The 71830-nt window shown below is 48.9% G+C and overlaps 2 protein-coding genes across 3 annotated transcripts; one reads left to right on the forward strand and one right to left on the reverse strand.

Moving 5' to 3' along the window:
- Positions 1-26047: 26047 nt before the first annotated feature.
- LOC103632706 (protein ALP1-like) lies at positions 26048-27555 on the forward strand. The gene is made up of 2 exons (XM_008654449.3): positions 26048-26307; positions 26382-27555. Exons 1-2 carry the CDS (start codon positions 26069-26071, stop codon positions 27412-27414), a joined length of 1272 nt encoding a protein of 423 aa, XP_008652671.1. The 5' UTR covers positions 26048-26068; the 3' UTR covers positions 27415-27555.
- A 38-nt stretch (positions 27556-27593) lies between these two features.
- On the reverse strand, positions 27594-41217 carry LOC103632707 (endoglucanase 22). Of its 2 annotated transcripts, none has more exons than XM_008654451.4 (4): positions 40372-41049; positions 39855-40055; positions 39495-39749; positions 27594-28395 (listed from the first exon to the last, which is right to left on the reverse strand). In XM_008654451.4, the coding sequence occupies exons 1-4, from the start codon at positions 40858-40860 to the stop codon at positions 27982-27984; spliced, it is 1359 nt and encodes a 452-aa protein (XP_008652673.1). In that variant the 5' UTR covers positions 40861-41049; the 3' UTR covers positions 27594-27981. The 2 variants fall into 2 exon arrangements, with proteins under 2 accessions (XP_008652673.1, XP_008652672.1); XM_008654450.3 differs by lacking the exon at positions 27594-28395 and adding an exon at positions 33265-34344 and having other exon boundaries at positions 40372-41217.
- Positions 41218-71830: the final 30613 nt, after the last annotated feature.

The following is a 71830-nucleotide window of genomic DNA, read 5'->3' on the forward strand; positions in this document are numbered from 1 at the left end:
GGGCTCGGACTCGGGCTCAGCCCCGGAAGACGACGAACTCCACTTCGCCCGACCCCAGGGCTCGGACTCGGTCTCAGCCCCGGAAGACGACGAACTCCGCTTCGCCCGACCCCAGGGCTCGGACTCGGGCTCAGCCCCGGAAGACGACGAACTCCGCTTCGCCCGACCCCAGGGCTCGGACTCGGGCTCAGCCCCGGAAGACGATGAACTCTGCTTCGCCCGACCCCAGGGCTCGGACTCAGCCCTGGCCTCAGCCGACGTTCTCCGCCTCGCCCGACCCAGGGGCTCGGACTCGACCTCGACCTTGGAAGACAGACTCGACCTCGACCTCGGAGGAGCCTCCACCTCTCCCAACCCAGGGCACGGACCGACCACGTCAACAGGAGGCGCCATCATTACCCTACCCCAAGCTGACTCAGGCTACGGGGAACAAGACCGGCGTCCCATCTGGCTCGCTCCGCCAGACAAGTAATGATGGCGCCCCGCACGCTCTATGACGACGGCGGCTCTCAGCCCCCTTACAGAAGCAAGAAGACGTCAGCAAGGACTCGACAGCCCCGACAGCTGTCCTTCTGCCAGGCTCCAGCGCTCCTCCGACGACCACGACACCACACGGACCGGGGGCCAAAAACCTCTCCGGCTGCCATGATGGCATGTACTTAGGGCGCTAGCTCTCCTCCGCTAGACACGTTAGCACACTGTTACACCCCCCATTGTACACCTGGATCCTCTCCTTATGCCTATAAAAGGAAGGACTAGGGCCCTCTTACAGAGGGTTGGCCGCGCGGAGAAGGACAGGACGGCGCTCGCGTGAGGCTGCTCGCTCCCTCCCGCGTGGACGCTTGTAACCCCCTACTACAAGCGCACCCGACCAGGGCGCGGGACAAACACGAAGACCGCGGGATTCCACCTCTCACGCCAGTCTCCCTCCAGCTCCTTCCCCCCTTCGCGCTCCGTCTCGCGCCGACCCATCTGGGCTGGGGCACGCGGCGATAATTTACTCGTCGGTCCAGGGACCCCCCGGGTTCGAAATGCCGATAGTTGGCACGCCAGGTAGGGGCCTGCTGCGTGTTGACGAACAGCTTCCCGTCAAGCTCCAGATGGCAGTCTCCAGCAACCTTTCCGGCCCGGGACGATGCTCCGTTTCGGGAGTCTTGAGTTCATGTCCCTCGACGGCAGCTACGACATGATACTCCTTCCCCCGCCGTGCGACAGCGACAATGGCGGCCGACAGCCCGCCCGCCGGCGGCGGAATCGATGACGCCTTCCCCGCGTAGTGGAAGAACAACATTCAAGCTTGCCCCGTCCCCTCCCCCGCCGACGGAGGAGGAGGCGGGGCAACCAAGGCCAAGCAGGAGGCGGCACCTCGTCGGCTGTCGAGCGAGTCGATGGCGCCGGCGCCCCAACGGGGGGCACGTCGGGCGTCGACCTCGCGTCTGAGACGAAGACGAGCGTCGTCTCCCTGCAACACGCCAATCCCAAGCAAACGGACGATGCCAGCACGCTCGCGAAGGACTTGCTGGGCGTCACCCTCGTACCTGAGATGACGGTGCAGTCAGTCCCTGACGTGACTTCGTCACCGCCCGTCGACCAAGAGGTACCAACCGATTTGCATCTCACGCCTTCTGGGTTCAGCCTCGACCTGCCAAGCGACTTCGCTTTGGTGGACGCTTTAGTAGAGGCGAGTCCAAACCCTCTGGGGTATCATATGCGGTCACCCTGGGACCGGCTGACAGCCATCTCGACCTACGGGCCCTCGGGGTCCGAGGAAGGTGACGAGCCCGACTTCTGTTGGGATTTCTCCGGACTTGGTAACCCCAGCGCTATGCGGGACTTTATGACCGCGTGTGACTACTGCCTTTCCGACTGTTCCGACGGTAGCCGCAGCCTCAGCGACGAGGACTGCGGCCCAAGTCGTGAATGTTTCCACGTCGATCTAGGGGGTCCCGACGAAGGCAACCATCTTGGTATGCCAGAAAACGGAGATCTCCCTAGGTCTGTGCCTCGCGTTGACATCCTTCGGGAGCTAGCTGTGATCCCCGTCCCGGCGGGGGATCATGACCCACAGCTCGAGCAAATCCGCGAGATGCAGGCCAGGCTCGACGAGGGAGCAGGAACACTTGAGTCGATCCGCCGGGGCATCGGGCAGGAGTGGGTGGGCCAACCTCCGGCCAGAGAAGTGCGTCATCTACCCCAGGGTATCCAGCACCGCATCGCCAACGATGTCAGGGTAAGGTCGCCACCCACTTCCAGCGGAGTCGGCCAGAACCTGGCTGCAGCGGCAATGCTTCTCCGCGCGATGCCGGAGCCATCAACCACCGAGGGGCGGCGTATCCAGGGAGAGCTCAAGAATCTCCTAGAGGACGCCGCGGTCCGACGGGCCGAAAGCTCCACCTCCCGAAGGCAGGGGTACCCCTCGGAACATCGCTCCGCGACTTCCCGATTCATGCGGGAAGCCTCGGTCCACACCGGGCGCACGCGCAACACAGCGCCTGCGGCCCCGGGTCGCCTCGGCCACGAGCACCATCACCGCAACCGTCGGGCCCACCTCGACGAGAGGGTGCGTCGAGGCTACCACCCCAGGCGTGGGGGACGCTACGACAGCGGGGAGGATCGGAGTCCCTCGCCCGAACCACCCGGTCCACAGGCTTTCGGCCGCGCCATACGACGGGCGCCGTTCCCGACCTGGTTCCGAACCCCGACTACTATCGCAAAGTACTCGGGGGAGACGAGACCGGAACTGTAACTCGCGGACTACCGGCTGGCCTGTCAACTGGGTGGAACGGACGACGACAACCTCATCATCCGCAACCTCCCCCTGTTCCTCTCCGATACCACTCGGGCCTGGCTGGAGCACCTGCCTCCGGGGCAGATCTCCAACTGGGACAACCCGGTCCAGGCCTTCGCCGGCAATTTCCAGGGCACGTACGTGTGCCCTGGAAACTCCTGGGATCTTCGAAGCTGCCGCCAGCAGCCGGGAGAGTCTCTCCGAGACCACATCCGACGATTCTCGAAGCAGCGCACCGAGCTACCCAACATCACCGATTCGGATGTCATCGACGCGTTCCTCGCCGGCACCACCTGCCGCGACCTGGTGAGCAAGCTAGGTCGCAAGACCCCCACCAGGGCGAGCGAGCTGATGGACATCGCCACCAAGTTCGCCTCTGGCCAGGAGGCGGTTGAGGCTATCTTTCGGAAGGACAAGCAGCCCCAGGGCCGCCCACCGGAAGATGTCCCCGAGGCGTCAACTCAGCGCGGCGTCAAGAAGAAAGGCAAGAAGAAGTCGCAAGCGAAACGCGACGCCGCCGACGCGGACCTTATCGCCGCCGCCGAGTACAAGAACCCTCGGAAACCTCCCGGAGGTGCCAACCTCTTCGACAAGATGCTCAAGGAGCCGTGCCCCTATCATCAGGGGCCCGTTAAGCACACCCTTGAGGAGTGCGCCATGCTTCGGCGCCACTTTCACAAGGTCGGGCCACCCACGGAGGGTGGCAGGGCTCGTGACGACGATAAGAAGGAAGATCACCAGGCAGGAGAGTTCCCCGAGGTCCGCGACTGCTTCATGATCTACGGTGGGAAAGTGGCGAACACCTCGGCTCGGCACCGCAAGCAAGAGCATCGGGAGGTCTGTTCGGTAAAGGTGGTGGCGCCAGTCTACCTAGACTGGTCCAATAAGCCCATCACCTTCGACCAAGCCGACCACCCCGACCGCGTGCCGAGCCCGGGGAAATACCCGCTCGTTGTCGACCCTGTCATCGGCGACGTCAGACTCACCAAGGTCCTCATGGACGGAGGCAGCAGCCTCAACATCATCTACGCCGAGACCCTCGGGCTCCTGCGTGTTGATCTGTCCTCGATCCGGGCAGGCGCTGCGCCTTTCCACGGGATCATCCCCGGGAAGCGTGTCCAGCCCCTCAGACAACTCGATCTTCTCGTCTGCTTTGGGACGCCCTCCAACTTCCGAAGGGAGACCCTCACGTTCGAGGTGGTCGGGTTCCGAGGAACCTACCACGCAGTACTGGGGAGGCCATGCTACGCTAAGTTCATGGCCGTCCCAACTACACCTACCTCAAGCTCAAGATGTCGGGCCCCAACGGGGTCATCACCGTCGGCCCCACGTACCGACACGCGTACGAATGCGACGTGGAGTGCGTGGAGTACGCCGAGGCCCTCGCTGAATCCGAGGCCCTCATCGCCGACCCGGAGAGCCTCTCTAAGGAGGCGCTAGACGTGAAGCGCCACACCGGCAACTTCGAGCCAGCGGAGACGGTTAAATTCGTCCCCCTCGACCCCAGCAGCGACGCCTCCAAGCAGATCCGGATCGGCTCCGAGCTCGATCCCAAATAGGAAGCAGTGCTCGTCGACTTTCTCCGCGCGAACGCCGACGTTTTCGCGTGGAGTCCCTCGGACATGCCCGGCATACCGAGGGATGTCGCCGAGCACTCGCTGGATATCCGAGCTGGAGCCCGACCCGTGAAGCAGCCTCTGCGCCGATTCGACGAAGAAAAGCGCAGAACCATAGGCGAGGAGATCCACAAGCTAATGGCGGCAGGGTTCATCAAAGAGGTATTCCATCCCGAATGGCTTGCCAACCCCGTGCTTGTGAGAAAGAAAGGAGGGAAATGGCGGATGTGTGTAGACTACACTGGTCTAAACAAAGCATGTCCGAAAGTTCCGTACCCTCTGCCTCGCATCGATCAAATCATGGATTCCACTACTGGGTGCGAAACCCTGTCTTTCCTCGATGCCTACTCGGGGTATCACCAAATCAGGATGAAAGAGTCCGACCAGCTCATGACTTCTTTCATCACACCCTTCGCCATGTACTGCTATGTTACCATGTCGTTCGGCTTGAGGAATGCGGGTGCAACATACCAACGGTGCATGAACCACGTGTTCGGCGAACACATTGGCCGGACGGTCGAGGCCTACATCGATGACATCATAGTCAAGACGAGGAAAGCCTCCGACCTCCTTTCCGACCATGAAGTGACATTCCGATGTCTCAAGGCGAAAGGCGTGAAGCTCAATCCCGAAAAGTGTGTCTTCGGGGTTCCCCGAGGCATGCTCTTGGGGTTCATCGTCTTTGAGCGGGGCATCGAGGCCAACCCGGAGAAGATTGCAGCCATCACCAGCATGGGACCCATCAAGGACTTGAAAGGCGTACAGAGAGTCACGGGATGCCTTGCGGCTCTGAGCCGTTTCATCTCACGCCTCGGCGAAAGAGGCCTGCCTCTGTACCGCCTCTTAAGGAAGGCCGAGTGCTTCACTTGGACCCCTGAGGCCGAGGAAGCCCTCGGGAACCTGAAGGCGCTCCTCACGAACGCGCCCATCTTGGTGCCTCCCGCTGCCGGAGAAGCCCTCTTGATCTACGTCGCCGCGACCACTCAGGTGGTTAGCGCCGCGACCGTGGTCGAGAGACGAGAAGAGGGGCATGAATTGTCCGTCCAAAGGCCAGTCTACTTCATCAGTGAGGTACTGTCCGAGACCAAGATCCGCTACCCACAAATTCAGAAGCTGCTGTACGCGGTGATCCTAACGCGGCGGAAGTTGCGACACTACTTCGAGTCTCATCCGGTAACTGTGGTGTCATCCTTCCCCCTGGGGGAGATCATCCAGTGCCGAGAGGCCTCGGGTAGAATTGCAAAGTGGGCGGTGGAAATCATGGGCGAAACGATCTCATTCGCCCCTCGGAAGGCCATCAAGTCCCAGGTCTTGGCGGACTTCGTGGCTGAATGGGTCGACACCTAGCTCCCAACAGCTCCGATCCAACCGAAACTCTGGACCATGTTCTTCGATGGGTCGCTGATGAAGACAGGAGTAGGCGCAGGCCTGCTCTTCATCTCGCCCCTCGGAAAGCACCTACGCTACGTGCTACGCCTCCATTTCCCGGCGTCCAACAATGTGGCTGAGTACGAGGCTCTGGTCAACGGGTTGCGCATCGCCATCGAGCTAGGGGTCCGACGCCTCGACGCTCGCGGTGACTCGCAGCTCGTCATCGACCAAGTCATGAAGAACTCCCACTGTCGCGACCCGAAGATGGAAGCCTACTGCGATGAGGTTCGGCGCCTGGAAGACAAGTTCTACGGGCTCGAGCTCAACCACATCGCCCGACGCTACAACGAGACTGCGGACGAGCTAGCTAAAATAGCCTCGGGGCGAACAACGGTTCCCCCAGACGTCTTCTCCTGAGACCTGCATCAACCCTCCGTCAAGACCGACGACACGCCCGAGCCCAAGGAGGCCTCGGCCCAGCCTGAGGCACCCTCGGCTCAGTCCGAGGTACCCTCGGCTCAGTCCGAGGTACCCTCGGCTCAGTCCGAGGTACCCTCGGCTCGGCCCGAGGCACCCTCAGCCCAACCCAAGGCACCCTCGGCTCAGTCCGAGGCACCCTCGGCTCAGTCCGAGGCACCCTCGGCCCAGCCCGAGGCACCCTCGGTTCGGCCCGAGGTACCCTCGGCCCCCGAGGGTGAGGCGCTGCGCATCGAGGAGGAGCGGAGCGAGGTCACGCCTAATCGAAACTGGCAGACCCCGTACCTGCAATATCTCCACCAAGGAGAGCTACCCCTCGACCGAGCCGAAGCTCGGTGGTTGGCGCGGCGCGCCAAGTCGTTCGTCTTGCTGGGAGATGGGAAGGAGCTCTACCACTGCAGCCCCTCAAGCATCCTCCAGCGATGCATTTCCATCGTCGAAGGCCAGGAGCTCCTACAAGAGATGCACTCGGGGGCTTGTGGCCATCACGCAGCACCTCGAGCCCTTGTTGGAAACGCCTTCTGACAAGGTTTCTACTGGCCGACAGTGGTGGCCGACGCCACTAGAATTGTCCGCACCTGTGAAGGGTGTCAGTTCTACGCAAGGCAGACCCACCTGCCCGCTCAGGCCCTGTAGACGATACCCATCACCTGGCCTTTTGCTGTGTGGGGTCTGGACCTCGTCGGTCCCTTGCAGAAGGCACCCGGGGGCTACACGCACCTGTTGGTCGCCATCGACAAATTCTCCAAGTGGATCGAGGTCCAACCCCTAAACAGCATCAAGTCCGAACAGGCGGTGGCGTTCTTCACCAACATCATCCATCGCTTTGGGGTCCCGAACTCCATCATCACCGACAACGGCACCCAGTTCACCGGCAGAAAGTTCCTGGACTTCTGCGAGGATCACCACATCCGGGTGGACTAGGCCGCCGTGGCTCACCCCATGACGAATGGGCAAGTAGAGCGTGCCAACGGCATGATTCTGCAAGGACTCAAGCCTCGGATCTACAATGACCTCAACAAGTTCGGCAAGAATTGGATGAAGGAACTCCCCTCAGTGGTCTGGAGTCTGAGGACAATGCCGAGCCAAGCCACGGGCTTCACGCCGTTCTTTCTAGTCTATGGGGCCGAGGCCATCTTGCCCACAGACTTAGAATATGGTTCCCCGAGGACGAGGGCCTACGCCGACCAAAGCAATCAAGCTAATCGAGAAGACTCACTGGACCAGCTGGAAGAGGCTCGGGACATGGCCTTACTACACTCGGCGCGGTACCAGCAGTCCCTGTGACGCTACCACGCTCGAGGGGTTCGGTCCCGAGACCTCCAGGTGGGCGACCTGGTGCTTCGGCCGCGACAAGACGCCCGAGGGCGGCATAAGCTCACGCCTCCCTGGGAAGGGCCGTTCGTCATCGCCAAAGTTCTGAAGCCCGGAACGTACAAGCTGGCCAACAGTCAAGGCGAGGTCTACAGCAACGCTTGGAACATCCAACAGCTACGTCGCTTCTACCCTTAAGATGCTTTCAAGTTGTTCGTATGCCTCGTTCCCACGCAAAGTTTAGTCATCAAGGAAGGGTCAGCCTTGCCTCGGCAAAGCCCGACCCTCCCTCGGGGGCTAAAAGGGGGGAACCCCCTCTGCGTCGAAATTTTCCTCGAAAAAATATCTTTTCTACCATAATGTCTTTCACCACTACCGCGCCTCCTCGACTGCGGAACCAATACCGCGACTCGAGGCAACCCTGCGTACGACCCAGCAGTGCCAGCTAGGCGCGACAGTCAATACGGCCAAAAATGGGTTGGCAGTAATGGCGATGGCAGGCGGGCAGGAGCAGTGGTCACGTCGTCAGCCAAGCTCACGTCACCTCGTGGGATAGCGAGAGAACCCTCTCTCACGGTGTGAAGACGGCGCGCCCGTGTTCCGTTCCTCGAATGGCTCGCGCACGCGCAATGGCCACCTCGCGAACCACTCGCCCCGTCGCATTAACTCCCGCGGCGGGACAGGCGGCGCCTCAGGCAGGAGAAGCAAGCGACGCTTCGCCTTCGCCATAATGACCGTGTCAAAAAAGGTACGCCATGTCATTCGATTTCGTATCCTTTTCCTTTTCCTCTTTCTCTCTCTTACAACAGGGACCGGGAAAGGGGGATACCTCGAAAAGGATCCTTCTCCGTGAAGGAAACAGGCCCCGAGCCTCCCTACTAATCAGAGGTTCAAAGGCTGGCCCCTCGGAGGGGTTTAACAGCCGCCTCAGAGCACTTGGGTTCCGCGCCCACTACTGGTCAGAGGTTCGAAGGCCGGCCCCTCGGAAGGGTTCAACGGCCGCCTCAGGCCACTCGGGCTCCACACCCACTACTGATCAGGGGTTCGTAGGCTGGCCCTCGAAGGGTTCACAGCCGCCTCAGACACAGAGCGAGGGATGACCCTGGGTACGTTCGATACATAACCAAGGCTCGGGCTACGCTCCCGAGGTACCGTAGGACATTTCCGAGACCAGCGGGAACGATCTTGTAACGGAATCCTATTAGAGGGAGGCATCGAGCCCTCGGACCCCGTTGAAAGGGGACCGGGTCTGGCAGATCACCCGCAGGTACTTTTGGAGCGCGCCTCCGGGCCTCTAGCCGACCCCTAACAAATGGGGCACGGGCGTCCACTCGGATTACCCGTCAGCAACTCACCGGAGACACCATGTTCGGCGCCCTCCAAGGGCAACATGGCGCTTTCCCCCCCTCCTTGCGGAAAGGCGACGTAGGGGCGTATGTAAAAAAGTCGAGTCTGTCCTTGACCGTCCTCTCGCCCTGTGCAGAGGCTCGGGGGCTGCTCTCGCAAACCTGGCTCCGGCCAAACCGTTGACAGCGTCAACATACCAGCCCGAGAACTTGGGACCCGACCGTGCACCCGGGCTACAGCCAGCTCGCATGAGAGAACAACCAGACCAGCCGAAGTGTTGCGAAATGCATTAAGACCTCGAAGGAGTCAAACCACTCCTCCGAGGCCTCGGGGGCTACACCCGGTGGGTGCGCTCGCGCGCACCCACCGGAACAAAACGCAACCGAGAAAGGCTGGTCCCCTTGCAAAAAAGTGCGACAAAAGCCTCCAAGCGAGTATTAACACTCCCTTCAAGGCCCGGGGGCTACTGTCGGGGACCATAATTAGGGGTACCCTCAAGACTCCTAAATCTCAGCTGGTAACCCCCATCAGCACAAAGCTGCAAAGGCCTGATGGGTGCGATTAAGTCAAGGATCGGTCCATTCAAGGGACGCAATCACGCCTCACCCGAGCCCAGCCTCGGGCAAGGGCAGCCGACCCCGGAGGATCTACGTCTTGCCCGAGGACCCACTCCAGCAACGGACACACCTTCGGCTCGCCCGAGGCCCAGTCTTCACCAAGAAGCAACCTTGGCCAAATCGCCACGCCAACCGACCAAATTGCAAGGGCATTTAATGCAAAGGTGGCCTGACACCTTTATCCTGACGCACGCCCCCCAGTCGACAGAGCCGAAGTGACCGTAGTCACTTCGTCGTCCCACTGACCGGTCTGACAAGAGGACAGCGCCGCCTGCGCCGCTCCGACTGTTGTGCCACTCGACAGAGTGAGGCTGACAGCAGCCAAGCCCGGCCTCAGGCGCCATAGAAAACTCCGCTTCGCCCGACCCGAGGGCTCGGACTCGGGCTCAGCCCCGGAAGACGACGAACTCTGCTTCGCCCGACCCCAGGGCTCGGACTCGGGCTCAGCCCCGTAAGACGACGAACTCCGCTTCGCCCGACCCCAGGGCTCGAACTTGGGCTCAGCCCCGGAAGACGACGAACTCCGCTTCGCCCGACCCCAGGACTCGGACTCGGGCTCAGCCCTAGAAGACGACGAACTCCGCTTCGCCCGACCCCAGGGCTCGGACTCTGGCTCAGCCCTAGAAGACGACGAACTCCGCTTCACCCGACCCCAGGGCTCGGACTCGGGCTCAGCCCCGGAAGACGACGAACTCCACTTCGCCTGACCCCAGGGCTCGGACTCAGCCCTGGCCTCAGCCGACGGTCACCGCCTCGCCCGACCTAGGGGCTCGGACTCGACCTCGACCTTGGAAGACAGACTCGACCTCGACCTCGGAGGAGCCTCCACCTCGCCCAACCCAGGGCACGGACCGACCACGTCAACAGGAGGCGCCATCATTACCCTACCCTAAGCTGACTCAGGCTACGGGGAACAAGACCGGCGTCCCATCTAGCTCGCTCCGCCAGACAAGTAATGATGGTGCCCTGCACGCTCTATGACGACGGCGGTTCTCAGCCCCCTTACGGAAGCAAGAGGACGTCAGCAAGGACTCGACAGCCCCGACAGCTGTCCTTCCGCCAGGCTCCAGCGCTCCTCCGACGGCCACGACACCACACGGACCGGGGGCCAAAAACCTCTCCGGCTGCCATGATGGCATGTACTTAGGGCGCTAGCTCTCCTCCGCTAGACACGTTAGCACACTGCTACACCCCCCATTGTACACCTGGATCCTCTCCTTACGCCTATAAAAGGAAGGACCAGGGCCCTCTTACAGAGGGTTGGCCGCGCGGAGAAGGACGGGACGGCGCTCGCGTGAGGCCGCTCGCTCCCTCCCACGTGGACGCTTGTAACCCCCTACTGCAAGCGCACCCGACCAGGGCGCGGGACAAACACGAAGGCCGCGGGATTCCACCTCTCATGCTCGTCTCCCTCCGGCTCCTTCCCCTTTCGCGCTCCGTCTCACGCCGACCCATCTGGGCTGGGGCACGCGGCGATAATTTACTTGTCGGTCCAGGGACCCCCCGGGTTCGAAACGCCGACACATGTTTAATCGCACGTTCGTCTCATTTCATTTCGGATTTCATTTCACGCTTGGATTCCGATCTGTGGTCGCGTGTGTTATGGGCTTCTGTCCTGGCCCGCATCCTAGCCCAGCCCGACCCGGCCTGGCCCAATCTGGCCTGGCCCTGGACGCGCGCCCCTTGCGCCCCACACCCCCCATGCGCGCCCCCTCCTCTCTCTCTATCTCAATTGTTTTCCCGTGCAACAACCTCCTCCAATCTCTCTATCACCCTTCTTCCACCTCTCCTCCACCTCCTTTGCCCTAGGTGTGATCCGGTGAGCGGTTGCTGCGATCGTGCAAGCCCCAAGGTGAGCCCCACCTCTCTCTCTCTCTCTCTCTCTCTCTCTTCCCCTCCTCTCCCTTCTCCTCTCTTTCCAGTCGCCCCTGGTCGCACGCCCTCTTGGCCGCCGCGCCCCCTGGCCGCGTACCCCAGGTCGCGCGCGCGCCCTCCCGCGCCATCAGTCGCGCGCATAGCCCTAATAAACAACGTTTAAATTTCAGTTTGATTGTTTGTAGTTTTAATTTAATTTAGCGTGTTGCGTCACGCGCTTCGTCGCGCAACGATTTATTTTAAATTCGCATTTATTAGTGTGCTGTGTCGCACGCTTAGTCGTGCGACGATTCATCTTAATTTCAGATTCTATTAATGTGCTGCGTCGCGCGCTTCGTCGCGCGACGATCCATTTTAAGTTCGGATTATTTAATGTGTTGTTGCGTCGCGCATCTAATCGCGCGACATTTCATTTTAAATTCAGTTTAGGTGACGTATACCGTTGTGCGCTTCGTCGCACGACGCTTGATGTTATTTTCATAATTAATTCAAGTGTCTCGTTGTGCGCTTAGTCGCGCGATGATTTATTCTATTCTCCATTTGAGTTCGTATGTGTTGTCGTGCGTTTCGCCATGCGATAATCCTTTTAAATTGACTTTGATTGTTTATAATGATTAAACATGGAACATGACTTTATCCTATGCATAGTGCAATGACCAAATTAATACTATTTTGTTTAGACGAGTACTTTGATTTACAATCACGAAACGTGATCGCTCTTCGACCGTAGCCTCGACCGTTACTCTCTCTCTTTCTCGCTTAGTCGTAGGCGTGAGCCCTGCACCGAGCGTCCGTTTATTTATTATATTTTATTGTATGGTGTACTGTTCTTTCGTATTAAATTTGTGGAATGTATGTTTGAACTCGTATAAATAACAGTCAGTTGGTGGAGTCCGAAGGAGTTGCAGGTGAAGACCCTGAGCAGCAGCTGGTTGGTGAAGGCAAGTGTCCCTTGACCCATCTATGTCCTATACATTTTATAATTCACTCCCCGCATTTACACAATTTATACCTAAGGATTGACTAGCTTTTGTTTATCTTATCCTTGTTTACCTATTCTGGTTGGGTTATTTTGGTTTAGCTTTATGCTAGTGCTTCACATTAATCAATGAACATGATGAGATTATTTATGATACCATGTTTTCCCTTTTGATTATGATGATGATACTGTGACATTTAAGGGGACTCGAGCTGTTTCTCGAGTGCCTCTCCGTAAGGACTGGTTTGTTGGATGACCGCCCGGGAAAACAGTGCAACCATGAGGGTGGAATGGGACGTCCTTAGCTAAATAATTAGAGGAACTAGGACATAGTTCGCTTCGCCGTCACGCCGTCAATGGGGCTCGGTGTATGCGGCTCGCTCTACCAAGGGTGGTTTGCCCCTTGGGGAGGAGTGCGGTACATTTAGGAAACCTAACGGGCAGCTACAACCTCAGGGAATCTTTGTAAAGGCTACGTAATGAAATCCTGCCTATTCACCTTGGTAGTGTTTAAGGGTTTGATCGGCCCGAGGCAAGAGGGAATCACAACTTGTGGGTAAAGTGCGCAACCTCTGCAGAGTGTTATGAAACTGATATATCAGTCATGCTCGCGGTTATGAGCGGCCAAGGGAGCTCCATTGATTAGAGATACATTGATTAGAGATACTTTGATTAGAGATACTTTGATCAGAGATGTTTGGTTTACAGGTGGTGATGAGGATGATGGTTTTGGTTATGACTATGGTAATGGTAAGTGGTATTCTTTCCGTTTGGAAAGGGTACTTTTGGGTTAATAACTTGGGTTATTGCTAAAACCTGGCTCTCTATTAGTAAAAATAACCTGACCAACTAAAAGCAACTGCTTGACTTAACTCAACATAAAGCTAGTCCACTACAGCCAAACGGAATAATTGCTGAGTAAGTTGATGTGTACTCACCCTTGCTTTACAAACCAAACCCCCCCAGGTTGTACACGTTGCAACCACTGCTTAGGAGAAGATGAAGTCGTGGAGGAGGACTTCCAAGAGTACGATGAGTTCTAGACGTGGGTTAGCGGCAAACCCCCAGTCGGTTGCCTGTGAAGGTCGTGTGTATCTACGTTTCTTTTCCGCACTTTGATAATTGTTAAAGACTATGTGGATGTCTCGAACATCATGATGTAATCGACTATTATACCTTCTTTTATGTTATTATTTGAGCACTGTGTGATGATGTCCAGTTATGTAACTGTTGTGTACATGAATTGCTGATCCTGGCACGTACATGGTTCGCATTCGGTTTGCCTTCTAAAACAGGGTGTGACAACGCTCCACTTGGCCTGTGACACACTTATGGCCTATCGGACTAGGTTTGGGTGTGCATACCTCCCGCAGGGCACTACACGACGATCCATGTCGAGCCCTAGGCTACGGAAGCTAGGGGTCAGTGTAGCCCGAAAGATGGCGCCTCGGACCATCGCCGCCCCCACGTCATCCACCACAATAAATAAGCAACAACCAGGCAGCCCCAGCTTTGCGAGTACGCGTGGACTCACCATGGGTAAAACGCTGGTTTACCCTTGCGTTATGGCTCCTTCCCAAGGAAGCCACCGTTGGTCGACCACTGTTCCGTCCTATAAAAGGGAGAGGCTTGCCTTAAGGCAAGGGGGATCGAGGAACAGGAGGATGGACCGAGGAGAGCTCTCGGAGTGAACCGGGCGCTTTCAGACGGAGAAGAACCCACAAGAACGAACAGGAGGAGGAGCGCTAACAAGGACTAGGAGGTCGGAGCCCAACCAAGCCAAGACTTAGCTAGGACTCCACCTTGCAGCTTCTAAGCTCCACTTCCACCTCGATAAGTGTAACACCCTGAATTTGGGGGTATAAAATTTCTTCTCTAATATCTACCAAATTTAGGTGTTACCTCTTTTCCTCTCTCTATAGATTTCCTTTCCCTTCCTTTTAATCGAGTTTTGTTTATATATTTGGGAAATGTATTATTTCTTTAGTATATCCAAACCTAGGGGAGACATGAAATGTTGCATCATGCTGAGCCTAAACTTTGTTTTTGGTTGATGCACATGTTTGAAATATTCAAATTTGAAGTTGTGGTTTGGTTGGATTTGAATTCAAAAGAGAAAATAAAAAGAAAAGGAATTAGAAGTTCAGAATAAAAGAAAAACAAAAAACAGCCTAGCCACCCTTCTCTCTCGGTCTTTCGGCCCATGAGGCCTAGCTCGCCCGTCCCCTCTCTCCCTCTGAATCCCTTCGCACGCGCCCTGCCCTCCCTCTCACTATGCTACAGGCCTGGCCCATCAGCGATGCTGCCCGTTTCCCTCCGCGCGTTCGTGCCTATATCCCGCAGGACCCGCTCGCTAGCCACCCCGCGTGCGCAGTCACTAGCGCTCCGACCCCGCCAGATAGCCCCGTCTTCCCCACAACCGCCGCTGACCCGCGCGCACACACACGCCGAGAAAGCCGGCCACGTCGCGCCCCCACGTCCCCCAGCTCCATTTTGAGCTCCGCCCGCACTCGCTCTCTCACCCCTGTCTCACTTTACCCGCTCTTAGCCTCTCTCGCGCTAAGTAGCCACCGCCCGAGCTCGCCGAAGAAGCGCGCCCACCGTGCCATCTGCCCGGAGCTCCAGTCATCGCGTCGAGCCTTCTCGAGCACCGTCCCAAGGTGAGGAACCTTTCCTCATGCTCTGTTTGCCCATATTCTACCTCGTCATAGTGAATTCGCGCTCGTCGTTCCACCGCACCTACATGCGTCTGGCCGATTTAGCCCCGCCTCGTGCTTGTGCTTTGGCTCTAGGTGTTCCCCATCCCTCACATGAGGTCGTACCAGCCTCGGTGCACCCGATTCCCCCTCCCTACGACCGGGATTGCTCGCCGGAGTAACCCCGACACGCCCGGAACGCCCCCTCCACCATTTACTCGCCTCCAATCCCGTTCTCACAGCCGGAACCCCGCCATCAAGTTTGTCAGGTCCCCCTCACCGGTTCTGGCCAACTCCGGCGACCCCAGACCCCTCGAGTTCGCGCCGGTCGCCGTGCTATTAACCCCATGGCGCCTGATCCCAGCCGTTCACCCCTGATCTAGTGGTCCAGATCTATGGATACCGCTTGACGTGAGCACCCCTTTCACTGGGTCCCATTCGTTAGTCGCCTATGCCCCTGGCGCTGGGCCTGACTGGTCAGCCCGCCCTCGCCCCGAGCCCGTGCCTGCCCCTGGCCCAATTGTCAGCATGCGCTCGCCCGCAGATCTGATCTCGGTCGTTGATTTGTGATCGGATGGCCGAGATCGCCTGATACCCCTTCGCTTGGAAATTTTGTTACCCGTTGTCCATTTGTCTTGCACCTGAATCCCTGATTTCTTGCAAAGAGACCCCTGGACTTTATTTTAATCACAGAAATAGGTTTGATTTAGTGTTTTGATTTCCAAAACTTGTAAATTTCATATCTTTTGCATATGAACTCCAAATTGGGTGGTTCAAATTGCAAAATGTTCATAATGTTATTATCTGTCTGTTTAAATTATATTCATTCACTATTTTCATGTCTCAATTTTGTGGCTAGTCTCTAGGTTAATTTAAAGTGATAGAATATTTATTAAAGGTAAAATAAAAGGTAAAACCCTAGTGAATATTCATGTGTCTAAATTTGTAGACCTAACCTCATTTAATGCAATACCATCCCTAGAATAAGTTTATTTAAGTAAGTAATTTACTGAGACAGACTTAGTTAGAGAACAGTAGACCCTTAGGCATAGTGATCTACCCCAGAACCTAGATTTCACATGTGTGCTTGTACCTTCTATTGAACATGTGTTTACTATGTTGCTTATGTTTGGTGTACTGTTATTTTGTTATTTCCCAAGTATGTTGAATGAATGATTGCTTTGCATAGACAATGAGCAGTCCGAGGTTTCCGAGTGTGTTGCAGGAGACTTCCCTGAGCAGCAACCTGGTGAAGGCAAGTGTCGTCTGACCCATTATGTCCTATTTACTTTATAATTCATTGTCCCGCATACTATGATCAACCTAAGGATTGACTAGTTTTCTGTTTTTCCTGTCCTTGGTTATCCTTTGGGAATTGGTTACTATGATTAGTATCATACTATTGCTCTACTTTAATCAATGAACATGATGAGAATATTTATGATACATTGATGATATCTTGATTATGATGATGAACATGTGATACTTTAGGGGGCTCGGGCTGTTTCCCGAGTACCTCTCCGTAAGGACCTATTCGCTGGATGACCACCCAGGAAAACAGTACAACCATGAGGGTGTAATGGGATGCCTATAGCTGATTAATTGGAAGAACTTGGGGTGTAGTTGGCTTCGCCGTAGTGTCGTCAATGGGGGCTGGGGCATAGTTCTTGCTCTGCTAAGGGTGGGTGTTGAGGTTCATTCGATTTTGTTTTGTTAGACACCCATCTTAGGTAGGAGTACTGTGTTTGTACGACTAGCGAAATATAACGGGCAGCTACACACCAAGTGAAATCTTTGTAAAGGCTACATAGTGAAACCTTGTCGACTCACCTTAGTAGTGTTTGAGGGTTTGATCGACCCGAGGCAAAAAGGGATCACAACTCGTGAGTTAAGTGTGCAACCTCCGCAGAGTGTTAAAACTGGTATATCAGTCGTGCTCACAGTTATGAGTAGCCTTGGGAGCTCCATTGATTAGAGTTACTCTGGATACTTTTATGATGATGCTTAATGGTGATGATTACATTTATGGCACTTGGTATTTCCTCTTGGGGAGTACTATTTGGGTTAATAACTTGGGTTTATTGCTAAAACTTGTCTCTTTACTAGTAATAAATACCTGACAAACTCAAAGCAACTGCTCTAAGCTTAATCCCACATACAACTAGTCCACTTTAGTCAAACGGGACATTTGCTGAGTACGTTGATGTGTATTCACTCTTGCTTTAAAACACCAAAACCTAGGTTATCCCCATTACAACCAGTGCTCAGGAGAAGATGAAGGCAACGTGGAGGACTTCCAGGAGATTTAGGACTTCGATGAGTTCTAGAGTAGTTTAGTGGCAAACCCCCAGTCAGTTGCATGTGAAGGCCTTATTATTACGTTTTGTATTTGCACTTTGATCTATGTTTAAGTTAATGACTTTGTGGATGTCTTGGACATCATGATGTAATAAAGTACTTACTTCTACTATTATTTTGAGCAATGTGTGATGATGTCCAATTATGTAATTGTTGTGTACGTGAGTTTCTGATCCTGGCACGTACATGGTTCGCATTCGGTTTGCCTTCCAAAAGCGGGTGTGACAATAAGAGATTTGGGAGCCTCTCTTCCCTCTCTCAACTTCTTGTAACCCCTACTATGAGTTTGATCATCAATGGTGTCAGTAGCGCAAGCCACCAATGACTAGAAGTAGGGACATTCTACCCGAACTAGTATAAATCTTGCGCCCTTTGTGCACACCCTTTAGAGCCCAGAATGCGCTCAATAAATTTATTTATCAGAGCGAGGTACGAAACACCGACACCTCATTACTTCGTCGTAAAGGTCGTTACAAATTTTCAACACAATATCATCCGTAATTTTCTATCGCTTCAAAGGCAACTGCTTCAGCATCTGCTTCATACTACTTAGCTTCGATCATGACTTGTGAGGGGGAAGCTTCCCAGTAAAAAGTCAAACAAAGAAAACAAGAACCACCAACACACATACGAAGTAGATCAAAAGAACAACGAAATAAAACAAATGTACACACCTTCGGGCTCCTTTGGTTGTAAAGCTTTGCTAGTGGTTGTGGCCTTCTCAGCTGCCTTATGTGCCTGCAATAAGCTAGACGTCAAAACATATATACTTCATAGAAATAGTACAAAAATGAGAAGTAGTCGGTAAACGTAAACCTTCTCCCCGTTCTTCTTTGATTCTTCAAGGGCGATCTCTTTGCCTCCCTTGGTCCATATATAGGATAGAAATTTTTTGCCCCACTCAAAATCCTCAATGGCTGATCTTCTAACATTTTCTACAGGCAATTTGAAGTCAGGGTCCAGACAGGCCTTCATGTGGCCACAACCAACCCTTAGTAGTGTCGAAGCAGTGCTTCGGGCACCTATCCAAGCACAATAAACTTCTCGAGTCAAAAGGATACCCTTGAAAGCCCCCACTTCACCATGGATCTATCTCATAACACCAACTATATCGTCGTCAATAAAATCCCTCTCCTGGGATCTTGTCCCAACCGAGGAGAAGGTCTTCTCTAATTCTTCGCAACATCTTGTGGCCAAGCAGAAGCAGTCGTCTTTTAAGCTTTGGAATTTTCCAACAAGTTTATCCAAATGATCATTTTTAGCTATAGCATCTTCTCAAATTTTTCAAGTTCAAAATTGACAGTCACTTTAGCAGCTGCCCTTCTTATTTTATCGGTTTCAGCCTCGTTGCTTTCCTTTAGCTGCTTCATATCAGCTTCAAGTGAGACAAGGAGCTCATCTTTTTCTAAGTTCAGTGCTTCGAGCTCCGAGATCTTGGCACCCATTGTTCCTTTAAGTTTTATGGCTTCGTTCTTTTCCTCGGTTAAACTCTAGATTTTGCTTTGGCTTCCAATAAAGTCCTCAAGAATTCTGATAGTTTTTTCTTTCTCATCGCAATTAAACCGAACCCAAAACTTCTGACTGAAGCTTCATAATTTCTTTTTGGACAGCTTCGCCCTCCATATTCTTCTGGTTCTCCCTTCCAAAGTAAAAAAAGCAAATAAGAGTCAAGTCGTAGAACAATCTAACAATCTGAAGCAACAAGTGTATCACAAGCTATACCTTTAAATGTGTATAAGTGAGACAATCTGACAAATATTTGAAGGGCATTGTTGATAATACAACTTCAAGCTTTGGAAATCCTATGTTATCCGCCATGTAGCGGCATACATCGGTCTCTTGGCTATCTGGACAATAGTATAAGTAATCTTTTGACCCTCCTCTGAAGATCATTGATCTCGAAGGATACCCCAGTTGCTTGGCAAATCCGAGAGCTTCATCTGTTTAGTGCCCATGACCTTCCCAGTTGAGTAATGAATTCTATACTGCAGGCAACCAAACTCTTAGTTAAAAGGGCCTTCTCCAATAGGCATGCCCTCTTCTATAGCCTTCTTAGCTTTGCTAATCTCCATGGCAGTTTTGCCCTCCTCATATGCTAACACAGGTTTTGCAGAGTCAATCTTCGTCTCAGCTACCATAGCTAGCGAAGGTGTCACTATCAGGGGTGTTGTGGGCACTTCCATAGTGTCTTGTGCCGCCACAGCTGGCAGCACGCTATACTTCGTCACCACGATCGTTGTGCCAGTTGCCTCGGCCTTATCCTCATCGTCATCGTCTTCATCATAAAAAAGAACACGGTCATCACTAGAGCTATGTGTTTGTCTTCCTCTGCACTGCTTGGAAATAACTCCAAAGTAGGAGTTTCCTCAAGAATGGGTAACTCCACAACTTCTTCATCTCCAGAGTTAATTTACAAAACATAAGAATTAATAAATAAACAAAGTCTACTAGTCACACGACATAATTCAAAAAATATGTCTTATACCTTCGTCTCTTCTGAAGCTTGAGTAGTCCTTGCCTCGGTTTTCTTTTTCGAAACGCAAACTTTGCGGCGTTTCAAAGTCATCTTGGCTTGCTTCTACTTTCTATTCTTCTTCGCCTCCTAAATCACACAAGGATAGTCAGGATAAAAGAACCAAATAGCTCAAATACGCGATTTAATCGACGCTTTTTCCACGCTTCGAAGGATAGATTTAGTGCTTCGACTTCCTTTTTTATATAATTTCCAAGAATTTCATTGCACTTATCTTTAATAGCATCTAACCATTAATCGCAAGGTGCTCTGAACTCAACTTCGAACATATACTTATAACGAAGCCTAATTAAACCGGCTCTGCTTCCGAATCATCCTTTTCTGTCATCTCAGGCATACTTCACTTAGCCCTTAGTGGCCATGTGTTGAACACTAAATTGTTCTTGAACAAGGTCCCTCATCCCAATATGCACACGACATTAAAAGCAATGATAGCATCTTGAGCTTCGAAGTTTATATAACAAGTTGACCTTTTATACCCAAAGCTAGGGTGGATGGGAGTATGAATTAAATCTTTAATAACTTCTCTCTCTCAAATTGTTCTTCATGTAGAACCATACATTCTCCCATGTGTTTGGCCACTTTCTTCTATATGCAAGGGCCATAAACATAGCCCCTTTCCGGTAACGAAGTTATAGCACTCGAAGTTGTTATGAAGGCCTCTAGTTTCCTTCATTTGGAAATGTAGCTCGTGGATATGGGAAAATGCCTCTGCATTGGGTTCAACACCCTGGCTTCGTACAGCCCAAATAAAAATTCCTAACCTCACTATGGCATTCGGGGTAAACTGATGAAGGTATATGTTAAATCTTTTCAAAACAGCCACTATCATCTTGTGCAAAGGAAATATAAGCCCAGTATTTAAAAAGCTTTGAAATATAATGACTTTATCTCCTTAGGCTTCGACAAATATAATGGCTTTGTCTCCTTAGGCTTCAGCACTAAATCTTTGCCCCCCAGCCGGACCTAGTCAACATTGTCAATATAATCAAACTTAGTAAGTTTCTCAATATGTCCTCCTTTGATCGTGGATTTTACGAAGTCCACGTGAATTGGCGTCTTAGGACGCATGATGGTATTGTCTTCTTCAATATCAATATCTTCATTGTCATCATCCGACTCTTCAGCAAGGTCCGCAATAGCAACTTCAGCTTGCGGAGAGGTAGCTTCGACTACCACAATTGAGCTATCCCCCCTCGTATCAGGGGTCTTCAAGGCAAGCACTAAAGCTAGCTCTGGAGTTGATTGTTCTCCTGCCATCTCTTTGAAAACATATCTCTCTTGCTAATGCCTAAGGCTTTTTTCAAAGCAAAAGCAAGCTCAAATTAAGCAAGCTTTGAAGGCAGAGAAATTTTTTGTAAACAAGAGCGCAACACAGTGTATGTCGTGCCAATCATTGTGTGCATCGCCCCTTTTATATGAGAAACTTTTTTAAAAGTAGATTGTTTACTCACTGAGCAGTTCACCCCATTGACTAGATTTCTCCTAAGTATCTTTCATAACAAGCTTTGGGAAGGTGTTTTCCAGACCTTCGACACAAGGCCTTCCAATCATATTTTTTGTGGTTTAAGCTCGTTATGAAAAAATGAACTCATTCCGCAAGGGGCTAATGTTGGAGGCCTGTATTGTCAAAGATCCTCAAAGCCCTTTATCTTTGGATTGAAAAGTGTATTTCAGGTACACTACAAAGAATAGACAAAGTCAGCCTTCATCAAAGACAACTAGAGAACCAGAAAGGAAAAGCCATGGAGTTTCGCTTGTGTATAAGTATAACGAAGGTGTGCGCCGAAGTAGGCAGCTTCGGCACCAAAGAAGTTCGTGTACAAAGTAGAGGACTCAGAAGACTTGTTTAGCACGAAAAGAGAAAGAAGAAAGATGACATCGCCCCTGTGAAACATGTGTGTAAAATTTATAGGCATTGTACATTTCCCCTATAAATAGAGGAATAATGTCATGAATAAATTCATCTCTTGTGAGTTCAGAGTTTCGTTTAACTCAGCCTTCGAAGATACCTTCGAGTTATCTCTTTTGTAAAGTCGAAGGTATGTCTGTACTTATTAGATATATTACAAGGAATGAAATGATATGTGTGAGCATTCAGATGAGTAACATGTCTTACTATCTATTGTTTACATTCTATCCTTGTTAATATTCTTACATCTTTATCCTCTACTTTCTCTTTTGAATTAACCTTCTAAGGCAATTAATTGAAAGGGGAAGCTTATGGTTTCATAACTTGTGTTGCCTTATTTTTTATATCCTAAAGCAATAAAAAAACGAGTGACCAACATATAGGTTGTAGCATTTCCGTAAAGAGCATCCAATCAAGTATTTTAGGTCATATTTGGAATCGATGAATCATATAGATTTGTGTATGTTTTTGAAGAATTAATTTGACGTTCGTGTATTTCAGATATGCACCTAATTAGTTTATAACTTGAATTGTGCTTAGTTAAAAAATGTACGCAGATTTTAGAACTATGTACGTAGATTTTTCTGTACGCAGACTTAAGAACCATTGCAAGAACATTATCATATTTGATGGGAAGAATATAAAACTTTCTAGAAGGCGAGAGGGAAAAGAGTTTCTAGCTGGCACAATTTGAAATATTTGGTAACTGAAAATAGAGAACGGTTAAAGAACATAGAATATTTTTGCTTCGCGTTATCATTTAGCAACTCTCTATATTTATTTGCAGGGAGAATTTTTTTTTTTACAAAACTGCTGGAGACGCTCTTTCCGGTTCCGCCACTGCCCGGTTTCGCCTCATCACATCACGAGCATTCCTGCTCGGCTGCTCCTCCGTCATTCGCCGCCTTCGTCCTCGCCCTCGCTCCTCTATCTTGCGTCATCCCTGGCCATCCGCCGCCACGAGCCCTCGTAGATTCTTCGTTGGTCGTGTTCTAGTATATATGATCTTTCCGAGGTGCACAGGGGCGGAGCCACGTTGGCTGAACTGCTGTCCATGGACAGCAATGGTTCTTAACAATGGCCATTATATTTGTTAGTACCCACCGTAGATGACAGCAGCCCATGACGTAGGTGGACATCAGTCCTCTCATAAGTCTAGGCCTGCATGCGGCATTAGTTTGCCTCATTGAGTCCTGACTAGGCCATCTGTTCCAAGCATCCTTCTACAGTCCTGTTGTAATGCATCGATTTGTTTTGGCTGGCAAGTGCACAAATATTCTGAGTGATTTTCGATAGGACACATCTGTCCATGGTGATCGTAGGTACAAGCAAGTTCATAAATTAACTAAACGACGATCAAAGCTGGTAGTTTATATTTGAGTATTTATTTTGGTCTCTGCTGGTTGAGTTCATCACTGCAGGTGCATGTACATGCTTAGTGTGTATATGTGTAGACAATTAGTAATTTAACTTGACAAATTTTATAAGAAGTATGAATATGATGGAACGATTCTCAAAGAGAAAATTAGCTCCAGCAACTAGTGGCGAAGGATCTTCCCAAATAATTAAAATAATTTTATTTTAATTTAATACTCTCTTTATTTGTCGTGTTTTAGTTCAAAAATGAACAAGCATGCAACAAATATTTGAGAACAGAAGTAGTATTACACTTTGAATTGAATTTGGAACCTTTTTACACACTACTTGCATTGTGACATCATTAGCCAAAAAATCTAGATCCGCCCCTGGAGGTGCAAACAACTCCATCGGTGTCGTCGCCTCGCCGCCGATGGCCCGACGTCTGATGCCTTCCTGATGATGCGCGACTTCAGCGGAGCGGGTAGGGTAGGGTGTGGGAGAGGGAGCAGCAGCGCCTCCTTGTGCATCTGTGGAGATTGTGGGGACGATGTTGGTCAAATATGGTAGATTGAGTCATGTCTCTCGCGATCATCTCGCCCGGGCAGCTGGGCATGTGGCAGAGAGATTCGAGAGGTCGCTCAGCGTTGCTGCCTACTCACACGTCTTGCGCGGCTGACCGACGAAAACGATAGATTTCCGTGTAGCTATGCATGCCATCCTTAACCACGGGCTGATTCAGGCATCGACGACAAAAATGGAACCAGATACATCATCTCTCCTATATCTTCAAATTTCTTTGGGGTTTTAAAATGTGTATTGGACTGTTTGCGATGCCAATTGTACAGATCAAGACGCGTATTGGACTAAGTTTGCCGATGTCATTTGTATAGATTCATGAGGCGTGTTGACGCCGCTGGCTGGGCTGGACCACATCCATGCACACAACCATGCGAGTAGTCTGGTGACGGCCCTCATTGCACCCTCCCATTCATTTCTCTGCAGCAGCGACGTTCATGCATGGTGATCAAGGAAGAGGTTTCTTCTTTCCTGATTTTCCTCTTACACAAAACTATTTGTTCAATGTATTTTCCTATAGGATCTGTGTACCTTCTTTAGGCTTTCAGGTAGTAAGAATTATTGGGTCGGCATTTTTAGGCTTCGTTACCAGGTGACCCCTCTTCCTTCTGCTTTCCTTTTTGTGTTCGATGGTTTTGATTTTTTTTTCCCCTGTGACCCCGGCCCCTTCCATTTCATTGTCCCTGTAAGATCCTATAGCTCTGATTACCATCAACTAACTGAACCAACCTTTATAGAGATGACATCATGAATATCTTACTCTTAGTATGCTATCCTGGACCGAATCCATTGTTATTGATGGTGCCATTTGTCTTGGGCAACCCAAACTTCCTACCAACGATACAGATATGAAGTGTTGTGACTGACCTGGGCAGAAACCTTCGTGAATTTGCTTTTTAGTGGTTACCATTTTATATTCACTAATTTATTCCATAATAAGAAAATATGTAGTTCTAATCTTTTCCTTTTTGTGTTTGCAGCAAGCCAGCAATTACAGCTCGAGCACTTAGGTTCTTTACAATTTAAAAATGTTATTCCGCCACAGGTTTACATGTACCCTTTGCGAATTCTGTGTTTCGGATTGATATACCTTTCCAACAGTTTGCAGATTTCTCTTACTATCCCCAAAGAACACATATCATGGTGTTCCCATGGATTACCCTTTTTTGGCAGCTAAAGCAAATGTGTGTTATAATATAAGATTGCTATATCTTTCTACAACATGGTGTTTCACATCGTCCAAATGCATATGATCGCCCCTATGGAGGCTTCACCCAGACAAATTTTTACTCCTGTTGCAATGCATGGACATGAAGCTATCATCAATCAAACATATCCGACACTTCTTCACCATGAGTTATTTGTTGGTTTCTGATTCTACATTTCTGGTGGAAGCATTTGGGTTGCTGAGAAATATTTGGGATAAAACTTCTTTTTTTCTGCTCATGTACTTGTCTACTGATGTTGAATGAATAATTGGACATCCTTTCTAATTATTGGACATTGTGGTATGTCAGATAGGGCAATAATGATGTTGGAAACTTGAATGATTCCTAAAAAAAGGATGTTGGATACTTGGACACACCTTTAGCTATACGATAGGCAGCAACTTCAGTTCGGATGGTCTTCATTTAGACTATCCGCAGTCGTTCCCCCTATATTTTTCCCCCTAAATCTTACTATGCAGCCACGTCAGTAAGATTCCCTCCCCTAAATTTACTCGTCCCGCAACCGTTCCCCCTAAATATTCCTCTACATATCCCTCTACTCATTAAATATACATTTCCCTACAACTAACATAACCAACTTGTTTTTTTATTTTTATTGTTTTTTTCAACACGTTTTGATTACTAGATGAAACTAGGTTAACAATTTTTTTTTAATTATTCCTCTTAATTAAGACATACTATGTACAAAATCAAATATTACAATATTTAATTGTAATCCTTCTTACAAAATTTCATTTACAATTAATGAACCTTAGCGGTCTTCCGAATTGTTCCATTCATATGTGCACGAACTTCTCTGAAGCACACTTACTTTGGAAGACAAACCTTTCAGTCGTACGGTGCAAGCCACGACTATCTTACGATGCAAGACACTATTGCCTTTCATACGAAGCCACGGATGGCTTTCAATGGAAGCCATCTTCCCCCCCCCCACCTTTGCTCTCCCCTATATATATTCAATGAACCTGTACCATATTCTTCACCCATAGTACTCAGTGAATCAAGTTATCCATAGTTCGTTATGTCTCCGAGCCATACGGAAGATGAGTTTGCTTCGAGTGATTCGAGTGATAGTGAGGATGAAACTCTTTTGCTTGTCAACCTACTAACCCTAAACATTGCGGCTCAACACCTTCACCGCCGACGGTCCGGTCTACCCCGCCGTGTCATTCACAGAGATCATTTCGCTGGAGAAAACCTCATCCAACATCACTACTTCGCCGCTAACCCAGTGTATCCACCGCATGTGTTTCGTAGAAGGTGCGCACTTCATACATTTGTCTTATGTTATCATTTGTTCAAGTTTTGACAATTATGCAATACCATTTATATAGGTTCCGCATGAGTAGGCCTTTGTTTCTCCGCATTCTGCATGGTCTTCAACAACACGATATTTACTTTACACAAAGAGTTGACGCAACTGGTATGCCCGGACTAGGACCATTACAAAAAGTTTGTGCGGCCATGCGGATACTTGCTTATGGCTTACCTTCAGATGCGGTAGACGAGTATATTCAAATTGGGGAATCAACGGCTAGGGAATGCCTTCATCATTTTTGTCGCGCAATCATTGATTGTTTTAGTGCCTGGTATTTACGCACTCCAACTCAAGATGACATTACTCGCATCATGCATAATAGTGAGTCGCGGGGTTTTCCTGGCATGTTGGGATCCATCGATTGCATGCACTGGGAGTGGAGGAACTGTCCAACGGCATGGCGAGGTCAATTTTGTGGTCGAAATGGTAGGGCATCGATGATACTTGAAGCAGTTGCAACGTATGATCTATGGATTTGGCATGCATTTTTTGGCATGCCTGGGACAAACAATGACGTTAACGTGCTCCACCGATCCCCCGTATTTGACCCAATCACTACTGGTCGAATGCCACCTGTCAATTACACAGTTAATGGTAATGCGTACAACTTCGGTTATTACCTCGCTGATGGTATTTACCCCAACTGGCCTACTTTTGTGAAAGCAATCCGACACCCATACGAGGAAAAGAAAGTCTACTTCACTCAGATGCAGGAAAGTTGCCGAAAGGATATTGAGCGTGCATTTGGAGTACTTCAAGCCCGGTGGGCGGTGCTCCGTGGACCAGCTTATGGTTGGGATCGTAATCGTTTGACAGAGATAATGACGGCTTGCATCATCATGCATAACATGATTGTTGAAGACGAAGGGCCATTTGCTGCAAACATTGATTTCGGAGACAACTCTTCAAGGATTGATTCATCTCAAATAATAGCGGAAGGCCGTGCCGAATGGGTTATTAACCACTTTGATCTACGTCGCCAAGATAGATCGTGCTCCCTTCAAAATGATCTTGTCGAGCACTTATGGAGTCGCCGTGGAAGTATGTAATATTTATGTGTCGTAGCTGCTGAGTTCGCAGTTACTATCAGTACTTGTTATGTGTTTTCGTCTAAGTTTGTATTCGAATAAATAAGCTACGTTTCCCAAATTTTCCATACAGCCTACTACATTTTAGTTGACATACTAGGTTTTATTGTACCACACACAACGCAACATCAGAATTCATGTTTTCTTCTACAATTTATAACATACCATTCGATTGGCAATAATCTTGTTCAAACATTTATGACATCCAAGCTCATTATTGTCTAATACAACAGCAAACAACTTAAGATACACTGGTTCGACCAAACAAATACTGTTGTGCATAATACAAATTCGTAAATGAAGTAACCTAAAATTGTCTCAACAAGTCTCAACAGCACATGCGCACATCGTAGAGAACCGTTCATCATTGCTCAAAAGTAAATATGAACTGCTGCAATTTTTTTTTCTGTTCCTTCATCACAACCCAAACTTCAGGATCTACATCTTCTTCGTTTGTCGACAACAGCATCTGCAAACGTTGTTCTGCCGATTTCAGTTCTTATAGTTTGAGTTCCCTTTGTCTTATGCTTAACTTTTGGGCTTCCAAATCCAATCTCTTCTTTTGTATCTCCCTGTCTTCTTCAGTGGTCTTTTCTTTTTTTTCCCCTTTTCTATGGACCTCTGTATTTGTTTCTCAGTAATTTCTTGTAATCGGCTTAAGTACTCCGGGGACGAAGATGAACCAGCTTTCTTTCTCTCAGCTTTACTGTAATCACGGCCACGGGGCCTCTTTCCTGACAGTCCAGCGGATCCACTGTCAGTCTCCGGTGTTTCCACTGATGGACACCCCGACGAAGGTATTGATCTTGCATGTAATCCTCTAAACGAGTGTCCTTGACATATGCTCTCCCATTTGGGTTCCCCCTTCAGTTGATGCCAGCAGTGCATATAATGAAATGGTTTGCCCTCCTCATGAGCGAACAAAGTGGCTGCCTTCGATGTCTGCAAAGTTGGAATGCATTATATAATTAGTTGCAGCAGAGACACATGTAGTACATATAATCATCGTTTCATTAGCCGTACCTTATCGTCATCACTTAGACCACTTTGTTTCTCTCTTAGGACATCAGCCCTTATCTTGTCCCATCGGCTGCTAAGTGCTCTGTTTAGTCGATAAGGAAATTCCCCCCTTTGTTCATTGTACCTTTTTTCAATTATGGCCTAGAGACCCTCCCTCCTTTGCCCAGTATTGACAATAGGGTCACTACTTATTTGCAACCAAGTAGTACAAAGGAGTCTGTCTTCTGGGGCTGTAAAGTTTTGTTCCTTAGATTTCTTTTGTTTTTGAACTGGAGGTGCATTTTTCTCAGGACTATTGATGTCCTGAACACTGTGTTCAGCATCTGACTCCAAGTGTACAGGCATTTGTGGTATAGTGTTCGAACCCTGCAACGGTGTACTTGATAGTGAAGGTGGATAAGAATCTGTGTATGGACTCATTCCAACCGACCCAAGAGGGTTCCTCACAAAATTCATGTAGTGATTCCAATATAGTGCAGATTGGGAAGCAGGGATCATGGTTGATTGGGAACTAGTATTCCCTGGCTGAATTGGAGCCCACGTTGTAGTTGGACCTTGACCAGGACTAGGAAAATTAATGTTTCCCATGATGTTGCAATCGACTGGATTCTGCTGCATGTAGCCTGTTGGCCATAAGGGTGGTGGTGGTGGAAATTGCTGGGCATTTGAGGGATTTGACATCGCCTGCGACGATGTCGCATTGCTGGCAGGGTCCATGCTAGGATATGTGGAGATGGCACACATTTAGTCATATGATACACTTTGAAGCCAATCGACAAAACGAGGTACGTTAAACTTAAGACAAACCATATAAAGACACTGAAATAATAGAACCATAATTTAATGAACTTATTAAGGAGTAGCATCAGAACATTTAAGATTCATCATAGTTCACAGACGACAACGTTCTGGACATCATACTAACTTAAGCTGACGAGGTAGCATGGAGAATTAGACATACATGACACGACTAGTTCGACAACATGACAACTACGACAACCCGAGTACTGGGATGTTCAAAAGCAAATCCTGCTTGTACAGCTGGAATACAGTGAACTAATAAATATTCCAATAGCTATTACGAGTTGACCTATCTGAGTCGCTGAAGTACCACTCGTCACTCACATCCGGGCAGTAGAACTCCTCTTCGTCGACGGATGGTTCAGTAACTGTTGGAGGGGTCGACGGAGATGTCGGATCAACACTTATGTCATCCCCCTCGTACTTAGCAATTTCAGGAAAAGCTTGGACTTTTGCCTCTAAGGCATCTTGGTGAAGCAAATCAAGTTTTTCTTTCATGGCAAAGAGGGTTCTAGCTAATATCTCTTCGTCATGCATGTGGTCTAATGCATGATCTACTAATCCACGAAGGGATTTTGTGGCATCCTCGGCACAGTCGACAAGTACTTTAACCAAAGACTTCATGGTATCTTCTTTCGAGGATGCCATTCGGAACTGTGCTGCAAAGAATAATAAATGAACAAACACTACGATTTCCTTATGAACCATACAGGCGTAACGAATTGAAAACAGCCCAACATATTTATCAATGATGTTGCATGCAACAAGTAAAGATTTCAATTGTAGCAGTCATATTGAAGCATGGAACATAACATATTTATATTAGTATAACACTGCAAATGTTATGACTGGTAAGGCCAACATATGCGAATTAGAAATAACAAAAATTTGACTAGTTCGATATATTGTTGTTTCATGTGGTCATGGACTGAAAATACAAGCAATGCACTCATTGTACAGCAGTAACAAATGTTTGATGTCAGTCTTGTACAAAACAGTTAAGGAGATAATTAACAAACAATGCACTCCATGTAAGAAGAAACATTGCTTTAATGCGAGGGTTGTACAAAACATTGTAGGATACAAAAAACAAGCTATGTACTCCATGCAAGCACAAACATATAGAACATAATAAAGAACTGTCTGCTCATACCATAACTTGCTGAAGAAAACATAATGTTAATGGGAATATATTGTGAAATAAGTGAGGGTTATACACATTACTACAACACAAATAAATTAGTTGTTGTATCAATATAGAAAGCTACTATATGAAGGTGGACAATAGTTTAGTATCGTCCACTCGTATACAAGGGTGACAAACAAATTGGGGGGTAGTACAGCAACACAATTAGGGTTCACATACACCTAACACTATGAATGAACATGAGGCATACTAAGTTCAGAAGTAATGCCCCCTCTGATTATGTCAATGAGAGTTTTAAAAAGGATAATAAACAATGAACATTACACTGAGTTGGTTGAAGTAACACATTGTGGGGCACCCAACTATTAATCACTCTAGTACATTTACTAAAATGACCTGTTGTTGTGGACAGTGTTCATCCAAAATTAATTCGAGAAGACTACACTTGAAGGCAGTATGCAAGCAAGTCCGTAGTGTAGGGATTACAAAATAATGGCAGGTGAAGAACTTGTGGCCCGAATTGTAAGCACAACCAAATTTAGTTCGACCAAGTTTGAAAGACATTCAGCGGGTGAGTACCTTACAATTGTGTAACCCTAATAGGCAGACCAGATCCGCGGAAATTTGTGAACTGGGGATTCATCGTTTGTTTGCGGATGAAATTTCTTACGGTTCAAAGGATAACTAGATTGCCGTAGTAATAAGATGTTCAAAGTTGTGCGGAAGATTAACATAAACAATACGGGTCGAAGGGCGTACCTCAAGATCCGAAGATTTGGGCGGCAATAAGACGAATCGAACTGCTGGATTGGGGATCCGATGAAGGCGTCGATGGTCGGACGGGGAAAGCAACCAAGCGGTGGCGACGAACCTGGACGGAGCCGGATTTGCGCCCGCTTCGTCTTCGGTCTTGACCGGAGCACCTTGCTGACCACCTCCACTTCGTCGTCCACAGCTCCGACGGGGACCGGCACGCTAGCGCGCCCGAATCGCCGTCGCCTCGTCGCGAATCGCCGAAACGCAGGCGCCTCGAACAGGAGAGAAGACGACCGCGAAGCTTCCGGTCGGTGCCGCGGGCGGATTCTTCCGCGCGAAGAAGTGGAGGGGGACTGCACAGTGACGCCCTGCATCTGGCGTGAGAGAGAAGAGGGCGGCGGCGAGGGGAGGCGGATAGCGGCGACCGCTGCGGAGGGAAGGGGTGAACAGTAACCCCTATACCGTGAACTGTGATAGGGGAGGGGGTGCGAAGGGTGGAGCGTTGCAGTCAGTCTTACCTATCAGTAGTAGTGTTCGGAGCCCCTTTAGACTGCAATGACATCGTACATGTAAGTTCAGTTTGGATGGTCTTCATTTACTTATCAGTAGTACTGTTCTATCTTTTTTTTAATATGCTCAGTAAGATTAAAGTGACCTATGATAAATGTATGAAGCACTGCAGTCATTTATTTTGCAGTTTTAATTTTTCTATATATTAGTTTCCTTGCATATTTATTTCCATCTGTGTCATTTACATTACTACTAAAATGCACTAAACAACCTTTGAGCGGTTCTAATAAAAGACCAGTACTATATATTATTCAGTTCGTAGTGACCATGTTCACCTGGAATGATGTGTTTATTTTTAGTTGGTACAACTAATGAATTTTAGGTGTAAGCTAGGAGTTTATTGGATTCAGATTTAATCTGGTAGTGAATTGTGCCTTAATATGAACCTTAGGTTCAATGTTCTGTTTTTTTTTCTTTTGCAAAACCAGTGTTTTTGTTTGGTCATTACAAGACAAGAAAATACTTTTGTTTAGTGTGTCGGCCTGTCTGATTCAATTTCATCACAGGAAATGGACAATGTGTAGTTTTTTCACATTTTGTATGATGAGATGTACATGCCCGCCTTTCTTGATGCTCAGAAGATTTAATGGTACAAAATGGTAAATTGCATGATCTATTGTTCAATAAACAGTTAGCAATTCCCGTAAAATAATTGCAGAAGTAGAACTTAACTTTTTCTAAGGACACCGCCTTTTTTTCTTGGAAGTTGAAGTTTTTCGTTGGTCTACCAGGATCTCTCCTTTACAATTGTGTTTTAGAGACGACGGATCAAGTGTTAGGAATGAGGTTGCAGAATAAAAATGCAGTTGATAAATTTTAGCTGTCTGGATTTCTCCACATGTTTGAAGTATTCAGACTATGCACCTTGCTTATTTGCTCCAGTTTACTGGTTACTCAAAATGTGGGTGTTTACTCAAAATGCAGGACTGCTTTTGACTGACGATTTATTGTGACCTGGACCAACTCAACTACAGTTCCTGACTGTTTCAGGATCCATGCCATCGTAACTTACTGAACTTATTTGCACTATTTTGAACATACTGCAAGAAAAAAAAAAGTCCATGTCTGTTATATTCGTAGCAGTCCTTTGGCGTGTATCCTAAAATATTTTTAACTAAATATATTGGCGAATGGTCCTTTGTTTGACAATCGTTTATGCCACCATTTAACTTTTAGTTACAAAAATTTAGTAGGTCCACTTGCTGCTTGCTGGCCACTACCCACTAGTGCTGATTTTGTGACCTTCTGCCTGCTCCTTTTTATTTGCTTATTCACAAGTGTACTCGTTAGTTTACCAGGCCTGACATATGGTGCCTAATTATCTCATTGATTTACTTGTTCCCTTTGCAAATTCAGCAGGGCAGCAGGCCAGGTGTTAGCGTGGCCAAATGTTGACAACCAAAGCATGCCATCTGACAAAAAAATAGCAAATCATTGCTTCAGAAATGAGAGGTCCTATTGATTCAGATATAATTATTTGAAGGCTCGATCGGCTTGCCTTTTCTTCACACACAGCCTAAGAGAACTTATAGTTGTATGCATGTAAAGAGAACACATTACAGCAAACATTACTCCGAAGATAGATAGAGCATGTAATTTGTCTGTGACTATGTATTTGCTGTTTCTCCCAGTAAATAAATATTACAGTTCTTTTCAGTTCTGAGACACCTAGATTTAAACACATACACTGCACACCGGCCCTTTTCTCGTCCTTATTGCTCCACTATGATTCCTGTCCTTTCTTTCACTAACCAAAACTCTCTTTTCCTTTATCTTTCTCTCATATTAACACTTCAAAAAAATAATTATATGGAAGCAGCTAGTAGTAAATTATAAGCTTATGAGAAAGAAAAAAAAGAATTACCCTGGCCCGCCTTTCCATACCACCGCCGCCACCATTTTTTATCTACAGTCCGCCTAGCTCATCGGGCGTCGTTCCTCTCCGGCACACCTCCGGCAGGGCCGCCGTCGCGCGCCAGGCGGTGCAGCCTGGCGAAGACGGCGACCATTGGCGCGGTGTTGTATGTGCAGGCCTCGGTCTGCATGTAGTTCTCGCGCTCGTCCCGGAACTCGTCCCTGGAGTTGGGCCCGCCGACGATGGCGCCGGCGAGCACGTTGGGGTTGGGGCGGCCGCGGCCGAACCAGTCGTCGAAGCCCTGCATGCAGCCGATGAAGCGGCTGTTGGCCTTGTGCGCGACGATGGAGGCGCCGCGGTGGTGCACGCGGACCGGGTACCGGCGGCCGTAGCCGACCATGTAGCTGAGCCGCAGCGGGTTGCGGCCCAGGATGTAGTCGGCCTGCGAGCGCGCCAGGGCCAGCAGGTCGGACGGCGCGGCGGGGGCGCCCGCGGGGCAGCGGAGGAGGCCGCCGCCGAGGTAGCGCGAGTAGGCGGTGAGGAGGAAGGCGGCGCTGGAGACGTACTGGAGGTTGTTCCACTGGCGCACGTACAGCATCCCGCCGGGGCTCCGCTCCACGTCGTCGCTGCCGTTGCCGCCGTTCCGGCCCAGGCACGCGCACAGGTAGTGCTCCGCCTTCGCCTTGTACTTCTCCAGCACCGCGCCGTGCTCCTGGGCTCCCGGGTCGCCCTCCAGCAGCAGCTGTTTGATCACGATGCAGCAGCAGCAGGAGGTGTCATACATACGCAGTTAGAATTTACAAAGAAGTTGCATTGCCCAAAGTTGATTTGCTAGTTTATAATTGTTGCTGTGAATATTACGTGCGTGTTCTAGATGACGAACTGAGGTAGATCGTATCGTATCGAACCTTAAACGCGGTTCGATCCTAGGGCTAGTAGGTAGTAGGTGACAAGGAACCATTCATGCATCACTGTACTGTATGAAGCAAGGGACAAGGAATGGCGAAATGCAGGGACAGGGAGCCTGATGAGCTAGCCACACCGACACCCCTACCATCAATCGTGAATGAAAATGGCAGAAGAGAGAGAGAGACAGCAGCAGCTAGCAATCAATGAACTGCTTGCAGAATTGCGATCCAGCTCGACAATTCCAACGGAACAGTCGAAATCTCCATTGATTCGGCGCAGGGCTGGCTGCTGTCGGTGGGCTTGCGAGGCGGAGGCGACGGGCCACGTGCACGGTGGAGTCAGTGAGTCACCACGGCGGGCGTCGCTTTCCCGCGCAATGCTCTCCCTCACCTTTAGTACGAGCGGAAATAAAGGTGAGGGAGAGACCATCCTAATAAGCGAGGTGCTCACTAGCTGTATGCAATGCATGGACGTTCACTTGAGAAACTGAAGTTGTTTCGTCGTTTTCTTCTGGACATCACCGATTTGACGATTTGTATTGTATAGGTGTGCTGTGCGCGCGGGAAGTTGACACGGCAACGCAGAGAGAAACCTACGCTAATGAATTATTAGCCCAACAACCACTGTGATTGCGGCTTGCACCACTTTGATTGCGACTTGCATGTGTACCTTCGTGGTTGAGTGCTTAAGTCCTCCGTCTCTGCTAGCTAGTCAATCAAAACCGAAAGAAAAGACACCAACCACCGCCGCATGGATCTACTAGGTTCTAGTCTCGAAACCCCGGAGCCGAGCTTCTCTCCAGTCCGGCCACTGGTTGGCCGGTGTCGGATCCAAACAGAACGGAAATAAGGGCACGAGCAATGGATGTTTTAAATTGTGTCTTCCAGTGTGTTAGGGGTGAATATAAAAAAACTCAAGACATGTATTTTGACGAATACACAGTGTCTTAACTTTATGTTCGAGACAGGAGATTAGCTGATTAGTCACTTTAATTTATTGAACGTTCTGATTGGTACAATGAATATGGTAAAACACATGTTTTAGACATACTCTTGTATTATGTTGTGTTTTAGTTATGCTTTATACTTGGAGTACCGTGTAACAGTGTTTAACAGTGTCTAGGTTGTCTAACAGTGTTTAGGTTGTACATGCCCTAAGCAGCCCAGTGTCTAGGTTGTCTAACAGTGTTTAGGTTATACATGCCCTAAGCAGCCCTACGTGGTGACGGTTGATGCTTACTGGTACTACTTCCTCCCTACAGTATGTCCCAAATTGATACTATAAATATATGTGTACTCTTCTATAAATTCGGTCCAATTGGTTTGTCCTGGGATATTTCTGACGCCTCTTGATTTGTTGCTCCACGGGGGAATTATGGTTCTCCGTCCCTCGTTCGTGAGCGCGCAGTTTCACAGAAATACATAGGAAAACGACGAGGTTTTTTTATATATATTTGATAGCATATTGCTGGGTCAACTCCAAACTAAATGTCAACATCTCTGCTCTTTAATTTGCAGAGATTTTTCTTTTAAACGTCAATATCCTAGAGCACAAGTTGCCGATGCGTTCCAAGAAACCCGCACGCATTTTTGAACGTTCTGTCATCGCGCGCGCTGGGATATATATAAAATATATCTTTGAAAACAAATGGTACCGAGCAGAACAAAAACCGAAGGCTGCCAGCCACCTGATCATATAATAATACTAGTATATGATAGTGACATTAGTACTACTATATATTTTGTAGGCTTTTGTGCGCAGAGAGGTTAAACGACCAGCATGCGTGTTCCATACTTCCATTAGATCACCCAGTAGCCAGTACCGCTGGTTCCGTGAAGACCAGGATGATGTGTGCATCTATATATATACACAGTGACTGCACCAGAAAACAATGCTTCTGGACGCCAGCGCATGTCAGCATGTATGATTGCTACCGTATTCATCAACACCACCAGTTCAGCATGTGGGCACTTTCCCCCTCGCGTGTGCGTGCGTGTCACGTACATATGTACATGTACTGATGTACATTACATAAGCCGTGTCACGATACATCTTTCATTTCTCTATCGAAATGAAAGACCAGGCTGCCTGCTTCGTGCGCTGCTGGTTCCGCGAAGACCAGGCCGGCTGCTGTGCGTCTATACAGTGACTGCACCGGAAAGCAATGCATTCCACCATGCTAGCTTCTGGACGCAAGCGCATGGAGCCTGGTCCTTCAATGCATTTATGCATGTAGTATGACTGCTACCCTATCCACCAGTTCAGCATATCGGCACTCACTTCCCCCCCTCACGACAGTGAATTTGAGACGGAAAAGGTGGTGGTCCGGCGGGTCACCCATCCAAGCCGGACAACGATCCGTCGTGCTGCACGACGCGTGGAATCCCGCGTAGACCCACGCCACGACCCCCCGTCTGTGACGGCGCATCGACCTACGGCAGGTCGTCGATAATTCTGCGCGCGTGCGTGTCATGTACTACTTGTACATGTATGAACTCAAGCCGTCTGTGAAGGGACGCCGTGCCATTTTTGCCGCCATGATCCCTGGAGTGTCTCCGGCGGCGGTCCTTTTTTTTTTCTTGCCTCGACCGGCAGGCACCGGACAACAGGCGCTGCGTACCGGCCGGTACGTAGTAGCTCTCCGCCTCTCATCCCTCCACGGAAGCGGAAGGAAACAAAGCGTGTATCGTACGCGGGGCTTCCAAATTTCTCGCGTTGGTTTTGTCCGGCTCTGGAGGGGGAGGGAAAAGACACCCGCGCGCATGTCTGGAACGCATGCAGGCAGCTGCAGACACACTGGTCTCCGATCCCGGACTTCACTCCAAGGGCAAGGAGGAAGACACGCGTGACAGCCGGCGCCGGCCGGCTAGGCCGCGGCGGATATGCATGCAAACGTCGACGTGGACTGCGCGCGCGGGGCCGGCGCCGGCCGTCGCTCCACCAGCACAGCTGGCTAGCTAGCTAGCTGAGCAGAGCAGAGCAGAGCAGAGCAGAGCAGAGCAGAGAAGAGCGGCTAGTGCTTTACAACTGTGAGAGGTTCTGAGGTGTCACTTGCTGTCAGCGAGTGAAAACCGCGTCCGTCCGGTGGCGCTCTTGGTGGGTCGTCGTCATGCATGCGGGCAGGCATGGCGCGGCGGCATCCGGCATGCATGGTGATCTGCACACCCCGGCCGGCCGGCCGGCCGCCCAGAAGAATTTGCAGCAGCCACTGCCATGCCGTGGGGCACTGTTTGGGATGTTGAGATGTTTCGGCAAAGGGGGGGAAAAACACCATATGGGTTGCTCAAAAGCCCAGGAGGAAGCATATATATCCGTATTTGTGGTCCATTACTATGGCCAGGTATTATAATCAGATACTGTCACCTGGAACTCGTAGGATGCATGCGTGCATGGGCCACATAACATGTCACGTGCTTGCATGAAGGAGAAAAGTGCTCTTTATTTGCAACCTCTCACAGCCCGAATAGTTTTCGCGTAAAAGGAGATGATTCGTTTCTTTGACGAAACGGTGCCTTTTGTCAAAAGTGACCGTGCCATGTCTTAGAGATCTAGTAGCAGGTCTAGATCTTCACTCCTCTACCACCAAAGATGCATGGGTAGTACGTACTGGTAGTGGAAGAACTGTAGAAGCAAGCCACAGGCAGCCAGTGTGATTAGTCACTTGGCCTAGACCGGACCCCCCACAGGGCACAGGCACACAGCAGAGCAGGGGGGACCCTGATGCGGAGAGAATGGAAAATGGAAAAGGCTCTGATCAGATAGATGCCCAGCCCAGCCATGTGGCTGGCCGGATCAGCTACTGCTGCTACTCAGGAGCCAGAAGAAGTCCAGGACACACACACACACTTCCCCGGCCAGCATCATTGCAACAGGGAGGTAGGTCAGCCGATGGACGAGAAGTGGGCTTGGTCCGTAGCATAGCATCGACCACAGGCAGCGGAGCTGTTCCGTTTTCTTGGAGCCATGCCCATGCGGATGCGGATGCATGCAGCATCTTCCTCTCCGTGTCGCCGTCAGCGCCAACAGTTCCGTGGGCACGGTTTCTTCTCTCAGATTTTTAGCTCGTAATCGGGGTATGGTAGTAGTACGGGGGGTTTTCTTTTTTTTTCCCGGGGGGACAGGAAAGTATAACGCCATGTGGAGGCATTAACTTCCCTTGCTAACCACGTCCACGATCGAACGAACCCAGCCAGAGTCACTATCCATCCTCCAAACCGGTCACTGATGTGCGCGAGCCGCGGCGACACTGTCCTGGATTGTTGGATTCATGGTAGGGGCTAGTTTTGTAACTTCATTTTTTCAAGGGTTTCTAATCTTCCAAAAGAAAATGAACTAATTTTATTATAAAAGGTAGAAATCCCTTTTAGAAAAATGTGTTGTCAAACTAGCCCATAGAAAAAAAAATGACGTTTGCTTGCAGGGCTCACCCACTCAAGCACCTTCACTACACTAATCATGGTCGTCTCATGTTTCGTCTATGGGGTGATGAAAGGAAAACAATTTGCAAGCAGGGGATCTGTGCTCTGCTTTTGTACGAGCCTTGAAGAAAAGGCAGGTCCGTCTGCTCCAAGGGTTGGGGTCGACACGAAACTGATACGTTTTTATTTATTTATTTATTAAAAAAGGGAAACGGGAGGGAAATTCTCTAGTCTTTTGAGGGTGCGCAGGGTGATTAACAGCTGGCCGGAAAAGCGGAGAGGTTGACGTGGGAGATGACACCCCCTCCCTGCGTGCGTGTGATCAGATCGATCCTTTGCCTACGGCTTTCGCGCTCCAGCAGCTTTCGAACGAACCGTGTGAAAAAGCGAGCATCAACTCATGCACGCAATGACGAAATTCCATCACTATTCCTAGCTACTACAGTACTAGAGTCTGAGGAAAACGCGCGTTGCATGCGTCCACGGAAGATGATAACGATGATGACGATGAAAGGAAAAAAACAGGTGCAGCTAGCTGGTGATCAAGAAAAACAGCGAGCGGTACCTTGGCTGCGAGGACCTGGACGCCGGCGTACTTGACGTCCCAGCTGAACTCGGTCATGGCCCAGCCGACGCCGCCGAAGGAGTCGGCCTTGTCGACGGCGTAGCGGAGGTACTCGTCGCGGCCCGTGGCGCGGTGCAGCCACAGCGCCGCCCACAGCAGCTCGTCCCGGTAGCCGCTCACGGACGCGTAGTAGCTGCGCACCTCCTCGATGCTGCTGTCGTACGTGCCGCGGTACCGGTCTCCGAACTCGAACAGCTGCCGTAGGTAAGCACGTACGTGTACGTATCAATCCATCAGAGTGACATACAGGAGAGGGTAGGGGTGATGATGCAATGATGACCCACCCACCCACCAACCCACCTGCTGGGCGTGGTGCAGGAGGAGGTGGGAGTAATGCGGGTTGGAGCGGCGGAAGACGATGGAGGCCGCGGCGAGCGCGGCGGCGGTCTCGCCGGCCAGGTCGGAGCCCGGGCTGTCCTTGTCGATGCGGTACGCCTGCCGCGACGTCGTCATGTCCTCCGGCCGCTGCCAGCAGTAGTGGTCCGTGTCGCCGTCGCCCACCTGTCAGCCACGCGCGAGCGACTGTTAATGACCTGGCCCTGGCCGTCGTCATTCATTCATACATATAAGCATGGATGACGACGGATCCATCGATCGCGTCGCTTCCTAGCAGTAGCAGCTGGCTGGAGCCTGGCAGGCAGTCAGGCAGCAGTAAATTTCAGCTCGGCCCGATCCATCCACTCCATATCCATGTGTGGTGCAGTGGGGCGACGCACGCACGCACGCCTAGGCGCCTAGCTAGCGTACGTGGCAGCAGCAGGTAGAGAATAGAAGGAGGAAGAAACCCCAAGAAAGAAAAGACGCACGCTGTATGTACCTCTGCCCAGTAGACGAATGGCTCGGTGTGCGCCTTGACGAAGTAGTCGGTGCCCCACTTGATGGCCTCGAGCGCGTGGCCCCACTCGCCGGCGGCCGCGACGTCGTCGGCGAAGTCGATGGCGCCCCAGGAGAGCATGGTGACGGTGAAGGCCATGGGCAGGCCGAACTTGACGTGGTCCCCGGCGTCGTAGTAGCCGCCGACCAGGTCCACGCCCTGCTGCAGCCCGTCGGTGAGGCCCGAGTGGCCCCGCCACGGCACGCGCTGGTTGTGCGGCAGCCGCCCCGACCGCTGCGCCTCGAAGTAGAGCAGGCTCTTGGACAGCGCAGCGCCGTAGTCCACCGCCTCCTCGTCCCCTGCCTCTGCCTCCACGGCCGCGGCGGGGCACGCTGCCAGCAGCACGGCGGACGCCAGGAGGAGGAGGACCTCGAGCGCGCCGGCGCGGGTGCCGCTGCCTGGAACCGGCCGGCGTGCGCGGCCCCGGCTCATGGCCAGTGCGCGCGCACCGCGCCTCGTCGCTCACTGCCGCGCGTACGCACACAGAGTATTTGGTTTTGGGGGACCCGGTTTCCCTCGCAGTCTGGCTGTCTGTATGTCGATGCTTTGTTCGACGCGGTGCTTGGGTTGGGACGGGACGGGAGGGGCTCTCGGTGTTCGGGGTTTCCTCTCTGTCCTGTCCTCTTTTATTGTTGCGTTGCGTCTCTAGGACGGATGCCGGATGTGGGGGGGGGGGGGGGGGGGGGGGGGGGGGGGGGGGGGGCGTCTGCGCTCTGCGGGCGGTCAGCCACTGGCGATCTGCCTGCGGGGGGCTCTCTCGCGCTCTCCGCTTTCCAGGTGTGCGAGAAATGATCGGCGCACCCTCTCCTGCCCGCCCCGCGACATGTACGCGTGCTCCGGCAGGGGTGCGGACTTGGCGTGTCGCCCCGCCGGCTGGTTGGGTTCTCAGTTCGAACAGTGGCTGCGGCGGGTGGTTGGGCAGGCGAGCTGCCGATCGACGACGGGCTACGCTGGTGCCTTGCCTGATGAAGTGATGGGTGAGTGGGCGATCGATTGACAGTTTCGGCTTGTTGGTGGCGGCATTAATGCGAGTGGCAAGGGCGACGGAACGACCGAGCCGAGGCGGTGCAGCGCAGTGGGTTTGACCTGACCGGCTCAATGCTGGCTGTGAAATCCTTGGGAGGGACCAGACTTGAATGATTCTCGGGTGACGTCGGGTGGGGACTGCGGAGCGGGTACGGCCGGAGAGAATGGACTGCATGCGTCGATCGCTGTGTACTACGACGTTGCTCGGCGGGGCGGCGGGCCTGGACCGGCGCCGCGCAGCCGGATCCGATGAACTCCGTGACGTTACTGGGCCGTGACAGCAAGCGTGCCGTTTTGCCGCCGAGAGACATCCTACACTCAAGTGATCAATGTTGACTGCCACTGCGTTTCCGTTTCTGGAGTCGTTGCGTCAAAAAGGCATGCGACCGAATAAGGGCACGCGGACGCGCAGAAGCGGACGAAAAGAGTGGCTGGAACAGCGGCCACTATGGCGACATGACCAACCGCTTGTGCGTAGACGCTACCCTGTAGCTTTGCCGTGTCCTTATTTACCCTACCGGGGGCCGGGCGTCGGTGGGACGGGTGGCGAAGCGAGAACGAGCAACTCTTTCACCAAACGGAGCTAGCTCTTTCGCCAAACGGAAGCTACTACCGGTCGATCCATCTATACCAGAACCAGAGTACCAGACCACCAGGGACGTCCGTGCGTGTCCATGTCTCTCGGCGGGGCGCGCGGCAGTATGCATGAACCGCCGACGTTTTGAGCCCCGGCCGGCGCGTACGTGCACGCGGTGACTCGAGGAAATCAAGCGTTGGCGATCCATGCATCCGGTGCGCGTCCGATGGGAGTGGGACACATTAATAACTGGCATGCATGTCCCTCTCCATGCCTCCGCCACGCGCCGCGTCGGCGTCGCTTCCGTTTGCGGCCGCCGGCCGGTGCGTCTAGCTAGTGCTGCACACCGGAGGACCAGTGGCGAGCACGCTTTAGATTTGCCAGCCGCCCGCCCGCCCGCCCGGCCGGCCTGGCCTGACACGTTGCTGGTCGACAAATCGTGCCCGGTAAATGCGATGAGGACAAGCGCAAAAGAGGGATACCGCATGGCTGTAACCCATTAGTTTCGTGCTAATACTTTTTTTCCCCTTTGTTTGCCTACATGCTACACCACCAGCTGTCAGCCTATAGGCTATACTGCCAGTGCCAGCAGGCAGCAGCAACCAATCCAGCGATCGTCCGGAGCAGCAACGATCGACGATTTTCGTTAACTATGATGGTAAATCGACTAGAAAAATATATGTGTTGCAACGACAAGAAAAATATAATTAAGCTACCTCAGAACGGGTCAAGCCGAACGATGGCAACAGTCAAGGTCGGCGGACATGCACATGCAATGCAAGCTGATGCTCCGTCCACTGCTATGCGACAGACTGCCGTGTGCTGCCACGTTGGAAGGATGAAGCCAGGGTACGGAGTATCATATGCCTCTATATAGAGGTCTTTTGTCGGGCTCTTTGTCGAGTGCCGGACGCTTTGCCGAGTGTCTTTTGTCGGACATTCGGCAAAGCAGGCTTTGTCGAGAGCCACACTCGGCGAAGTCCTCCTCTCGGTAATGAACTGGTTTACCGAATGCAGGACACTCGGCATAGGCAACCTCTCGGCAAAGGTGGCGCTCGCCAAAGGACCGTCAGCGGCCGTCCCAAAGCTGACGGCCGTCAGCCTTTGCCGAGGGCCCTCTTTGCCGAGTGTCAAATATTTGGCACTCGGCAAAGAACTTTTTACCGAGTGTCTTCTCTAGACAGACACTCGGTAAATCATATTTTTATTTTTTAGATTTTGTCCACCAAACTTTTTGCGGTATGTTCCTACACTATGTAGACCTACATGTATCATTTGTGGACAATTATAATAGAGTTTTCAATCGTTAGTAGATTTAGTTCGTTTATATGAATTTCTTCGGAAAATTCAGATTTGAACTGCAGGTCACTCGAAACTTGAAAAATCGTGCATGCAAAAATGATATCCATGTTACTTAGCATAAGTTACGACCGATTCCAGGAGCGGACCAGAAACTTCGAGCAACATGCTCACTAAACATGGTCGTGAACTTGACATCCACATGTTTAAAAATTGTATAAAACACAAACAAAGTCAGAAAATCATGAAACTTGTCCACGTGTCATGATATCATATGTAGAGGCTGTGATAAAAATTTGAAAAAATTTCGAGAAAACTGTGACGCACTATGTGTAGAAACCTAAGAGATCCACATTGAAACTCTATGATTTCATGTGTAGTTCTCTTAAATTTCTACACATAGTGTCTCACAACTTTCTCCAAACATTCTAAAATTTTTATCACAGCCTCTACATATGATATCATGACACGTGGACAAGTTTCATGATTTTCTGAGTTTGTTTGTGTTTTATAAAAATTTTAAACAGCTGAATGGCAAGTTCACGGCCATGTTGAGTGAGCATGGTGCTCGAAGTTTTCGGTCTGCTCCTGAAATCGATCGTAACTTGTGTTAAATACCATAGATATGATTTTTGCATGCACGGTTTTCCAAGTTTCGAGTGACTTGCAGTTCAAATGTGAGTTTTTCGAAGAAATTCAAATAAACGAAATAAATCTACTAGCTATAGAACACACTTTCTAATTGTCTCAAAATGGTACATGTAGGTCTATATAGTGTAAGAACACACCACAAAATTTTGGTTGGGAAAATAAAATAAAATAAAATAAAATGTAATTTGCCGAGTGTCCATAAATGACACTCGACAAAGTAGATTTTGCCGAGTGTCAGCTGGTTGACACTCGGCAAAGAATTCTAAAAGAATCTTTACCGAGTGTCAACCAGCTGACACTCGGGAAAGTCTACTTTGCCGAGTGCCAGAGATCTGGCACTCGACAAAGAGTATTTTAAAATTTTAAAAAAATCTTTGCCGAGTGCCAGATCGCGGGCACTCGGCAAAGAAAGAAAATAAACGGTCGCGCGTTCTTCTTTCTTCTTCTTTCTCTCCTCTCACTCTCTCTGTCACCACCGCCCCCCGCTGCGCCGTCCGCCCGCCGCCGCGAGCGCCCCTCGCCGCGCTGGCCACTCGCCGCGGCCGTGCCCCTCGCCACGGTCGGCCCCTCGCCACGACTGTGCCCGTCCCGCCCGCTCGTCGCGCCGCCGCCTCCCCGCACCGGCCCCTCGCCGCGGCCGTGCCCGCCCCGCCCGCCCGCTCGTCGCGCCGCCGCCTCCTCCCCGCGCCGGCCCCTCGTCGCGACCATGCCCGCCCCACCCGCCGCGCCCGCCCGCTCGCCGCGCCGCCGTCTCCTCCCCGCGTCGTCGTCTCCCCCGCTACAAGGTATAAATTTTTAGTTATGTGTTTTTGTCATTTGTTGAGAATTAACTGGTATTAATTAATAAACAATATTATTTTCCATGGTTTCATTTGAACAAACACATGTTTATATTAATGTAATCAAAGTAGACATGTTTATATTAATGTAATCAAAGTAGACACGGTCACATTTTTCATGAGAAGGGGAATGAGGGTATTTGTGTGTTGGTTGAATGTCCTTATCAGTTTATGCATGGGCCACACATCATGTATTGATGTTTCATAGATTGGATATATATATATAGATGTGATTGATGGCCATCGTGCCGTTAAATTATGCATGGATGTCAACCATCATGTTGATACTTTTATTTGCAGGATTTCGAAACCTCCCCGTGCAGGGGAGGTGTTGCCGAAATTTTCTGTTGCTAGGCTTCTGTTAGAGGATGGTGGACCGTGAGTGGATGTACACAGGCCGTAGAGGAAGGAACGATGTCACCACTGAATGGATTAGAAAGACCGATGATTTCGTGGAACGGGCATATGGCGAAGCTGCTAAAGGAGTGAGTCTAGTTCCATGCCCGTGAAGCAAATGTGCCAACCGGAAAAGAAAACCAAAGCAGACCATGGTAGAACATATTTGGAAGAATGGATTTACGTCGGGCTATACTCGATGGATATTTCATGGTGAAGCGCATCGTACGAGAGAGGAGGTGCTGAGACAGCGTGTCGAGGATTATGACGCGAATGCGGGGGTAGCGGATATGTTGAACGACTATCATGAGGCACAGTACACGGGAGGATGTATGGATAACGAGCCAGAGCCGACTGCAAAGGCGTTCTACGACATGTTCGACGCGGCACAGAAGCCCCTTCACGGCCAGACAAAGGTTTCTCAACTGGATGTCATTGGGCATGTAATGGCGTTCAAGTCGTAGTACAACATGAGTAGAGACGCATTCGATGGCTTGTTGACGGTTATTGGGAGTCTGCTTCCGGATGATCACGTTCTACCAAAGAGCATGTACGAGGCACAGAAACTCCTTCGTGCACTCAAGATGACGTATGAGCAGATTCATGCTTGTCCGAAGGGCTGCGTGCTATTTAGGAAAGAATACGCGGAGGCAAAGTACTGTCCCAAGTGTAAATCGTCTAGGTTCATGGAGGTAGACTCTGGTGATTGATAGAAGAGGCAGCTCGACATCCCATTGACAATCCTACGGCACCTTTCGTTCATACCGAGGATCCAGCGTTCGTACATGATAGAGGAATCCGCGAAACAGATGACATGGCACAAAAATGGAAAACGATACAATCCTGACAAGATGGTGCACGCATCCGATGGTGAAGCATGGAAACACTTTGATGCCATTCACCGTGAGAAAGCCGAAGAGGCTCGTAATGTACGTGTTGCGTTGGCCACAGATGGGTTCAATCCCTATGGAATGAGCGCTGCCTCGTACACATGTTGGCCCGTGTTTGTTATCCCAATCAATCTCCCCCCTGGTGTGTGCTTTCAAAGGCAGAATATATTCGTGTCGTTGATAATTCCCAGACACCCGGGGAATAAAATGGGCGTGTACATGGAGCCTTTGATCGATGAATTGGTATGTGCCTGGGAGGAAGGGGTTTGGATGTATGACCGAGCTACGAAGACAAACTTCAGAATGCATGTTTGGTACCAGTACTCCATGCATGACTTACCAGCGTATGGGTCATTCTGCGCCTGGTGTGTTCATGGTAAGTTCCCATGCCCAGTTTGCAAGGAAGCTCTCAGGTTCATTTGGTTGAAAAAGGGTGGCAAATATTCGTGCTTCGATAAACATCGACAATTTCTCCCTCCTGACCATCCATTCCGCCTAGACATCAAGAACTTTACGAAAGGTGTCGTAGTGATAGACCGCCCACCTGCAATGATGACTGGTGCCGAAATTCGTCAACAGATAGATGGGCTCGTGGCCAATACAGAAGGTGGTTTTGTGGGATATGGTGAGCAGCATATGTGGACACATATAGGGCTGGAAAATTAGCTCGAGGCTCGCGAGCCGGCTCGAGCTCGGAGCGGCTCGGCTCGGCTCGGAGCGGCTCGCGAGCCTCGAACGAGCCGAGCCGAGCCTCTTCTTCGAGCTCGTTTTTGCAGCGAGCCGAGCCGAGCTGGCTCGTTCCAGCTCGCGAGCCGGCTCGCGAGCCTTGCAAAAATGGACAATTAATGGAATAATAATGAATATTAGATAATTTTATGGATAATAGCTCATTTTTTAGTCTTTAATGATGAATATATTACAAGTTATAATTTAATTTACTCATAATGTAGAATGATGATTCTATATTTCAAATTTATATAATGTTAATTCACCAAATAATGCAACGAAAAGTACCAAAATATGGCTCGCGAGCCGAGCCGAGTCGGCTCGCGAGCCAAGGTCGAGCCGAGCCGAGCCTCTTTCACCAGCTCGTGGAATGGACGAGCCGAGCCGAGCCGAGCTCGTTCAGGCACCGAGCCGCACCGAGCCGAGCCGAGCCGAGCTCGGCTCGGCTCGTTTCCAGCCCTAGACACATAAGTCTGGTTTGACTCGACTCCCCTATTATGACGACATGCTCCTTCCACACAATATTGACGTGATGCACACTAAAAAGAATGTTGTCGAGGCACTATGGGCAACAATTATGGACATTCCTGATAAATCAAAGGATAACGTGAAGTCAAGAGTGGATCTGGTAGCGTTATGTGATAGACCAAACCTAGAGATGAAGCCGCCAAGTGGCGGAAAGACGTGGAGAAGGCCTAAGGCTGATTTCGTCCTAAGCAGGGCCCAGAGGAAGGAAGTACTTCAGTGGATCAAGATGTTGATGTTCCCTGATGGGTATGCAGCTAACCTGAGTAGGGGGTGAACTTATCTACTATGCGAGTCTTAGGGATGAAGAGTCATTGAAAGGGAAATGTGCCTTTGGGCCATTTCTAAGTATTTTGGTGATTGAGTGCAAACACAAGTGCTTAAATGTGAAAATATGCCCAAGGATGAACAAAGTGCAAATCACAAGTTAAGGTATGTTTCTAAGCCTTAGTACATTGGTTTTGTGTACTAATATATTTGTCTAAGTGTTAGAAACAGATAGAAGAAGAGAAGAGAAGACTTGGCTGTGTACAGCCAAGGGGCTGCTTCGGTCTGGGGCACCGGACTGTCCGGTGGTGCACCGGACAGTGTCCGGTGCGCCAGGCTGCCTCGGCCGAAGAGGCCGCTCTCGGGTTTTTCTCCGGCGACTTCGGCTAAAATTCACCGGACTGTCCGGTGTGTAGGGCTGGAAACGAGTCGAGCCGAGCTCGGCTCGGCTTGGCTCGGTGCGGCTCGGTGCCTGAACGAGCTCGGCTCGGCTCGGCTCGTCCATTCCACGAGCTGGTGAAAGAGGCTCGGCTCGGCTCGACCTTGGCTCGCGAGCCGACTCGGCTCGGCTCGCGAGCCATATTTTGGTACTTTTCGTTGCATTATTTGGTGAATTAACATTATATAAATTTGAAATATAGAATCATCATTCTACATTATGAGTAAATTAAATTATAACTTGTAATATATTCATCATTAAAGACTAAAAAATGAGCTATTATCCATAAAATTATCTAATATTCATTATTATTCCATTAATTGTCCATTTTTGCAAGGCTCGCGAGCCGGCTCGCGAGCTGGAACGAGCCAGCTCGGCTCGGCTCGCTGCAAAAACGAGCTCGAAGAAGAGGCTCGGCTCGGCTCGTTCGAGGCTCGCGAGCCGCTCCGAGCCGAGCCGAGCCGCTCCGAGCTCGAGCCGGCTCGCGAGCCTCGAGCTAATTTTCCAGCCCTACCGGTGTGCACCGGACTGTCCGGTGAGCCAACGGTCGGCCGCGCGATCGGCGCGCGACACGTGGCCGAGCCAACGGTCGGAAGGAAGCACCGGACTGTCCGGTGTGCACCGGACTGTCCGGTGTGCACCGGACTGTCCGGTGCGCCAGATCTGCAACGGTCGGCAACGGTCGGCTTCGCCATTTAAGGAAATAAATCGGGCACCGGACAGTGTCCGGTGTGCACCGGACTGTCCGGTGCGCCCGACGACAGAAGGCAAGGATAGCCTTCCAGATGTGCTCTCAACGGCTCCTAGCTGCCTTGGGGCTATAAAAGGGACCCCTAGGCGCATGGAGGAGTACACCAAGCATTCCTACAACTCTTCTAAGCACCAAGACATCAATCTCACGCATTCGTTTCATTGTGATAGCATATAGAGCTCTTGTGGAGTTGTGAACTCTTTGTGTTGCGTTGCGAGCTCTTGTTGCGACTTGTGTGCGTGTTGTTGCTCTGATTTTCGAGTCTTGTGTGCGTTGCTCATTCCCACCTTACTCCGTATTTCTTTGTGAACTCAATTGTAAGGGCGAGAGACTCCAAGTTGTGGAGATTCCTCGCAAACGGGAAAAGATCAAAGGAAAGAAAAACACCGTGGTATTCAAGTTGATCATTGGATCACTTGAGAGGAGTTGAGTGCAACTCTCGTCCGTTGGGACGCCACAACGTGGAGTAGGCAAGTTTTGTACTTGGCCGAACCACGGGATAACCACCGTGTCAACTCTGTGATTGCTTTCTTGTGGTTATCGTGTTTTGAGTTCTCTCTAGCCACTTGGCCATACTTGTGCTAACCCTTAACAAGTTTTTGTGGCTTAAGTTTTGAACTTTTACAGGATCACCTATTCACCCCCCCCCCTCTCTAGGTGCTCTCAATTGGTATCGGAGCCGTTCTCTTCGAGAAAGGGACTAACCGCCCGAAGAGATGGATCCTAAGGGGAAGGGAATTGTGATCAACGACAAGGAGAAGGAGTCCTTCGTCAACGAGCCAAGGGATGACAAGTCCAATGACTCGGGCTCGGGCCACAAGCGAAGAGATGGGAAGAAGAAGAAGACAAGACGCATCAAGGAGATCGTCTACTACGACGACAGTGATGAGTCTACATCTTCCCAAAAGGACAACGACCACAACGACTACGAGCAAAGGAAACCGGTTAATTCTAACTTTTCTTTTGACTACTCTCGTATTCCGCAAAGTTCAAATTCACATTTGCTTTCCATTCCACTCGGCAAGCCCCCACACTTTGATGGGGAGGACTACGGATTTTGGAGCCACAAAATGCGTAGTCACCTATTCTCTCTCCATCCTAGCATATGGGAGATTGTAGATAGTGGAATGCACTTTAATAGTTCGGATAGTCCTATATTCATTAATGAGCAAATCCATAAGAATGCACAAGCTACTACTGTTCTTCTAGCCTCATTGTGCAGGGATGAATATAATAAAGTGAGTGGCTTGGATAACGCCAAGCAAATCTGGGATACCCTCAAGATCTCTCATGAGGGAAATGACGCTACCTTGCTCACCAAAATGGAGTTGGTGGAGGGCGAGCTTGGACGGTTCGCGATGATAAGGGGCGAGGAGCCAACTCAAACATACAACCGGCTCAAGACCCTTGTCAACAAGATAAGGAGCTATGGAAGCACGCGATGGACGGACCACGACGTCGTCCGCCTAATGCTAAGGTCCTTTACTGTTCTTGATCCTCATTTGGTGAATAATATTCGTGAGAATCCCAGGTACACCAAAATGTCGCCCGAAGAAATCCTTGGAAAATTTGTAAGCGGGCGGATGATGATCAAGGAGGCAAGGTACGTCGATGACGCGTTGAACGGTCCAATCCACGAGCCTCAACCCATTGCTCTCAAGGCATCGAGGAGCAAGGAGGCACTACCAAGCAAGGTGGCGCAAATTGAGGCGGCCGGGCTTAATGATGAAGAAATGGCTCTCATCATTAAGCGCTTCAAGACGGTGCTAAAGGGTCGCAATGGACAGCCGAGCAAGACTAAGACCAAGGGGAAGCGATCATGCTTCAAATGCGGTAAGCTTGGTCATTTTATTGCTAACTGTCCTGATAATGAAAGTGACCAGGAAAAGGGGAACAAAAGGGAGAAGAAGAAGCACTACAAGAAGGCAAAGGGCGAAGCGCATCTAGGCAAGGAATGGGACTCGGATTGCTCCTCTTCTGACTCCGACAATGAAGGACTCGCCGCCACCGCCTTCAACAAATCAACCCTCTTCCCCAACGAGCGCCACACATGCCTTATGGCAAGGGAGAAGAAGGTATGTACTCGCAACTCTACCTATGCTTCTTCAAGTGAGGACGAATCTAGTGATGAGGATGAAGTAGATTATTCATGTTTGTTCAAGGGCTTAGATAGATCTAAGATAGACAAAATTAATGAATTAATTGATGCCTTGAATGAAAAGAATATACTTTTAGAAAAGCAAGAGGATTTGTTGTATGAAGAGCATGATAAATTTGTTGAGGCACAAAAATCCTATGCTTTAGAAGTTAAAAGAAATGAAATGCTCTCTTTTGAACTATCTACTTGTCATGAAACCATTTCTACTTTGAAAGGTGTCAACAATGATTTAAATGCTAAATTAGAAGTAGCAAATAAATCCAATTCTTGTGTAGAACATGTTGAAATTTGTACTAGGTGTAAAGATTTTGACATTGATGCTTGTAGTGAACACCTAGTTTCAATTTCCAAGCTTAATGATGAACTGGCTAGTCTTAATGCTCAACTTAAGACTAGCAAGAATGATTTCGATAAGCTAAAATTTGCAAGGGATGCCTACACAATTGGTAGACACCCCTCAATTAAGGATGGACTTGGCTTCAAGAGAGAAGCTAAGAACTTAACAAACCATAAGGCTCCCATTCCCGCCAAGGAGAAAGGGAAGGCCCCTATGGCTAGTAATGTGCAAAAGAACCATGCCTTTATGTATTATGATAGGAGACAAACTAGAAATGCTTATAGGAGTTATAATGCTTTTGATGATTTTGACTCTCATGCCATGTTTGCTTCTAGTTCTTCCTATATGCATGGTAGAAATATGTCTAGGAGAAATGCTATTCAGAATGTTATTCATGCTCCTAGGAAAGTAGTGAATGAACCTTCTACAATTTATTGTGCTTTGAATACTTCATTTGCAATTTGTAGAAAGGGTAGAAAAGTAATTGCTAGGAAGTTAGGGGCAAAATGCAAGGGAGACAAAACTTGCATTTGGGTCCCTAAAGATATTTGTGCTAACCTTGTAGGACCCAACATGAGTTGGGTACCTAAAACCCAAGCCTAAATTTGCCTTGCAGGTTTATGCGTCCGGGGGTTCAAGCTGGATTATCGACAACGGATGCACAAACCATATGACGGGGGAGAAGAAGATGTTCACCTCCTACGTCAAAAATAAGGATTCCCAAGATTCAATTGTATTCGGTGATGGGAATCAAGGCAAGGTAAAAGGGTTAGGTAAAATTGCAATTTCTAATGAGCACTCTATATCTAATGTATTTTTAGTAGAGAGTCTTGGATATAATTTGCTATCTGTTAGTCAATTATGTCATATGGGGTATAACTGTCTATTTACAAATGTAGATGTGTCTGTCTTTAGAAGAAGTGATGGTTCACTAGCTTTTAAGGGTGTATTAGACGGCAAACTTTATTTAGTTGATTTTGCAAAAGAAGAGGCCGGTCTAGATGCATGCTTAATAGCTAAGACTAGCATGGGCTGGCTGTGGCATCGCCGCTTAGCACATGTGGGGATGAAGAACCTTCACAAGCTTCTAAAGGGAGAACACGTGATAGGTTTGACTAACGTGCATTTCGAAAAAGATAGACCTTGTGCAGCTTGTCAAGCAGGTAAACAAGTGGGAGGAGCACATCACAGCAAGAATGTGATGACCACTTCAAGACCTCTGGAGCTGCTGCATATGGACCTCTTCGGACCTGTCGCCTATCTGAGCATAGGAGGAAGTAAGTATGGTTTAGTTATTGTTGATGACTTTTCCCGCTTCACTTGGGTGTTCTTTTTGCAGGAAAAATCCGAAACCCAAGGGACTCTCAAACGCTTCCTCAGGAGAGCTCAAAATGAGTTTGAGCTCAAAGTGAAAAAGATAAGAAGCGACAACGGGTCCGAGTTCAAGAACCTTCAAGTGGAGGAGTTCCTTGAAGAGGAAGGGATCAAGCACGAGTTCTCCGCTCCCTACACACCACAGCAAAATGGTGTGGTAGAGAGGAAGAACAGGACGCTCATCGACATGGCGAGGACGATGCTAGGAGAGTTCAAGACCCCCGAGTGCTTTTGGACGGAAGCCATGAACACGGCGTGCCACGCCATCAACAGGGTCTACCTTCATCGTCTCCTCAAAAAGACGTCGTATGAGCTACTAACCGGTAACAAACCAAATGTATCGTACTTTCGTGTATTTGGGAGTAAATGCTACATTCTAGTGAAGAAGGGTAGAAATTCTAAGTTTGCTCCCAAAGCTGTAGAAGGGTTTTTGTTAGGTTATGACTCAAATACAAAGGCGTATAGAGTCTTCAACAAATCATCGGGTTTGGTTGAAGTCTCTAGCGACGTTGTATTTGATGAGACTAATGGCTCTCCAAGAGAGCAAGTTGTTGATTGTGATGATGTAGATGAAGAAGATGTTCCGACGACCGCTATACGGACCATGGCGATTGGAGAAGTACGGCCACAGGAACAAGATGAACGAGATCAACCTTCTTCCTCAACTATGGTGCATCCCTCGACTCAAGATGATGAACAGGTTCATCAAAAGGAGGCATGTGATCAAGGGGGAGCACGAGATAATCATGTGATGGAGGAAGAAGTGCAACCGGCACCTCCAACCCAAGTTCGAGCGATGATTCAAAGGGATCATCCCGTCGACCAAATTCTGGGTGACATTAGCAAGGGAGTAACTACTCGATCTCGATTAGTTAATTTTTGTGAGCATTACTCCTTTGTCTCTTCTTTTGAGCCTTTCAGGGTAGAAGAGGCCTTGCTAGATCCGGACTGGGTGTTGGCCATGCAAGAGGAGTTAAACAACTTCAAGCGCAATGAAGTTTGGACACTGGTGCCTCGTCCGAAGCAAAATGTTGTGGGAACCAAGTGGGTGTTCCGCAACAAACAGGACGAGCACGGGGTGGTGACAAGGAACAAGGCTCGACTTGTGGCAAAAGGTTATGCCCAAGTCGCAGGTTTGGATTTCGAGGAGACCTTTGCTCCTGTGGCTAGGCTAGAGTCAATTCGAATCTTGCTAGCATATGCCGCTCACCATTCTTTCAGGTTGTACCAAATGGATGTGAAGAGCGCTTTCCTCAACGGGCCAATCAAGGAGGAGGTGTACGTGGAGCAACCCCCTGGCTTCGAGGATGAACGGTACCCCAACCATGTGTGTAAGCTCTCTAAGGCGCTCTATGGACTTAAGCAAGCCCCAAGAGCATGGTATGAATGCCTTAGAGACTTTTTACTTGCTAATGCTTTCAAGGTTGGGAAGGCCGATCCAACTCTTTTTACAAAGACATGTGATGGTGATTTGTTTGTGTGCCAAATTTATGTCGATGACATAATATTTGGTTCTACTAACCAAAAGTCTTGTGAAGAGTTTAGCAGGGTGATGACGCAGAAATTCGAGATGTCGATGATGGGCGAGTTGAACTACTTCCTTGGGTTCCAAGTGAAGCAACTCAAGGACGGCACCTTCATCTCCCAAACGAAGTACACGCAAGATCTGCTAAAGCGGTTTGGGATGAAGGACGCCAAGCCCGCAAAGACTCCGATGGGGACCGACGGACACACCGACCTCAACAAAGGAGGTAAGTCCGTTGATCAAAAAGCATACCGGTCAATGATAGGTTCTTTGCTTTACTTATGTGCTAGTAGACCGGATATTATGCTTAGCGTATGCATGTGTGCTAGATTTCAATCCGATCCTAAGGAGTGTCACTTAGTGGCGGTGAAGCGAATTCTTAGATATTTGGTTGCTACGCCTTGCTTCGGGCTCTGGTATCCAAAGGGGTCTACCTTTGACTTAGTTGGATACTCAGACTCCGACTATGCTGGATGTAAGGTCGATAGGAAGAGTACATCGGGGACGTGCCAATTCTTAGGAAGGTCCCTGGTGTCATGGAACTCTAAGAAACAAACATCCGTTGCCCTATCCACCGCTGAGGCCGAGTACGTTGCCGCAGGTCAGTGTTGCGCGCAACTACTTTGGATGAGGCAAACCCTCCGGGACTTTGGCTACAATCTGAGCAAAGTCCCACTCCTATGTGACAATGAGAGTGCTATCCGCATGGCGGAGAATCCTGTTGAGCACAGCCGCACAAAGCACATAGACATCCGGCATCACTTTTTGAGAGACCACCAGCAAAAGGGAGATATCGAAGTGTTTCATGTTAGCACCGAGAACCAGCTAGCCGATATCTTTACCAAGCCTCTAGATGAGAAGACCTTTTGCAGGCTGCGCAGTGAGCTAAATGTCTTAGATTCGCGGAACTTGGATTGAAGTGTAGCATACATGTGTTTATGCATTTGATCAGGTTCATTCTGCATATTGTTGCTTATTGTGGTGCTCAAGTTGTACAAACACTCCCTGGACCTCACAAGTCCGTTGCAAAGTGATGCACATGTTTAGGGGGAGATGTGCTACAACTTGACCCTTTTGAGACTAACCATGTGCTTGAGTTTGATGATTTAGTCTCGAAGGAGGATTGAAAGGGAAAAGGTGGACTTGGACCATGAAAGACTTCCACTGCACTCCGATGAGAGGGTAACTAATTCCAAGTTCATCTCATGAAATCTTATTGCCATTTGCTCTTAATTGAAGATCTTGGTGAGGCAATGGGGTTAGCAGGCCAAGATTGATCCCGTTTTGGTGCTTGATGCCAAAGGGGGAGAAAATAAAGGCCAAAGCAAGAAATGGATCAGCTACCACTTGAGAGATTTTGAAAATAGTAGGATAGAGTTTTTGTTTTGTCAAAAGCTTTTATTGTCTCTTATTGTCTGTATTGTCAAAGTTGGCTTCTTGTGGGGAGAAGTATTGATTATGGGAAATAGGGGGAGTTTTTGAAATCTTTGATCAATCTCTTTTGGAATGACTCTCTTTATGCTTCAACATGTGTGTTTGACTTAGAGATAGAGATTTGAGTTTGATTTGCAAAAACAAACCAAGTGGTGGCAAAGGATGATCCATATATGCCAAAATTGAATAAAACTCAAAGTTAGTTTTTATTTGAAGTGATTTTGCACTTGTTCTAGCTGCTTTATGTTGTGTTGGCATAAATCACCAAAAAGGGGGAGATTGAAAGGGAAATGTGCCTTTGGGCCATTTCTAAGTATTTTGGTGATTGAGTGCAAACACAAGTGCTTAAATGTGAAAATATGCCCAAGGATGAACAAAGTGCAAATCACAAGTTAAGGTATGTTTCTAAGCCTTAGTACATTGGTTTTGTGTACTAATATATTTGTCTAAGTGTTAGAAACAGATAGAAGAAGAGAAGAGAAGACTTGGCTGTGTACAGCCAAGGGGCTGCTTCGGTCTGGGGCACCGGACTGTCCGGTGGTGCACCGGACAGTGTCCGGTGCGCCAGGCTGCCTCGGCCGAAGAGGCCGCTCTCGGGTTTTTCTCCGGCGACTTCGGCTAAAATTCACCGGACTGTCCGGTGTGCACCGGACTGTCCGGTGAGCCAACGGTCGGCCGGGCCAACGGTCGGCCGCGCGATCGGCGCGCGACACGTGGCCGAGCCAACGGTCGGAAGGAAGCACCGGACTGTCCGGTGTGCACCGGACTGTCCGGTGCGCCAGATCTGCAACGGTCGGCAACGGTCGGCTTCGCCATTTAAGGAAATAAATCGGGCACCGGACAGTGTCCGGTGTGCACCGGACTGTCCGGTGCGCCCGACGACAGAAGGCAAGGATAGCCTTCCAGATGTGCTCTCAACGGCTCCTAGCTGCCTTGGGGCTATAAAAGGGACCCCTAGGCGCATGGAGGAGTACACCAAGCATTCCTACAACTCTTCTAAGCACCAAGACATCAATCTCACGCATTCGTTTCATTGTGATAGCATATAGAGCTCTTGTGGAGTTGTGAACTCTTTGTGTTGCGTTGCGAGCTCTTGTTGCGACTTGTGTGCGTGTTGTTGCTCTGATTTTCGAGTCTTGTGTGCGTTGCTCATTCCCACCTTACTCCGTATTTCTTTGTGAACTCAATTGTAAGGGCGAGAGACTCCAAGTTGTGGAGATTCCTCGCAAACGGGAAAAGATCAAAGGAAAGAAAAACACCGTGGTATTCAAGTTGATCATTGGATCACTTGAGAGGAGTTGAGTGCAACTCTCGTCCGTTGGGACGCCACAACGTGGAGTAGGCAAGTTTTGTACTTGGCCGAACCACGGGATAACCACCGTGTCAACTCTGTGATTGCTTTCTTGTGGTTATCGTGTTTTGAGTTCTCTCTAGCCACTTGGCCATACTTGTGCTAACCCTTAACAAGTTTTTGTGGCTTAAGTTTTGAACTTTTACAGGATCACCTATTCACCCCCCCCCCCCCCCTCTAGGTGCTCTCAGTCATGACTTCCACATATGGATTGAACGGATTCTTCCTGCGATGGTTCGAGGCTATGTCCCTGAGCATGTCTGGCTAGCGCTTTCAGAGTTGAGTTATTTCTTCCGTCAGCTTTGTGCAAAAGAGTTATCTCGGACTGTGGTTGCAGACTTGGAAAGATTGGCACTCGTGTTACTGTGTAAGCTTGAGAAGATATTTCCACCCGGCTTCTTCAATCCAATGCAGCATTTGATTCTTCATCTCCCCTATGAGGCACGAATGGGGGGGCCCGTGCAGGGACGTTGGTGTTATCCAATCGAGAGATGTCTAAAGACTATTCGAAAGAAATGTAGAAATAAATGCAAAATCGAGGCTTCCATTGCAGAGGCATACATTCTAGAGGAGGTGTCAAACTTCACAACAACTTATTATGGTGACAAACTACCGAGCATGCATAATCCACCCCCTCGTTACAATGATGGCGACAATGAATCGAACCTTAGCATATTTATTGAAAGGGAAATGTGCCCTTGGGCCATTTCTAAGTATTTTGGTGATTAAGTGTCCAACACAAATGGTTTAAGTGCAAAGTGTGCAAAATGGTGGATGAAGTGCAAAACATCAATAAGGTATGATTCTAGACTTAGTACATTATATTTTGTGTACTAACACATTTGTCTAAGTGCTAGAATCAGAGGAAATACAAAAGGAAAATGACTTGGCCAGAGCTGCCAAGACTCAGCGCAGTCTGGGTGCACCGGACTGTCCGGTGGTGCACCGGACAGTGTCCGGTGCGCCAGGCTGGCGTCTGGTCAACTAGCCACTCTCGGGAATTCGTCGGCGGCGTACGACTAAAATTCACCGGACAGTCCGGTGGTGCACCGGACTGTCCGGTGAGCCAACGGTCGGCTGCGCCAACGGTCGGCCGCGCAATCCGCGCGTGACGCGTGGCCGAGCCAACGGTCTGATGGGGGCACCGGACTGTTCGGTGTGCACCGGACTGTGTCTGGTGCGCCAACGGCTCCAAATCTTCAACAGTCGGCTGCACCAATTTTGGAAAGCAATCTGCACCGGACACTGAACAGTGCCTGTCCGGTGGCACACCAGACTGTCCGATGCGCCACCCGACAGAAGGCAAGAATTGCCTTCCTAGATTGCTCTCAACGGCTCCTAACTGCCTTGGGGCTATAAAAGGGACCCCTAGGCGCATGGAGGAGATACACAAGCATTCTTTGATCATCTCTAAGCACCAAGACTTCATTCTAGCGCATTTGATTCTTTGTGATAGCAATTTGAGCTCCTCTTGAGTTGAGAACTCTGTGTGTGAACTTAGAGCTCAAGTTGCGACTAGTGTGCGTGTTTGTGCTGTTGCTTTCGAGACTTGTGTGTGTTGTTTTTCCCTCCCTTACATCGGTGCTTCTTTGAGATCATCATTTGTAAGGGCGAGAGGCTCCAAGTTGTGGAGATTCCTCGCAAACGGAATATAGTAAAAGAAAGGAAAACACTGTGGTATTCAAGTGGATCTTTGGACCACTTGAAAGGGGTTGAGTGCAACCCTCGTCTATTAGGACGCCACAACGTAGAGTAGGCAAGTGTTGTACTTGGCCGAACCACGGGATAAACCATCGTGTCTCTTGTGCTTGTTCTCACTATGACCATTGTGTTTCACAAGAGCTCAGTCCTTAGCCACTTGATTTCATTGTGCTAACACTTAATCAAGTTTTGTGGCTTTAAGTTTTAAGTTTTTACAGGATCACCTATTCAACCCCCCCCCTCTAGGTGCTCTCAATTGGTATCAGAGCCGTTCTCTTCAAGAAAGGGAATAATCGCCCGAAGAGATGGATCCTAAGGGAAAGGGGATGGTGATCGACGACAAGGAGAAGGAGTCCTTCCTCAATGAGCCAAAAGACGACAAGCCCACTGACTCGGGTCAAGCCAAAGAAAAAGGATGGAAAGAAGAAGAGGCGCATCAAGAAGATAGTCTACTACGACAGTGACGAGTCCTCTTCTTCCCAAAGAGACGACGACGACGAGAAAAAGAAAACGGTCAACTCAAACTTTTCTTTTGATTATTCTTGTATTCCGCATAATTCAAATACTCATTTGCTTTCCATTCCTCTTGGTAAACCTCCTCACTTTGATGGAGAGGACTACGGATTTTGGAGTCACAAAATGTGTAGCCACTTGTTTTCTCTTCATGCAAGTATATGGGAGATTGTAGAAAATGGAATGCAATTTGATAGTACGGATAATTCCATGGTTATCAATGAACAAATTCACAAAAATGCACAAGCTACCACTGTTCTATTAGCATCCTTGTGCAGGGAAGAGTACAAAAAGGTGAGTGGCTTGGATAACGCCAAGCAGATTTGGGACACCCTCAAGATCTCGCATGAGGGGAATGATGCCACCATGATCACCAAAATGGAATTGGTGGAAGGCGAACTAGGAAGGTTCGCAATGATCAGAGGGGAGGAGCCAACCCAAACGTACAACAGGCTCAAGACCCTGGTCAACAAAATCAGGAGCTATGGAAGCACGAGATGGACGGACCACGACGTCGTCTGACTTATGCTAAGGTCCTTCACTGTCCTTGATCCTCATCTTGTAAACTCTATTCGTGAAAATCCTAGGTACACCAAGATGACGCCCGAGGAAATACTCGAAAAGTTTGTAAGCGGGCGAATGATGATCAAGGAGGCAAGATATGTTGATGAGGCGTTGAATGGTCCAATGCCCATCTACGAGCCTCAAAAGGTTGCTCTCAAAGCAACAAGTAGCTGGGAGACGCTACCTAGCAAGGTGGCGCAAGTTGAGGCTGTCGGGCTGAATGAGGATGAAATGGCCCTCATCATCAAACGCTTCAAGATGGCGCTCAAAGGTCGCAAGGAGCATCTCAACAAGAACAAGACAAAGGGAAAGCGCTCCTGCTTCAAGTGTGGTAAGATTGGTCACTTTATTGCTAACTGTCCCGATAATGATAGTGACCAGGAACAAGGAAAGAATGGGAAGAGAGAGAACAAGAAGGTTTACAAGAAGGCTAAGGGCGAGGCACACCTTGGAAAAGAATGGGACTCGGATTGTTCCTCGTCCGACTCCGACGACGAAGGACTCGCCGCCACGGCCTTCAACAAATCGTCTCTCTTCCCCAACGAGCATCACACCTGCCTCATGGCAAAGGAGAAGAAGGTAAGCACTTGAAATACTTGTTCATATGCTTCTTCAAGTGATGATGAATCTAGTGATGATGAAGTAGACTACGCAAGTTTATTCAAAGGCTTAGATAGAACTAAAATTGATAAGATCAATGAATTAATTGATGCGTTGAATGAGAAGAATAGATTGCTAGAAACGCAAGAGGATCTTTTATATGAAGAGCATGATAAATTTGTAAGTGTGCAAAAGTCTCTTGCTTTAGAAGTTAAAAGAAATGAAATGCTTTCATGTGAATTATCTACTTGTCATGAGTCTATTTCTAGTCTAAAGAGTATCAATGATGACTTAAATACTAAGTTAGAAATAGCTAATAAATCAATATCCTGTGTAGAACATGTTGCGATTTGCAATAGGTGTAAGGATTTTAATGTTGATGCCTGTAGCGAACACTTAATTTCCATTTCTAAATTAAATGATGAAGTGGCTAGTCTTAATGCTCAACTTAAGACTAGCAAGAGTAATTTTGATAAACTAAAATTTGCAAGGGATGCCTACACCATTGGTAGACACCCCTCAATTAAGGATGGGCTTGGCTTCAAGAGGAAAGCCAAGAACTTAACAAGCCAAAGAGCTCCCATTTTCAACAAGGAAAAGGGGAAGGCTCCTATGGCTAATAGTAGTCAAAAGAATCATGCATTTATTTATGATAGAAAATTTTCTAGAAATGCTTACCATAATAGGAGTTGTGATGCTTATGATTCACATGCCATGATTGCTTCAAGTTCTTCCTTTGTGCATGGTAGAGATTTGCTAAGGAAAAATATTATTCATCATATGCCTAGGAGAAATGTTGTTCATGTGCCTAGGAAAATGCAGAATGAAAATGCTACTGTTATACATGCCTGCAACACTGATTTTGTACTCACATGTAAAAATAAGAAAGTGGTTGCTAGGAAATTAGGGGCAAAATGCAAGGGAGACAAAACTTGCATTTGGGTCCCTAAGGCTATTGTTACTAACCTTGTAGGACCCAACAAGAGTTGGGTACCTAAAACCCAAGCCTAATTTGCCTTGCAGGTTTATGCATCCGGGGGCTCAAGCTGGATTATCGACAACGGATGCACAAACCACATGACGGGGGAGAAGAAGATGTTCACCTCCTACGTCAAAAACAAAGATTCCCAAGATTCAATCATATTCGGTGACAGGAATCAAGGCAAGGTTAAAGGACTAGGAAAAATAGCTATTTCATACGAGCATTCCATCTCTAATGTGTTTTTAGTTGAATCGCTCGGGTATAACTTGTTGTCTGTTAGTCAACTTTGTAATATGGGTTACAATTGTTTATTTACCAATGTAGATGTGTCCGTCTTTAGAAGGTGTGATGGTTCATTAGCTTTTAAGGGTGTACTAGACGGCAAACTTTATTTAGTTGATTTTTTGAAGGAAGAGGCCGGTCTAGATGCATGCTTAATTGCTAAGACTAGCATGGGCTGGCTGTGGCATCGCCATCTAGCACATGTTGGGATGAAGAACCTTCATAAGCTTCTAAAGGGGGAACATGTGTTAGGTCTAACAAATGTATCTTTCAAAAAAGATAGACCTTGTGCAGCTTGTCAAGCAGGTAAACAGGTGGGAAGTACTCATCATAGCAAAAATGTGATGACCACATCAAGACCTTTGGAGCTACTTCATATGGACCTCTTCGGACTCGTCGCCTATCTCAGCATAGGGGGGAGTAAGTATGGTCTTGTTATTGTTGATGATTTTTCCTGCTTCACTTGGGTATTCTTTTTGCAGGATAAATCTGAGACCCAAGAGACCCTCAAGCGCTTCCTAAGGAGAGCTCAAAATGAATTTGAGCTCAAGGTGAAGAAGATAAGGAGCGACAACGGGTCCGAGTTCAAGAACCTTCAAGTAGAGGAGTACCTTGAGGAGAAAGGAATCAAGTACGAGTTCTCCGCTCCCTACACACCACAGCAAAACGGTGTGGTAGAGAGGAAGAACAGGACGCTCATAGACATGGCAAGGACGATGCTTGGAGAGTTCAAGACGCCCGAGCGGTTTTGGTCGGAAGCCGTGAACACGGCTTGCCACACCATAAACCAGGTCTACCTTCATCGCCTCCTCAAGAAGACGTCGTACGAACTTCTAACCGGTAACAAACCCAACGTTTCATATTTTCGTGTATTTGGGAGTAAATGCTACATTCTAGTGAAGAAAGGTAGGAATTCCAAATTTGCTCCCAAAGCTGTAGAAGGGTTTTTGTTAGGTTATGACTCAAATGCAAAGGCGTATAGAGTCTTCAACAAATCATCGGGTTTGGTTGAAGTCTCTAGCGACGTTGCATTTGATGAGACTAATGGCTCTCCAAGAGAGCAAGTTGATATTGATGATATAGATGAAGAAGATGTTCCAACGGCCGCAATACTCACCATGGCGATTGGAGATGTGCGACCACAGGAACAAAAGGAGCATGATCAACCTTCTTCCTCATCAATGGTGCATCCCCCAACTCAAACTGATGAACAGGTTCATCAAGAGGAGGCGTGTGATCAAGGGGGAGCACAAGATAATGATGTTATGGAGGAAGAAGCACCTCAAGCCCCTCCAACTCAAGTCCGAGCGATGATTCAAAGGAATCATCCTGTCGACCAGATATTGGGTGATATAAGCAAGGGAGTAACTACTCGCTCTAGATTAGCTAATTTTTGTGAGCATTACTCTTTTGTCTCTTCTATTGAGCCTTTCAGGGTAGAAGAGGCCTTGCTAGATCCGGACTAGGTGTTGGCCATGCAGGAAGAGCTTAATAACTTCAAGCGACATGAAGTTTGGACACTGGTGCCACGTCCCAAGCAAAACGTTGTGGGAACCAAGTGGGTGTTCCGCAACAAACAAGACGAGCACGGAGTGGTGACAAGGAACAAGGCTAGACTTGTGGCAAAAGGTTATGCCCAAGTCGCAGGTTTGGACTTTGAGGAGACTTTTGCTCCTGTGGCTAGGCTAGAGTCTATTCGCATTTTGTTAGCCTATGCCACTCACCATTCTTTCAGGTTGTTCCAAATGGATGTGAAGAGCGCTTTCCTCAACGGGCTAATTAAGGAGGAGGTGTATGTAGAGCAACCCCCTGGCTTTGAGGATGAATGGTACCCCGACCACGTGTGTAAGCTCTCTAAGGCGCTCTATGGACTTAAGCAAGCCCCAAGAGCATGGTATGAATGTCTTAGAGATTTTCTAATTGCTAATGCTTTCAAGGTTGGGAAAGCCGATCCAACTTTATTCACTAAGACTTGTGATGGTGACTTATTTGTATGCCAAATTTATGTCGATGACATAATATTTGGTTCTACTAACCAAAAGTCTTGTGAAGAGTTTAGCAGGGTGATGACTCAAAAATTTGAGATGTCGATGATGGGCGAGTTGAACTACTTCCTTGGGTTCCAAGTGAAGCAACTCAAGGACGGCACCTTCATTTCCCAAACGAAGTACACGCAGGACTTGATCAAGCGGCTTGGGATGATGGACGCCAAGCCCGCAAAGACTCCAATGGGAACCGACGGACATGTCGACCTCAACAAAGGAGGTAAGTCCGTTGATCAAAAGGCATACCGGTCTATGATAGGTTCCTTGCTATACTTATGTGCTAGTAGACCGGATATTATGCTAAGCGTATGCATGTGTGCTAGATTTCGATCCGATCCAAGGGAGTGTCACCTTGTGGTCGTTAAGCGAATACTTAGATATTTAGTTGCTACGCCTTGTTTCGGGATCTGGTATCCAAAGGGGTCTACCTTTTACTTAATTGGATATTCAGACTCCGATTATGCTGGATGCAAGGTTGATAGGAAGAGTACATCAGGGACGTGCCAATTCTTAGGAAGGTCCCTGGTGTCTTGGAGTTCTAAGAAACAAACTTCTGTTGCTCTATCCACCGCTGAGGCCGCGTATGTTGCCGTAGGACAGTGTTGCGCGCAACTACTTTGGATGAGGCAAACCCTTAGGGACTTTGGCTACAATCTGAGCAAAGTCTCACTCCTATGTGACAATGAGAGTGCAATCCACATGGCGGATAATCCTGTTGAACACAGCCGCACAAAGCACATAGACATCCGACATCACTTTTTGAGAGACCACCAGCAAAAGGGAGATATCGAAGTGTTTTATGTTAGCACCGAGAACCAGCTAGCCGATATCTTTACCAAGCCTTTAGATGAGAAGACCTTTTGCAGGCTGCGTAGTGAGCTAAATGTCTTAGATTCGCGTAACTTGGATTGATCTATAGCATAAATGTGTTTTATGCCTTTGATCATGTTCCTTTATGCATTTTGTTGCTTATTTATGGTGCTCAAGTTGTACCCATGATCCCCAGACCTCACAAGTACAATTGCAAGTGATGCACTTATTGAGGGGGAGGCATGCTACAACTTGACACCTTGAGACTAACCTTGTGTTTAAGTTGACTTATTTTAGTCTCAAAAGTGGATTGAAAGGGAAAGGTGGACTTAGACCGTGAAAGACTTCCACTGCACTCCGATGAGAGGGTAACTAATTCCAAGTTCATCTCCATGATCTTATTGCCTTTTTACTCTTACTTGAAGATTTTGGTGAGGCAATGGGGTTTTAAAGGCAAAAAATGATCCCGTTTTGGTGCTTGATGCCAAAGGGGGAGAAATTAAGGCCTATAGCAAATGGATCAGCTAACACTTGAGAATTTTGGAAAATCGTAGAGTTAGAGTTTTTGATTTGCCAAAATACTCTAAGTGTCTCTTTTTTTGTCAAAAGTTGGTCCCTTGTGGGGAGAATGTTTGATTATGGGAAAAAGGGGGAGTTTTTTGAATCTTTGATCAATGTCTCTTGGAATACCTCTCTTTACGTCTCAACAAGTGTGTTTGACTTAGAGATAGGAAATTGAGTTTGATTTGCAAAAACAAACCAAGTGGTGGCAAAGGATGATCCAAATATGCCAAATTTGAATCAAAAACAATTCTTGTTCAATATTGCATTGATGTTGCACTTCTTTTAGTTGCTTTTTGTTGTGTTGGCATAAATCACCAAAAAGGGGGAGATTGAAAGGGAAATGTGCCCTTGGGCCATTTCTAAGTATTTTGGTGATTAAGTGCCCAACACAAATGGTTTAAGTGCAAAGTGTGCAAAATGGTGGATGAAGTGAAAACATCAATAAGGTATGATTCTAGACTTAGTACATTGTATTTTGTGTACTAACACATTTGTCTAAGTGCTAGAATCAGAGGAAATACAAAAGGAAAATGACTTGGCTGGAGCTGCCAAGACTCAGTGTAGTCTGGGTGCACCGGACTGTCTGGTGGTGCACCGGACAATGCCCGGTGGTGCACCGGACAGTGTCCGGTGCGCCAGGCTGGCGTCTGGTCAACTGGCCACTCTCGGGAATTCATCAGCGGCGTACGGCTAAAATTCATCGGACTGTCTGGTGGTGCACCGGACTGTCCGGTGAGCCAACGATCGACCGCGCCAACGGTCGGCCACGCAATCCGCGTGTGACGCGTGGCCGAGCCAACGGTCTGATGGGGGCACCGGACTGTCCGGTGTGCACCGGATAGTGTCCAGTGCGCCAACGGCTCCAAATCTTCAACGGTCGGCTGTACCAATTTTGGAAAGCAATCTGCACCGGACACTAAACAGTGCATGTCCGATGCTCCACCCGACAGAAGGCAAGAATTGCCTTCCTAGATTGCTCTCAACGGCTCCTAGGTGCCTTGGGGCTATAAAAGGGACTCCTAGGCGCATGGAGGAGATACACAAGCATTCTTTGATCATCTCTAAGCACCAAGACTTCATTCTAGCGCATTTGATTCTTTGTGATAGCAATTTGAGCTCCTCTTGAGTTGAGAACTCCATGTGTGAACTTAGAGCTCAAGTTGCGACTAGTGTGCGTGTTTGTGCTGTTGCTTTTGAGACTTGTGTGTGTTGCTTTTCCCTCCCTTACATCCGTGCTTCTTTGAGATCATCATTTGTAAGGGCGAGAGGCTCCAAGTTGTGGAGATTCCTCGCAAACGGAATATAGTGAAAGAAAGGAAAACACCATGGTATTCAAGTGGATCTTTGGACCACTTGAAAGGGGTTGAGTGCAACCCTCGTCCATTGGGACGCCACAACGTGGAGTAGGCAAGTGTTGTACTTGGCCGAACCACGGGATAAACCATCGTGTCTCTTGTGCTTGTTCTCACTGTGACCATTGTGTTTCACAAGAGCTCGGTCCTTAGCCACTTGATTTCATTGTGCTAACACTTAATCAAGTTTTGTGGCTTTAAGTTTTTACATGATCACCTATTCACCCCCCCTCTAGGTGCTCTCACGAGGCCAACTCGGAAGCGCAAGTGGCTCGACCACCAAGACCCTGACACATGAAGAGTGGCGGCATATCATGCTATATGTATTGACCAACCTTGAAGAGGTGACGCCATACATGGAACAATTTCTTCATGAATTCTGGCGTCGATCAAGGGACCCCACTCCACAGGAATATGACACTCTTCTTAGAAAGGGTGCGAGAAATGGGTTGCCCGATTTCATTTCCTGGTTCAAACGTAAGGTACGTGCTTAGTTTGTAAAAGAGATACGTCTTTGAACTCAATTTAGCGTCTTTTAACTTGCGAATACTTGCAGGGCCAAAGAGATCCGTCTATGAGTGCCGAGTTGAGACAAGTAGCCAACGACTTTGCTTATAGGGTTAAGAAATATTCTAGGTATGACGTCAATGGATGCCGTTTTCGCACAACAAACTACGACAAAAGTCGGCCCAATCGGAAAACAACGTGTTCTGGAGTCTTTACGCATGGCCTTGACGATGTCGATTATTTTGGACGAATCAAAGAAATATATGAGCTCAATTTTTATGGTTCCAAACCTCTTACTCCAGTGATATTCAAATGTCATTGGTTTGACCCTCAAGTGACGAGACGGACACATTCTAATCTTAGGATAGTCGAAATTCGACAAGATTCCACCTTACCAGGAGACGATGTCTATATCGTGGCCCAACAGGCCACACAAGTGTATTATCTCCCATATGCGTGCCAAACGAAAGAACATCTTAAGGGTTGAGATGTTGTGTATAAGGTATCGCCGCACGGGAGGTTACCTGTTCCTAACGATGAAGATTACAACTTAGACCCGGACACATATGATGGAGAGTTCTTCCAAGAAGATGGGCTAGAAGGGCGATTTGAGATAGACTTAACCGAAGCTATCGAAATGGCGTAGATATTGAAATGGTTGTTGATGAGGAGGACGATGAGGTGCAAAATGATAATGACTTAGTAATCCTTGAAGGCAATGACATTAATGACAAGGTTGTGTCTTCCGATGGTGTTGAGATTGAAATGGTTGATAGTGATGATGAGAGTTATGATCCGGCTAACTCCGACATATATGAAGATTATTTTTAGTCGATGTAATGCTATATGACTTTTTATTTCGCACCTGTTTTTAAATACATCTTTTTATATGTGCTTATTTGTTTACTCTTAATTGCAGGTTTTTGGACAAATATGGTTGGCAGTAATTGGCTGAGGAGGAGGAGGGGAGGAGGAGTAGGACGACGGACGAGGCAGAGCAGGCGGCGCAGCAGGATGACCTTGTCTAGCAGCAAGCGGCGCCTTAGGACGACAACGACCAGCAGCAGGACGACGACGACCAGCAGCAGGACACCTCAGGTTCTGGCGCCTCAGGTTTGAGGAGCATCTACCTACGAGGTCTCGCGAGTCTCCCTTAGTGTCCCATACTTTGGGATAGGCGACCGCTGATTCGGCCGGATGCGGAGAGGTATGTAACTTTACATTCTTCATTCTTGTTCATATTATGTGTTCAAAATCATAATATAAACTAATACTTTTTATTTATCACTTGGATAGGTCTTGGACGGTTGTGGATTATGCTGGGGGTCATCGTTGCCTCTCCAATGGCATCCTCGGCCTGCTATGCAGGGAACGCTTCCCTGGACTGGTTGAGTACGCTGGAGTGACGTGCCCATCCTACACCTTCGACCACTATGCCGTCGCCCCCGATGCAGTAGACCGGGACAACCGGGAATTCAATAACAAGGCGGAGCTGGTGAAGCAAGAGGTGTGGGTAAGTCTTAGTATAATGTAAAATATGTCGCATTCGTTGCAAATTCTTGAAATAATGTATGGATACATCATTTTTGTATGCAGGATTTCTTCAGATGCGAGGCTGGATACGAGGCTAGGGCGGATGTGGTGGCCACCACGAGCTGTAAGAAGCTCGTCATGGACATGCACTATGAGGCCCGAATCCAGGACATCGTCAGCTACCACGGCTCCATCCTTGGGGAGAGGGTGTCCAAGCAGCAAGCCCGAACCATGTCGTTGACCAGGGACCAATACCTGCAGGTAAAGTCATGCATGTTTGGTACCAATACTCCATGCATGAATTTTATTTTATCTTCTGATATGCACTTTACGTGTTTACTTTATAGATGATTCCACATTGGTGCGTCGCACATCCTCTGTGCTGGGAGCAGATGGTGGATAGGTGGTGTTCGGCTGAGTGGGACGAGGCGCACAACGCTAGCCGGGAATGGCGTATGATGATGCAAGGTCCCTCCCACCACCAAGACAGCCGGAGCCTGGGCCAATATGCAAAAGCATGGGTACGCCCTCTTTTTTATTTAGGCATATAGCACTGGATTAGATATTATTTCTAACTATCTCGTTGGTTTTCTTGCAGTCGGCGTCACATGGTGGTCGGCCTTGCTCCACCTTCTTGGCCTATGCTATGGCCCATAAGGGCAAGGCGACGTCCAACGTCACCTACAACCTGGATGATGGGCCCGAGGCCTACACCAACCCCACCGTCTACAGCCGCCTTCATGACTACACCGCCATGGCGCAGGAGGTCCATGGCCCAGACTATGATCCGAGCACCGAGCCGATCGACCCCGATGTGCTCATGAGGGTCGGAGGAAGCAAGAGACATGGGCGATACTGGATTGCCGACGGGGCAATCGACTCGTCCTCCACTCCCACTCTGTCTCAGGTGAGAGCAAGGAGCACGGGCTCCAGTCCAGCCATACGACCTCGGCACAACAGCTCACAGCATCGCATACAACAACTCGAGGTTAGTGCTTTTGTAACTCGTCCTTCCTTGAGTTATATACCTTCTCTTTGAGTTACTATAACGTTGGCTTGTAATATTACAGACCCAACTAGAAGAAGAGAGGAGGGAACGTCGAGAGATGGAGGCGAGGATAATGGCGGAGCGGGAGGCGGAGCGGGAGGCTCGCCTGGTGGCTGATCAGAGGATGGCGGAGATGTTCCAGTACATGCAGAGCCTTGGCGCCGCACAGGGTTTCGCTTCGCCACCTCCATTGTTCCCTGCAGTTGATCCTGCTCAGTTCCATACTCCTGTGAGTATCAAAATTGTAGTTACATGTTGGTAATGCATCTGGTATAACACATGCAATCTCTTCTCTGTGCAGGGCCAATCTGGGGCGACATCCAACAACCCTCATGAAGGGTTCAGCCCAACGCAGCACCAGTCGAACCGCCCACCTCCATGAGTGTTATGTTTTTAGTGTTTAGACTTCAGAACTTGTGTTGAATACTTATGTTTGTGTTGGATACTTATGTCAGAGCTTGAGACTTATGAGACTTATGTTTGTGTTGGATACTTGTGTTGAACACTTATGTTTGTGATGGATATTTATGTTTGTGTTGGCTATTTATGTTTGTGATGATATCTGTGATGTATATATGTGATGTATATGTGATATCTTTTGTTTGTTTGGATGGAATATAAAAAACAAATAAAAAAGGTGTATACTGGTCACTTTGCCAAGTGTGACACTCGACAAAGAGGTGCTTTGCCGAGTGTTAGGGGCATAGCACTCGGCAAAAAACCAAGACTTGGGCACCGGTATAGGTTCTTTGCCGAGTGTAATGGCTCTGACACTCAGCAAAGAAGCACGCTTTGCCGAGTGCCATACCAGGCACTCGACAAAGTACCTGACAGGGGGACCCCTCTGGCGGATTCTTTGCCGAGTGCTGTCAGACAGACACTCGGCAAAGACTCCGTCTCCATCATCCGTCACCGTAACGGCTGCTTTTCTTTGCCGAGTGCCCGAGAAAAAGTACTCGGCAAAGATGGCTTTGCCGATGCACTGTATGCCGAGCCCTCTTTGCCGAGTGCGACACTCAGCAAAGAGTTTGCCGAGTGTTTTTAAAGCTTTGCCGAGTGCTTCAGGCACTCGGCAAAGCCTGCGATTCCGGTAGTGTATGTTACCAAAGCCGCGTACTGTCGTACAACCACGACGTTGCTTAGAACGATCGCTTCCAAATCTTATTGACTAACGATCATGGTGAACGATCGCTTTCAAATCTCGTCGACTAAGGAACCATGCCATTGACTAGGGACCAGTATTTACAGGTAAACACAACACTTTAATATTTGTGATAAAATTTGCTTAATTTTATCTGTTGATATAAAGTGTCCCTCTTTACCGAGTATTGTGGCCTTGGCGCTCGGTAAACAAGCAACATTTGCCGAGTGCCTCATAATGCTCTCGGGAAAGGAACTGACAAAGGGGTTCGTTGGTGATCTCTTTGCCGAGTGCTAGTCTGACGGGCACTCAGCAAAGAGGGGCTTTTGGCGAGTGCCACCTAATACGCTCGACAAAGGACCTGGTAAAGGGGCCCACGGAAAGCTTCTTTGTCGAGTGTCAGTACAGTGGACATTCGGCAAAGAGTGAGCTTTTGCAAGTATCACTCTGTGGGCACTCGGCACAGGCTCCGTCGCCGTCGTGACAGCGACTTTTCTTTACCGAGTATCGGCTGACACTCTTTGCCGAGTGCCGGATATAAAGTATTCAGTAAAGAAGTCGTTACCGATGTATGGTTTGTTGGGCTTTATTTGCCGCGTGTCACACTTGGTAAAGCCTTCGTCGATTGTTTTTTAGGCTTTGCCAAGCGTTTTAAACACTCGGCAAAGCAGCTGATTTAGATAGGGGATGAGGGTTGAGATGCAGTGGATTAGTTTAGTTAAATAATGCCGTGCCCGTGCTCGAACGGCGCACGCAGAAGTAGCGAGAGAGAGAGAGTGATGTGACCACGCAGGCTGGCGCGCAGACGTGGCCCTGGTGACGGAGAAGGAACGCATGTTTGGTGGCATGTACGCGTCAGGATGGCATGTCATGCACGTACCTTGCCGCTTGCTAGAGCACCGAATACCGATCTAGGAGTATTTATTGAACGTAGGATGTCCGCGGGAGTTGGTTGTTGCGCGATGACAACGATACGGACGTGCATGGCTTTTAGTTTGTTTGATGCATGTTCCCAGTACAACAAGGAGAAGGAGATCTGAGAGCATCAGTTAGTTTGAGCTGGGATGATCGGACTGGCTGCCTGCCTGGCCCCCTCCCTGCATTGCATATGGCCATCGATCTGCGATCAGCTGCACTTGTGAACCGAGCTACTACTCGAGTTGCATTCAAGATGCACACTCACTACTACTACAGG

The sequence above is a fragment of the Zea mays genome, chromosome 7 (genome assembly GCF_902167145.1).
Source record: "Zea mays cultivar B73 chromosome 7, Zm-B73-REFERENCE-NAM-5.0, whole genome shotgun sequence".
NCBI classification, from domain to species: domain Eukaryota; kingdom Viridiplantae; phylum Streptophyta; class Magnoliopsida; order Poales; family Poaceae; genus Zea; species Zea mays.

What these genes read in the sequence shown, in the direction of transcription:
- LOC103632706 (XM_008654449.3), top strand. Translation starts at nt 26,069, where the DNA reads ATGTCTCCGAGCCATACGGAAGATGAGTTTGCTTCGAGTGATTCGAGT. An exon ending in CCGCATGTGTTTCGTAGAAG is followed by an intron (nt 26,308 to 26,381) that starts GTGCGCACTTCA and finishes CCATTTATATAG; the next exon opens with GTTCCGCATGAGTAGGCCTT.
- LOC103632707 (XM_008654450.3), bottom strand. Translation starts at nt 40,860, where the DNA reads ATGAGCCGGGGCCGCGCACGCCGGCCGGTTCCAGGCAGCGGCACCCGC. An exon ending in CATTCGTCTACTGGGCAGAG is followed by an intron (nt 40,056 to 40,371) that starts GTACATACAGCG and finishes CGTGGCTGACAG; the next exon opens with GTGGGCGACGGCGACACGGA. An exon ending in TCCAGGTCCTCGCAGCCAAG is followed by an intron (nt 34,345 to 39,494) that starts GTACCGCTCGCT and finishes GTGATCAAACAG; the next exon opens with CTGCTGCTGGAGGGCGACCC.